At 39.4% G+C, this 60948-nt stretch overlaps 1 protein-coding gene across 2 annotated transcripts; it reads right to left on the bottom strand.

Annotated features, from left to right (window-relative positions):
* Positions 1-1401: 1401 nt before the first annotated feature.
* ykt6 (YKT6 v-SNARE homolog (S. cerevisiae)) lies at positions 1402-35244 on the bottom strand. 2 transcript variants are annotated; one of them, XM_039768615.1, is made up of 8 exons: positions 34998-35244; positions 32633-32771; positions 30023-30105; positions 29494-29594; positions 28014-28118; positions 17856-17921; positions 6506-6607; positions 1402-5892 (listed from the first exon to the last, which is right to left on the bottom strand). In XM_039768615.1, the coding sequence occupies exons 2-8, from the start codon at positions 32734-32736 to the stop codon at positions 5857-5859; spliced, it is 597 nt and encodes a 198-aa protein (XP_039624549.1). In that variant the 5' UTR covers positions 32737-32771; positions 34998-35244; the 3' UTR covers positions 1402-5856. The 2 variants fall into 2 exon arrangements, with proteins under 2 accessions (XP_039624549.1, XP_039624550.1); XM_039768616.1 differs by having other exon boundaries at positions 32633-32768.
* Between the last annotated feature and the right edge of the window lie 25704 nt (positions 35245-60948).

Genomic DNA, 60948 nt, shown 5'->3' with positions numbered 1-60948 from the left:
TTTTAAATCTAAGTATCCATTTGCTTAGTTACCCTGCTCATAGCCCATAAATAATTACCCTGTCAACAACAGCTTCTTATATATGTGCAGTCAATAAGGAGGAGAGAGAATGAATGAGACTAATGATTTAAGCAGCTTTGAACGCAGCCTAATGGTTAGTACCACAGGTTTGGGCATTAATTTAGGTTTCAAATACAAACTAGGCGGCTGTTTTTATACACCACAAATGTATAAGCACATCAAGGCTAGGTCACCACTTAAAGAGGAGAAAACAAACAAACAAAAAAAAAAACTGATTAACTACTATCAACTAACAAACATACATGCATAACATCAGCCATGCTGAAAGTGGCTATACAATAAGCAATGCAATGTCTGAATGACACAGGATGTATAAGCCTTATTAACCATCAGTTATGCACCTTTAGGACAATATTGCACCTGCATGCAAATGGTATTCATTAGTACAATGTTTTATACCACAAAGCTAAGAAAGTCCTGGAATTTAGTAAATACAGACTCCAGTAATCACATCTTAATCTCATCAGTCATCTGTGGGTTAAGGTGGAGTACTTCCAAACATCCAACAGTGGCCAATTTGTCAAAACACTGGAGCCCTGTGTTGAATTTTTGACACCTTTAATGTACATAGCAATAAATTCAGGCTATACATGGAGCAAAAAAGTAGATAAACCTGCTAATAAATAGGTGTACCTACTACTCAAAATAGAAAAAATGAAAAATTAGAGAACAAAGAGCAGAGGCAAGTGTAAATGAGAATGTTTCCCAAACAAGAGCAGCTCATTCAATTTAATTTGCACCTGTAACTTTTTATCAAGCAGGTGCCTTTAAATATAAAGAGACAGTACACTAATAACAAATAAATGTGGGTCAAAAGACAAACCCATTACTGAGTAGAGAAAACAAACATTTTCTATATTTAAAGACATCCTAATGGATATTAAGAAGTGTGGTAATCACCTTCAGATAATCTCAACCCCAATGCCTACACCTAAAAGAAGCAGGTCTTAGAATCTGAACCCGAGACTTAAAGGAGCCCTTAAATGACAGTTTTCAGCAGTCTTGCTATGAGGTCTGATCCGGGAAACAAAACAGAAAACATATAATGGAAGCTAGTGCTGGTTGACTAGTTTGAATTGCTTGACCTGTGACAAAATACCCTGTCCATGTGTGTGTGGATTTTTCTCTCATGTACTCCTTCCCACATTGGGTTTGGAGAGTCAAAAAACAGCCCACTGAATACTGTCATGCGAGTCTAACCTGAGGCAGACTGGTTCTCAGTGTTGGTTTCTGCTTGAACAGGCTAATACTGTAAGAAGAAAGAAAAAAAAAAAAAGTCTGCTCCTCTAAAGCAGTTCTACAAAAACTAACTGACAAGAGGTGAAAATGTGTCAGGAACTATTTCTTGTTCAAACTTTCAAAGTACATCTATTCACAAAAATAAGCAGAATATAATTTTAAAAATCAAAAACATATTACAAAAATTAAAAGTAACATATAGACACAATTTCCACAAAAAAACTTTATACACATGAAAGAAAGCACGATTACAATACAGTTAACAAGAAGACAACGATATGCAATATTTATTAAAATAAAGCCTTTTTTTTTACTGACAGGATTCTGGTTTAGTAACTGTCTGCAAAGCATATTCATTTTAGAAAATGACAAAAATAAATTATCTATAATAAGCACATTTAAAAATTGTCTTGATTATAGAAAAAGACATAAAATAAGACACATAGAAAAGGTGTTTTTAAAGTACAGACTGATATGTATATATATATTTTTTTAAAACTCAACACCAACTGTTAGCGTTAACATGACAACACTAGGAAAACCCTGTTTGGGCATACTAATTTTATGCAAAGACAACATAATCTGATTTTGTTAAACCTCTCAAGATCTGTCAATAATTTGGATAGTGTCATTATACAATTTTTGGTCTTGCAATCAAGTCTACTAGAATAAATGTACCTAAACAGTAAACTGAGCTGTCAGTAAGCAAGTACTGCTTGTTCCTTGAAAAGTCTGTTATGGCACATACTGAACACAGGTATGTTGTTTGTCACAGTGCAATGAAGTAGCATTAATTTGTGAAAATTCTTGTATGTTGCCTACTGATGCCAACAAAGGCCTCAGCGCCTCTGCAACTACCTTGAAAATTAAATATGGACATATAAAACAGAAGGAAGAATAATCAACCTGTTTGACAATACGTCTTGATTAAAAGTTAACTGAAAAGCTAACAAATGCATACATCCGTTTCAGATAGATTTTAAATTGGCAGATAAATGAATGCTATATTGCAAAGGTAATTTTTTCATGAACATAGGTTTATAAGCTCCTTTTTCCTTATGGGAGAGAGATAATGAAAAAAGAATGAATGCAAAGGAACTTTCAGTTATTGACCAAAAACACACCTGGTGTTTTGGAAAAAAAATCTTGACTGACAAAAGGTAAATCAATGTAAAGTAAGTTACTTCCTTATAAATCAGCAAAAATGAAATTCATAACTTCTACATGTCTTTCAAAAACAAATGAGTTATACACATTGATCCCATCTTCTTAAGACAGGGAAAGGACATGAAAACTGAAACACACCTATCATCAACTGAGCAACATGTTCAAAAATGCTACAAAACATTGGTCTAAACCTTTTATTGGGCCTCCGGAAGAAGAGTGCCATTTTTAACCCCTTCATTTACAAAGCATATTAAGGCCAATGTAACATTTCCAATTAGTTCACTGAAACATTTGCAGTGAATTCCATTAGACTTAAAATACATAATACCAAAACACACTAAAAGGTTACATGGAAAAGTGTTCAGTTTCTTTTAATTTTATGTATAAATTACTAGTGCATGTGTAGTAAATGTGATACAAATAAAGCCTCTGGAGATAGAGATTTTAAAGCCAACACCTGACAGGAAAAAGAATATTGCACACAGCACATATACAGTAAGATTGCAGGACACTATTAGCAGAGTTCTGAACCTTTGTTGTAACAGTGCATTAGTATGCACATTCACACACATGCACACAAACACAGATTAATATGCGCGCGCTCACGCACACACACATACATCACTGAACACCACGAACAGCAGAATTAGAGAATACCTTCATAATGTGCAGGACTATACAACAGAGACTGAGCTAGCAAAATACATCCAAATGAACCCACCAGCAGAGTCTACATTGTTATGAAGTGAAATGTGCATGTACTCCCCTCAGTTACTAAGAGGCCAAAAAAGACTTTGACTTTGTGTAGGTGTGCTACCCCAGTCCCCCACAAACCCCAGATGCCCAAAACAAAATTGATAAAGATAAAAAGCATTTTATGACTTCAATCTTAGTGGAACCTGACAATGGGACTGATTTGAGAGAACACATTTTTAGTATAAGTATTCTGAACTAACATTTTGAAATATATCATTCCAATTGCATACTTTTAACCTTCACCAGCAAAAAAAGCAGCAAATATTACTGGTACACTATAAGGTATGCAAAGAATATCTTTAAGCTTAACCTATTTCATTCAGTTTAAATTTGTCTTGTGCTTTTCATAACTTTCATTCTTAGCCAATAAAATAATTTGCGATTAGGGAAAATTAACTATATTGTCTGTATGTGTTTTAATATAATACTATTAAGGAGGGCATTGAAAAATAATACCTAATATTTTTTGCAATATAATGTTATAACTTGACAAAAACACTACCTTCTTAAACAATACTATATACTGGTGTTGTCAAATGAGAGATTGTTTTCATGTTAAGAAACTGTTTTAATGCAGAAAATGAGACATGGTGCGACAAAACTTGCTTATTCTCATATATAAATTAAACAGGGGGCTTTTTCAGAAAAAATTATTAAAATTGCTTATTTTTTAATAACAAATTATTAAGATCTTAAATAAAAATAAATCACTTACTTAAATAGTTTACATTTTTTTTCTTCCACATAAAGTTCAAAGTTTACTGTTTGGTTTTCCTGCATTACAAGCAATCTAAGATTCTTAGTAAGCAGTGACATCTAGTATCCTACAAGAGAATTGCAGCTGTTAAATAAAAAGATTTCAAAAACCCATGGAAACCTTTAGGATGGCATTTTGGTCAATATAAAATACCTGGTAGAAACAAACCTTGCTTCTAACCAGTTTGCGCCAACAAGAAATAACATTCAAAACAATGGATTTTAGTTTATATTCAATTATGTGCATATAAAATATTAGTTTGTCTCCCAATCCATTCATATATACATCTCTCTCTATTCACACAAAATGCCTCAATCACAGGACAATGACAGTGAAAGTGAGGCAGTTTTCATTGACTGATCACACTTTGTTTACTTTATCACAGTTTTTGTTTACTATTAAATGTGACAAATGCAATAAAGTTTTAACATTTTGCATTTTTTTTACTTGTTGAGAATTTTGACATATGCATGCACCTTGCCATTTTATGAAGGCACAAAAATTTATTTTACTGTAGACATTTGAGTATTTTTCCAAATATAATGGAACAGAAAACTGTAGTCTACTGTAAATCTGCTTTATCAACTGCAAAGGCACAACACTAAGAAAAAGGCTTATTGCCAAGAAACGCAATCCTGAATTCTTGGAGCTCACTGTAAAAAACATGTCAAGAAAAAAAAGGACATGAGTTAACTCTACACAGCACAAAACCATGTTGTGATTATCAACCATCAGAAAGCAATTGCACATGTCAAAAAGAAAAAAAAATCCTCATTCAGCTCTGTTATAATGCTTAGGTTGACATTTAATACTTAGGCATAAAATAATGGTCTGTTATTTACATGAAAACCAAATAAAATGTACAGTTAAAGGACCAAAGTGCACATAAAATAAGGCTGATATTTATGATAACACTTTGTTATTTTGTCTAGATGATGGGGAATAACCCAATGGCAATAATGCCATTTTGCAAATGAAAGATTAAAAAGTAAGTTTCCTTTTTTTTTTTACACATATAGTTTGAAACAAAAAATCATTAAGTGGTGCATTGCTCATAATAACTGCAATATAGGCAGACAACTTAAGCATTATCTGTCAGCATTGGATTACTTAAAACTATATAACATTTGCACCACTACATACTGTTATTGTTGGTAACGGTCTCATGTGTGAGGGATTAATATATAATAATATGTAACTTCATTTTAAAGGGGGCACATCTGAAAACATCAATTCAAAGTTTACAAAGCTAAACAAGTGAGAGTCTGCACAGTTCCCATTTGTAGAACATAACAGCTTTGATACAAAGGCCGGAGAGTTTAATATAATATGAGCAATAAGTTTAAAGAGACACATATGCAAAAATGGCATTTAAAAATCAAAGAAATTTAAATAAGTAATGCTTCATGTTAAATGCCTATTGGTATGTTTGTGCTATTCAGTGTTAGGCTGTTTCACAAACAGCCAAGCTTTCTTGACAAATTTTGGAGACAAGCAGCTTGTTCCAAAGGAAAATACTCCATATACAGCACCATGAGGAAAGTCTTAGTAATTAAAGACATTCTGACAAATCAGCCCATTTACAAATCCAGTTTTTTGTCCTAAAATGCATAATAAAAAAAGTATTCTTCAATTTATGTTATTTCTGACCCTTGCCTTTAAAGCAGTTGAAAATCTTGTCAAATAAAAATAAAAATGTGAATTCTCTTATCCCACCCTGCCCTGATGATTTTTCTTCCATGACAAACAAGGCTTATTTAGAGATTGCTCTGGTGTCCTGAAATCTTGAAGCTGGTTTACAAATGTTAATGAAGGCTTTGTAGTTAGTGATCAGGTTAGCGGTTTATTGAAGAATCTCACATAATCTCACAGCAAGAGTTCTGCTTCCGAGCCTACATGGCGAAACAAAAGAAATACAAAAAGTTATTCCACAACAGAATACACTATTCATTATTAAATACATTTTTATTTATTCTTATAAATTTCAATGCTACCATGGCAAAGGGGATTTTATTATGGTTGCTCCAGCTAGATCGAACTTACTCTATAGGCTTAGGTTTGATTTTATTTATTTATTTTTTTAAATACACTTAAACTATCCCTATAAAATTCACCTTTTTCCCCCATCAGTTCCTTTTGTTTAACTATAATGGCAACACATGGAAAACCAGCCCTGGAATCAACACAATTCCTTCATGAAGACATGGCGTAATACAAATTAAAGTGATTTTTCAGAAAAATCACATAAAACTTTCAGATTCCCATGGTTTTGGGGACATTTTTTGTAAAACAGTAACAAAACAGAAATATTACAAACATATTAAAACAGAGTTAAGTTGCATGTAACTACATCCGAAAGTTTCCTCTTTTTTATAGCCAAGTACAGGCTGCAGTCCGAAATGGAGAGCTTAAGGCTGAGACAGAACTAAAAGAATATTTACAACCAAAAAAAAAAATCTTGCCACACATGTTAAAAGGTGCTCAGTGTACAGTACCAATACTCACAGTTTTGTAAAAGGCTTTTGATTGTGTTCCTAAATGTTCTGATTTTGATACTAAGTCATCAAGCTTTTCTCCTCGTTCCAATAAGGATTCCATTGTGTTGTGCTATAAAAATAAAAAAAATAAAAAAAGCATGATGGCATTAATTCACTCATTTCAATACTGACTAAGATCAAATTGTTTCAGCACAATTAAAAAACTGTGTCTTCTAAACATTTTATCTTTCAATTAAATATTTTGCCAGTACATTAATTTTATGGTGTCTGCTTTTGATTAGATGACAAGTATTCCTGTACTTTAATGGTTAAAATGTAGAGGAGATATGTGAAAACACTATAATGGAGAGTTTATTCTGCAAAGTAAAGAAAAATGTTCCTTCAATATATAATACATAAACACAAATGACCAAATAATGCATAGAAAAGTGTTTTTAATGAGAAAAATGTCTATTTAGAAGAGAAAACTCTGGGTACTTTCAACATATCTATTCATTGCTATCATTTTATTCTAAAACCTCATTGACATCCTAATACTGTATAACAAAATGGTTTACAATAAAAAATAAGAACTTTCCAGGGCATAAAGAAAGTATATATTTTAAATAAAACTTTATGAGATAAATCAACAATAATGAGGAACAATGTTGGGATTGTTTCCCCTTGGCAAAGATGTAAAAGGGTGAAACAAGCCTATTACAAAATACAGTGGTGTGAAAAAGTACACTCCGCAAAATAAAAATACAGTAATGTGAAGTAAGTACAACCCATAAAATGTTTTGTTTCTTTTAATACATGTGGACATAGCTAGATTTGATCTTCACTTAAACAGTATCTATAGACATAGGTGATATAACAAACATCATGTTAGATTTACATTTTGTAGTCCACCGTATAAATAAATATAAATGCAAATTTTACATGTGGAAAAGGTGAGTACAACCCTACATTCATTACAACCTCGAATATCAAAAATTAGAAACTGGTGCACCAGAACAGGTACAAATGATTAAAACATGATTAGAGGTACTTGTTTTATTTAAATGTCAGACATTTAGCTGTGTGTGTTCCCACCATGGCTAGATCAAAAGAGCACTACAAGGCCTTCAGAAAGGTTATAGATTCCATTACAGCCCGGGAAAAGAATAAAAAAGCCTCCAAAAAACTGGAAATCAACCATTCCACTTTCTTAAAGCCCATCTACATGTTTTGAATAATTCAACCAACTGCAAACAGGCTACCCCAACAAATTCAGTCAGAGTGCTTCTGAAAGAACTTTGTAAGAAACACAGAATTACATCACAGATCCAATTTGTGACTCCTGCTGATACCAAAGTGAATGAGTCTAACATTAGAATGAGGCTGCACAAATTGGATCTACATTGGTGATGTACCAAGAAAAAACATTTGCTGTCCAGAAAGAACAGAACCAGACTAAAGTCTGCCCATGACCACCTAGGCAAAGACCTGGGGTCGCATGTATAAATGCTGCATATGCCCGTTTCCACACTCACATCGAGATGTATAAAAACTAAACTTGGCATAAAGCCATGCACATTTTTACAGCAGCCTCAGTCCACATTTCCGCACATTTCTGCTTGTTTTGCAAACGGACTGTACCAGCATCAAAGCAGTGCTACTGTTTCTGTGAGGTCTCCCTTTCTTTTTTAGATTTGCATCCATGACACAGGCTTCATCAAATACACTGAAATTAATTGCATATCGGTTACAAATTAATTTTACTTGAATGTAATAATTATGTAACTATACAATGGTGCACAGAATGGCCAAACTATTCCAGGATTGTTTTAGCATTGTTAGAAGACAACACAATTGGAAGAATTAGAAAACAGCGTGCATTTACTGATCATACCAATGTCCCATGATGATGACTGGCTTCTAAGTCAGCTTTTCAAGAGCTATCCTCTTGGAGCTGCGTACTGTTAGAATACTGGGATGTATACTTGATATAATTTTTATGATGAAATGCATTAAAGTATGTATATTACATTTTACAGATAAATTGTAAACTTCATTTAAATAATGTACAGTATACTGTCAATAAATAAACATGTGGAAGCATGGTGGTGCAGTGGAAGCGCTGCTGCCTCGCAGTTTTACTAGTGGGTTTCCTCTGCATGCTTCAGTTTCCTTCCAAAGGCATGCTGATTAGGGAATTTGGCAATGCTAAATTGATGCTACTAGTGTATGTGTGGGCTCATATTCACCCTGTGATGAGCTGGCGCCCTGTTCAAGGATTGTTCCAGCCTCACGCTTGATGCTTGCTGGGACTGGAATGACCCAAGATGGATGGATGGAGTAATTAAACATGTGTAACGAAGATTTTTCAATGTTCCTTTAAAGTTTTGAAGAATCAACATTCTAATCTTACAGCTGGTTTTACATTTACTACAGATAGTTACTGTGTGGTGACTAGTTACGTGGAGAAAGAAAACGGAAGGACAGCAATTGGGGCTTGGTACGTTTGACAGAGACAGTACCGCTGCAATAAATTATTCCATCCAGGCTCACCCCATCACAGTAAACATCATACATGAGGCAGGAACAATCCCTGGACAGGGTACCAGCTCATACGCTGTGCCACCATGCCCCTATATGTTTAATACATGCTTTAACGCATTTCATCATGAAATGACATCAAGTAAACATCTTAGTATTCTAAAATGTTTAAACAGCTATAATATCAGGAATGTGTGGCAAACACGGCCTGTGCACTACTGTCGGTGTAAGACAAAGCCCATTTATGAAGAACGAAGAGATTAACTACTAGGTTGGGGAAGACTACAAATACTTTAGTTACGATGGGGTTTGAGAAACTCTAGTAAATGAAACATTGATTTTAACAAACTTTATTACATTACAACAAAACAAACAATGAGATTTAAGTGGAAATTTCAAGATAAATGCCCACATTGACATTTTTTTCAGATGGTGGGCTGCAACTTGCCTTTTCAAATTGACTTTGATATGAGATTTTTTTTTAATTTTATTTCAGGGAGTGTGTAAATTTATGAACTTGAACTTTTGAGTGTCTCCACCACGCTATACCACTCCTTCAATTTTATTTTATTGTTTATACCACTGCTTAAGCCACTAAATAGTATGTTTTTCCTTGCCTATACTGGAGCAGGACCTCCATTTTGCATTCACTGAAATTCTTTTTTTTTAAATGCATCCTTTTGACATTGTCTTTTAACAAAACACTGAATAAAAGGGGCTATTTATATTGATATGCATATTAAAATAGGCTTAATTCTGTGAGGAGTTGGGGTAGGGCTGTAGGCACACACCTAAGGTAACAGTTATGGATGTGGTGAGAGAGGATACGCAGGTGATGGGTGTGACAGAGCAAGATGCAGAAGACAGGAAGATATGGAAAAAGATGATTTGCTGTGGCAACCCCTAAAGGGAACAGCCCAAAGAAGAAGAAAAAGTAAGCCCTGTGTTAACTATCTTTGTCAGTTACAAAAAATCAAGAGAAACAAGAAGTTCAGTCTCTAAAAGATTCTACTGATTGGGGGAATTGACCTGCACAGAAAACTGAAATTGTCAAGGTTTTCGGTTTCAAATACATGACTTGGTAGTTTGTTCCAGATTCTGATGCGTTGGGTGAAGAAGTACTTCCCGAGATTCATCAGAAATGTACTTACCCAAAATGTCCACTAGTGTCATTCAAGTGTTAATGTAGCACTCTGATATGGGAAAAATTAAACTTTGGGCACATCAGTACGACAGCAATAAGCATCATTTAAATAACCAAATTACAGCAAATCAAAGTAAAGGACCCATGCTACAATCCAACTAGTACATTTTTGAAAAATATTATTTTACCTTAACTTGAGTATCAGCAGTGAGAAGCAGCTACTTGTTTTTCATAGTTGGGGTGATTGCAGTAGGATGTATATCTTGGGCAGAACACAAGGTGATCATCAGTCTTAGTGGATTGCGACTTTACTTGCTTTTTTCATGTGAGAGAATACAGGCTCACATAAAAAAATTCATCCAAAAAAATCAGCACACCTTACATTAGGATAAGTACTTCTCCAAAATTAGATCCCAGATACCTCTTATTAATGTAGTGGTTTCTCTGTCTTTCATTTTAGTGGCATTTTTCATAGCAATCCCACTTCCATGTCTATATTTTGCACATTTAAATCTGAACAAAACTGGAATCACGTAAGGCAACAGGGTCCTTTAATGTAAAGTCAATGAAACATGTATTGTATTTTGACAAATGATCATGATCTTGTTCAATTCAACACATAACCTTCAAGTGGTGCTTATATATATATATATATATATATATATATATATATATATATATAAAACTGCTCAAAAATTAAAGGAACACTTTGAAAACACATCAGATCTCAATGGGAAAAAGAAATCCTCCTGGATATCTATACTGATATAGACTGGGTAATGTGTTAGGAACGAAAGGATGCCACATCATTTGATGGAAATGAAAATGATCAACCTACAGAGCCCTGAATTCAAAGACGCCCCAAAAATCAGAGTTAAAAATTATGTGGCAGGCTAGTCCATTTTGCCAAAATTAAATTGCAGCAACTAAAAATTGTACGCAGGACTTTGTATGGCCCCTGTGTTCTTGTATACATGCCTGACAACATCGGTGCAGGCTTCTAATGAGATGACAGATGGTGTTGTGGGGGATCTCCTCCCAGATCTGGACCAGGGCATCACTGAGCTCCTGGACAGTCTGAGGTGCAACCTGGTGGCATTGGATGGACCAAAACAAAATGTCCCAGAGGTGTTCTATTGGATTTAGGTCAGGAAAGTGTGGTGGCCAGTCAATGGTATCAATTCCTTCATCCTCCAGGAACTGCCTGCATACTCTCACCACATGAGGCCAGGAATTGTCGTGCACCAGGAGCCACTGTACCAGCATAGGGTCTGACAATGGGTCCAAGGATTTCATCCTGATACCTAATGGCAGCCAAGGTGCCTTTGTCAAGCCTGTAGCGGTCTGTGAGACCCTCCATGGATATGCCTCCCTAGACAATCATTAACCTACCACCAAACTGCTCATGCTGAATGATGTTACAGGCAGCATAATGTTCTCCATGGCTTCTCCAGACCCTTTCACTTCTGTCACGTGCTCAGGGTGAACCTGCTCTCATCTGTAAAGCACAGGGCACCAGTGGTGCATCTGCCAATTCTGGTATACTATGGCGAATGCCAATCGAGCTGCATGCTGCTGGGCAGTGAGCTCAGGGCCCATTAGAGGACATGGGGCCCTTGGGTCACCCTCATGAAGTCTTTCTGGTTGTTTGGTCAGAGACATTCACACCAGTGGCCTGCTGGAGGTCATTTTGTAGGGCTCTGGCAGTGCTCATCCTGTTCCTCCTTGCCCAAAGGAGCAGATACTGGTCCTGCAGATGGGTTATGGACCTTCTATGGCCCTCTCCAGCTCTCCTAGAGTAACTGCTTGTCTCCTAGAATCTCCTCCATGCCCTTGAGACTGTGCAGGAGACACAGCAAACCTTCTGGCAATGACACGTATTGATATGCCATCCTGGAGAAGTTGGACTACCTGTGCAACCTCTGTAGGGTCCAGGTATCGCCTCATGCTACCAGTAGTGACACTGACTGTAGCCAAATGCAAAACTAGTGAAGAAACAGTCAGAAAAGATGAGGAGGGAAAAATGTCAGTGCCTCCACCTGTTAAACCATTCCGGTTTTGGGGTTCATCTCATTGTTGCCCCCCTAGTGCATCTGTTGTTAATTTCATTAACACCACAGCAGCTGAAACTGATTAACAACCCCTCTGCTACTTAACTGACCAGATTAATATCCCATAATTTTCATTGACTTTATGCTATACTCTGATTAAAAGTGTTCCTTTAATTGTTTTGAGCAGTATATATATATATATATATATATATATATATATATATATATATATATATATATAAAATATACAGCTCAATATTTAGCAGTTCAGACTTGTCTGTGTAATGTAAAATTCAGAATCAATCAACTTAATCCCCTGGCCACTCTTCATCCTTTAATTGGTCAAATTCAGATTGCTTGGACAACTTTAGAAAACCTTTGATTTCTGCCAACAGGTGTTTGAACCTTGTCAAATATGTATTCATGCTAACTTACTTTTAGTACAAAACTCCACATCATATGCTTTCTGCTTACTTTTGAAATTGTAACTGGGGCCTCGGTCACTGCAAAACAGAAATTCTGTTTTCTGTGTGTTAAAGTGAAAATATTTCTTGTTTAATAACTATTTAAAGACGTGGTTTTAAAGTGACATAACTTTTATATGTGTTATGTTGTGTTCATTTTTTTGTTGTAAGCACACTTCTTTGCGTTTTGTGAGGATATTTTCTTTATTTGCGAGAAGCATTGTTTTTATACTGTTCTGGGAATGGCGTCACTTTGCTTCCTGATCAGATCAATGTCGTCAGGATTTGCCTTTAAAAATGCCTGTGGAAAGGGATGCACACACAACAAAGACAATTGTCTTGGTTAAAGTAAGGGCTAGTTGTGGAGGAGGAATGAACTTTGTGTAAAATAAGGTAATGGGTTGATGTTAACTAAACATGTCTGGTTATTCAGGAATAAGTATAATAGAATGGGGTTAAAACCTGTTAATTTTATAGGTATTATAAGGACAATAAGTAAATGTTATTAATTTTGGTTATTTTCTGTTTAATACTCATTGCTATTTTTAATATCAATTGTACATTTTTGGGTGGAGGTAGAATTTCTCAAACATGCCTTTTGGGAACAATAGTATTTCAGCAGTGACATTAAGTTTATTGGATTTACAGAAAATATGCAATATGCATCATAACAAAATTAGACAGGTGCATAAATTTGGGCACCCCAACAGGGATATTACATCAATACTTAGTTGAGCCTCCTTTTGTAAAGATAACAGCCTCTAGACGCCTCCTATAACCTTTGATGAGTGTCTGGATTCTGGATGGAGGTATTTTTGGCCATTCTTCCATACAAAACCTCTCCAGTTCAGTTAAATTTGATGGCTGCTGAGCATGGACAGCCTGCTTCAAATCATCCCATAGATTTTCAATGATATTCAAGTCAGGGGACTGCGACGGCCATTCCAGAACATTGTACTTCTCCCTCTGCATGAATGCCTTTGTAGAGTTCAAACTGTGTTTTGGATCATTGTCTTGTTGGAATATCCAACCCCTGCATAACTTTGACTTTGAGACTAATGCTTGAACATTATCCTGAAGAATTTGTTGATATTAGGTTGAATTCATCTGACCCTTGACTTTAACAAGGGCCCCAAGTCCCTAAACTAGCCACACAGCCCCACAGCATGATGGAACCTCCACCAAATTTGACAGTAGGTAGCAGTTGTTTTTCTTGGAATGCGGTGTTGTTCTGCCATTCAAAGTACTTTTTGTTATGACCAAATAACTCAATTTTTGTCTCATCATTCCAAAGCACTTTGTTCCAAAATGAATCTGGCTTGTCTAAATGAGCATTTGCATACATCAAGTGACTCTGTTTGTGGCGTGAGTGCAGAAAGGGTTTCTTTTTCATCACCCTGCCATACAGATGTTCTCTGTGCCTATTGCATTGAATTGTAGAACAATGTACAGATACACCATCTGCAGCAAGGTGTTCTTGCAGGTCTTTGGAGGTGATCTGTGGGTTGTCTGTAACCATTCTCACAATCCTGCGCATATTCCGTTCCTGTATTTTTTTGGGCTGCCAGACCTGGGTTTAACAGCAACTGTGCCTGTGGCCATCCATTTCTTGATTACATTCCTTACAGTTGAAACGGACAGTTTAAACCTCTGAGATAGCTTTTTGTAGCCTTCCCCTAAACCATGAGACTGAACAATGTTTGTTTTCAGATCTTTTGAGAGTTGCTTTGAGGATCCCCATGCTGTCACTCTTCAGAGGAGAGTCAAAGTTGAAGCACAACTTGCAATTGACAACTTAAATACCTTTTCTCACGATTGGACACACTTGTCTATGAAGTTCAAGGCATAATGAGCTAATCCAACAAATTTGGTGTTGCAAGTACTGTAATCAGTATTGAGCAGTTACATGCATTCAAATCAGCAAAATTAGAAGGGGACCCAAATTTTTGCACAGCTAATTTTTCACATTTGATTTAATTTCATACAACTAAATATTTCTTCACTAAAAATCTTTGTTCGGAAAACACCCCAGTACTCAGGTGTTCCTAGGAAATTAAAGACATGCCACTGTTATCTTTTTTATTGAAAGTAGAATAAATTATTATGCAGGCAGAGAAGGGTTCCCAAACTTTTTCATATGACTGTATGTATATTTTTTTATATCTCTATCTCAGATATATCTCTATCTCTATCTCAGATATATCTCTATCGATATCGATATAGATATAGATATAGATATAGAGAGAGAGAGAGATATATAGATATATCTATATATATATCTATATATATATATATCTATATATATCTATATATAGATATATATATAGATATATATATATATAGATATATAGATATATAGATATATAGATATAGATGATATATATATATACACACACACACACACACACACACACACACACACACACATTGTGTGTAGGGTTTACTGCCAGTGTAAGAGAAAGAACAGTTGAATAGTAGCAAATCATATTAAGAAGACTGTAAATGGATGATTAATGAATTTCTGTGATTTAGTGTGTGCGTGTGTGTTCAAAGAAGTAAATAACATACTAAGTGGTGCTGAGGTGTCACCCGTTGCATGGCTACACTTGGGTCCTAATCTGGGGATCCTGAGTTGATTTGTCATGTGGTGGGTGTGGAAATGCGCTGTATCAGTGCGTGCTCCTAACCTCTCTCTCTAAAGTAATATAACTGAAATAATAATTGGTTTCCCCTCCAGCCAGGAAAAAGGTAATGGAAACTTTGCAACAAATTTGACAAAAAAAACACATAATGCCAGGAAAACATATGAAAATAAACATAGGTCAAAGCCCCCCACCCACAATAGACAAAATAAATTAGATTGAAATTTGAGTGACATTATAGAAAAAATAAAATAAGCCAACCCATGTTTTAATGTGCTTATACATTTTTTAGTTGTTGATATTAATTACTATTATGCCAATATATATACAGTATATATACATACATTATATTATATATATATATTTATTCTCTATGTTGTGCTTATAGTAAGCTTTACGCAAACAAAGGACACAGCAAAAATGATTGCCAGGCACACAAAGAGCAGCACTAGTTCTAGCCAACAGGGTGGATGGATGGCTGAAAATGGGGCGGTTTCCTGTTCAGGAAAAAAAGAGACGTGATAATGTTTGGCATTTACAGTGAGGTATGAAATGGAAGGAGAAAGTTTGGCAAAGCTTAAGGAAGATGCAAAACTCAATGGTTAGGTCTAGTGAAGGTACAGGGCTCTGTGGCTGTGGGTGTTGCTTTGCCTGAAACACAAAGGGAGGGAAAGCCCTTGTTTCTTTGCAGCCATTTCTGCATAGAATTAAAGATGTTTAATACAATTTGTCCCTGGATGTAGTCATTTGATTTATACTTTAAAAAAATATATAGCCTTATATTTCACTTGAGATTTGTTGAGACCTGTTCACATTGCAGACACAATAACATTGTTACGAACAGGTAAACCCCTGAAATGGTTTACTGAAGTTGCTTCTGGTAGTTGCGCAAATTATAATTATTTGTGTATGCAATTATTATTCCTTTTGCTCGAGAGTAACACTTTACATTTTTCTGCATTAAAATGCATATCGCAAATGTTTTCGTAATTGCCCAGGTCCTTTTGAATTGTTTTTGCTGTCACAGTATAAATTAGAAAGAAAAACATTTCATACATAAATCCATGAGAAACTCTGCAGAGGACCAAATCTAAAGTGGAGTGTTCTCTTTTTATATGTGATAATTGCTTCTACCCTACTACTCATTTTGAAATTCAATCTTGTTTGGGTGTTACTTTCACTTGGAGTGACAGCTGAGAAAGACATGCTGCTGTAGGTAATAGAGCGACTACTGCAGCACTATAAAACTCACACTAATGGTAATAAAAAGCGATCTGACAAGAGAAAGAAAGAGTACCAAAAAATAATTGCTGCTCCCATATAATACCTGTCCTAAAGAAGCAAAATTAAAAGTTTAATTCTGAATCTGAATTTTATTATATAACATAAATATGAGCATCTTTTATAAATAAAATAAAAATGCAAGGCAAAACCAGCCACTTAAAATAACCAAATAAAAACAAACAGTTCAGAGCCCCTCATAAATAAACTTAACTTAGGCTGTATGTCCTACCTGCTGAAAATTGCTACATAAGCAACTTACCAGCAAATCAAAACTATATTGGAATAATTTCCTACCTTTCAGTATGAAATGGATGATTTCGACAGTTCTACCAACCTCAAATGAAGTATTTCATAAAACTATATATAGTCATGCGATACCTTGCCAATAACATCTTAAATAAAACACATGCCTATCAGCTATCTATAAAACAAATTATGCAGACACAATTTAAATGTATCTTAACGTCTTTTGAAATGCATGATTTTGTAGTCCCCATGGCACTTAACAGTTTGCACTACCTCTTCCTTCCATAAATAGAAAAAGCAGGAATACAAATTAATCTTATCAAATACAACCTACACAGACTGCCTTTCTATTCACCACTATGCAGTTTCTTTGTTTTGAAAAGCATCCTTTAATTGAAATTCCCCCAATCTTAAAACCACCGCAAGTTCATTACCAGGATGTAAAAGTTATTTTAAAAAGGTATAGGTATATCATACCCATACAAAAGGTATACAGTATCATACCCTTTTTTGCAACATAATTTTGGGCTCATAATTTTGCACCTGTTACAATTGACCTGGATTGGTAAAACTTCATTTTTACAAAACACATATTGATTAGATTTGAATGAATGCATTAAATTTAAATTAAATATTACATTAAACCACAACATTTGTATTACAATTAAGTGATTATTTTGAATTAAAAATGCATGACTTCTAAATTGTCATCAATAATGCAAAAAAAAAATCATACATTTTTCCTCATTTTACTGATTATCTGTTAATGATAATATGAAATAGTCATTTTTTCTCAACTTCTGCACAGAACCCTGGTCATTTCTCCTAGTAATTTAAGATACAACTATAAATCAGCAGACAAATACTGTAAGCACAAGGCTTTAATGTTATAATGTAGCTTTTAGTTGGTTGGAATCTGTTGGTTAAAAAGCATCAGGTATATTGTGATCCTTCTAAGCACTAAACAGTGTGTTCATGTACATTTCTACCACTAAACAGCACCTACCAAAATGATTTTAGTTTCATCCAGCTCAGCCTGCACTTTAGTCATTGCATCAGCCTCTCGAGGATTCTAATAAAGAGAGAGAAAAAGTTAAAACACAATTGTGCACTATAAATAGAATGCATTCAATGTTATACTGAACACACATTAGAAACAAAAAGGACAGGTGGCAGCGTCACAACTGTGATGTACAGCAAATTTGGGAATGCAATCCAGCACTAACTGCTGCTATAATCTATTTTCCTTTTTTAAGTTTTTTCAATGTAACCTTTCAGGTTTTTTTATAAAACTCTTCTCTTCTGTTCAGTTTTATCATCCACATAGTTTATGGAGCCATCTATCTGTTTTCTACATTATTAACTCTTTCAGGGTGGATGTCGAAGTCTGTCAATACATAGCCCTGAGGGCGGATGTTGACAAAAGTTAACAACCAGAGTAGAGCACGGTAATCAGCTGTAAACGTTGATAAAACTTGCCATTACATTATAGGTAGATTCTCTTTGATAGGAGGAATGTTAGACTCGTTGACTTTATATCTAAACCCTGCGTGTGAATGAGTAAAAAGAGCAAAAAACGGCAAAAATAGCATTAACATCTGGCAAGAGAGTGAAGCGAATGCACACAGCAAAATACTCAGTGGACGACATTTTGTGTATTATCGCCGCGTCGGACTCTGATTTTTCATATTCCAATGTGGATGCAAGTAATCTAAAGATCAAACAGGAGAGTAGGTACTGGCATCAGCTGATCAGACCCTAGCTGACTGGCTCCCAACTGTGCATGTTCATGAAGCTGATGCGCCTACAGTAAGGTTCACCTGGAAGAAATACCAAGACAAATTCATAGAAGGAAAGCTGGCTACCGGACTTCACAAGATGGAGTGGTTTGCTGGTGGACTCAACAGATTACCAGCTGCCAGACTACTTCAGGCTGTTCTTTCTCGAGGCTGCCTTTCAGCTAATGTCTGACGAGACAAACAGGTACGCCAAGCAATTTTTTGACTCTCATGCTGAGCTTGCACTGAACTCTGGTTTTTCAAAGTGGAAGCCCAAAACAAAAGACGAGATGAAGGGCTACAAGATACTGAAAACAGAGATGGAACTGGATAGGAGATATAACTTTAGGCAGCAATGGCCCAGATGTGCTCTGTCCACTGGCAGCTTTAGACAGGATGATATATGTCATGCTTCTGCAATTTTTATGCAGATGTTGCAGCACATAAAACATTGTGTTGTGTGCAGCAAAAGACAACTGAAAAAGAGGCACCAATGCAACACAAACCACAAGCAGTGCAATGTGGCAATGCATGCAATTCTTTGCTTCAAACGTTACCATACTTTGCAGGATCATACCATGGAAAAGGGTATGTAGTATGTATGTGACATCACGTAGCACAGAGGCTCACACAACATACAACACAGTAACATTTGTCGTAAATAAATATTTTTTTGTTGACTGATGTGTGAAACCATTACTTTGTATGCATTTTAGAAAACTGAGTGTTTGGAAAAATATATCCCTGGGACAAAAGTTAAAAATAAGTCAGCCCTAAAAGTGTTAATTTGATCATGAGTATTTTGTATATTAATTCTAAACAGCTTAACAATTTGTCTTTGTGTATTTCCTTTTCAAACTCTCATTTATGAATTCATAATTTGTTATTCTAGCACAACACTCTTTAATCAGTCTTCAGAATTCAGTATGGTTTCTAACTCCAGACCAGGTACCCACATCACATCATTGGTTTTCTCAATGTTGCTAGCCATTTGTGGTTATTGCTAGATGTCGCATGAGGTGCTATCAACAAAAGCATTTGAAAAGCGGTCTTTCAAATTACGTGAAACTGAACAGAAGTACAACCCACTGATATAAAATTGAAACTTTATCTTGCCTAAATCATCTATATCTATAACTGACCAAGTCGCCCGACCATGTGAGACGCGCGTCAGAGCCCCGCCCGCCAACTCTAACCATCATCCCGCGTCCACCCTTACTCTTGAGGGATGCGCACTGCCTGCTCATGTGCCCGCACGCAACACCTCACCAAACACAGTCTCAGTCGCTTTCATCTCTGCTACAGTCCACATGCACCTCTCAGCCACATTGACTTTTCGGTTCCGGCTGCTTTTCTATATCATTCATATATATATGATCGCACCCCAAATAGATACAGATGCCCCTGGGAAAACCACAAACCCTGAAACACTGACTACCCTCACATTGCTCCTTATCCTTGCACTATAACGCGTAATACAAGCCTCGCGCGTACTCTCCGCCGACTTATAAGCCTTGCGCAGCGCCTGTCAGTTTTGGAATTGATTGTTTGCTTTTATCTCTTTCTGCTCCTAGCGGAACTGTCATCTGAGTTGTCACGGAGCACGTTTAAGCTCATGTGTTTGCGGTGTTTGAATAAAAATCCTTTTCGTTTCTATGACCTCCTGTGTCTCTGTGCAAATCTGTGACCCAAGCGTGACAAGTGGTACCAGGAGTGGTTGCACAGATGGATGCCGCCGAAGACTTATTTCAGAGGTCTAAAACTTATGCAGTTAAAGACTGGAAACTAAACATGGATGACCCAATCCGTGCACAAATTCAAGATTTGATACATAAAGTGCACTGCTGGTTTGAAGAAGACGTGATGGAAACAGTTGTCGTGAATATATTACTGGCCGGGGTTTTGGGGGGGAGAGAAGAAGAAGAAAACCAAGACGAAGAACTGATAGCAGCCGGGGAAAATCTAGAGCCCAACTTAGATATTGAACCCGATCTCTCCAGCGAGACGGAGGAGGTCACCCCCGACAATCTTCCAGAATGGGCTGGTCCTTCTACATCTTCCCAGATTGCAAACGCCTCCGAACACAAACCGAGCGTTAACGAACAATCAGATTTTGTGCGTTTGCAGCATACTGATAGCTCATTAGAATATGCATTTAAACAGGCTCGCCCTGCTAATGACTCTTATTACCAAGAGCATAATTCCGGGGTGTGAAAACCCCACACTTTACAGAAAAGGACGGTTGCCTTTTCAGAGTGATCTCAGATCATTTGGAGGGGGAATTTATTGAACAACTGGTGGTACCTGAAGCACATAGGGAAACTGTTTTGCATCTGGCACATTCACACATCTTGGGGGGGCACCTCGGTGCCGACAAAACTAGAGACCGGTTATCAAAACGATTTTATTGGCTTAATATGGGAAAAGATGTTGAACGATTTTGTACTTCATGTCCAGACTGCCAGATCGTCTCTGCTTATAAGCCTCCTCGGGCTCCCCTTTGTCCTATGCCCATATTGGAAGTTCCCTTTCAGCGTGTGGGATTAGATATTGTGGGACCATTACCTAAGACTAAGGATGGGTACCAATATTTGCTGGTGTTGGTTGATTATGCGACACGATATCCAGAAATGATTGCGCTGAAAAGGCCAACTCTTCGACTGTAGCCAAAGCACTATGTGAAACTTTTACTCGTATTGGTATCCCTAGAGAAATCTTAACTGATCAAGGCACACCTTTCACTTCTCGCGTGATGAAACAATTGTGTGACAGCTTTGCTATTAAGAAATTGAGTACTACTGTTTACCATCCTCAAACGAATGGTTTAACCGGCGATTTAACAAAACATTGAAACAGATGATCAGGCGAGTTGCTCATAATGATCCCACAACATGGAACACTGTCCTACCTTTTGTTTTATGCGTGCGAGAATCACCACAGGCGTCCACTGGCTTGAGTCCCTTCGAGTTGTTATTCGGCACTTAAGGTTCCCAGGCCGCGAGGCATCCTGGATGTGGTATGCGTGAGGAATGGATAGGAAAGAGAGAGCAGCTAAGGTCCAAGCTTTGCAGATCGACTAATTTCGTGGCAAGACAGAATTTCTATGCTTTCCTCTATTGCTGTGGAACACCAACAACGAGAACAGGAAACTCAGAAGCGTCTTTACGATAGGCGCAGCAAGCTCCGTGAGTTCAAACCTGGCGATCGTGTTTTGGTACTGGTTCCCTCGGATCCACACAAATTCTTAGCTAAATGGCAGGGCCCGCCATTATTGAGGAGCGTATGAGTCCGTAAATTACAAGGTTAGAATACCAGGCGCAAACCATTCCAGATTTTACACATTAACCTCTTGAAGGAATGGCACGACCGACAAGAGGTTAACACTTCCTTGGCTGCTGTTTCTCAGACCGATGTTACCATTGGTAACGATCTTACTGACACGCAAAAGACAGAACTGTTATCTTTGATAGAACGGAACACTGATGTCTTTTCAGATTTACCAGGCAAGACTAACATTACAAAACATAAAATTACCACAGACCTGATGTTGCGTACAGATGCGGCCGTTCGGATACCGGAAGCGCGAAATATTGTCGTGAAGAGGTAAAAAGATGCTGACACTGGGTGCAATTCGTGAAAGTAGAAGTGACTGGTGCAGCCCAGTCGTATTAGTCCCAAAGCAAGACGGTTCGGTTCTGTATCGATTTCAGACGCTTGAATAAGGTCTCTAAATTTGATGCTTATCCCATGCCCTGTGTCGATGAACTGTTCAGACGAGCTATATCTCTAAGCTAGATCTCACGAAAGGCTATTGGCAGGTGCCTTTAGAGGCTAGCAGTTGTGAGAAAACGGCATTTGCGACTCCTGACGGACTCTATGAATTTACAAGACTCCGTTTGGTCTTCACGGGCACCTCTAACTTTTCAGCGTATGATGGATCAGATCCTACGTCCTCATTCTGAATATTCCGGGGCATACCTTGACGATGTCGTGATTTTTAGCAATGATTGGAAAACACACTTAGAGCGGCTTCAAGCCGTTCTTGAAAGCTTGAGACAGGCTGGCCTTACTGCTAACCCTAAGAAATGTAAACTAGGCATGTCCGAGACTCATTACTTAGGCTATTCTATGGGCAAGGGTTTACTTAGGCCACAGTTAAGGAAAATAGAAGAAATGCTTGAGACCTGAGACACAAAAACAAGTACGCTCTTTTCTGGGGCTCGCTGGTTACTACAGAAAATTCATTCCAAATTTTGCACATAGAGCTGCTCCTCTTAAAGAACTTACTAGAGGCAGAAAAAAACCGACCTATCTTGTGGACAGAAAATTGTGAACGTTCTTTCAACGATTTAAAAAAAGCATTGTCTTCTTACCCGGTTCTAAGGAACCCGGATTTCACAAAAGATTTTATCTTGCAAACAGACGCAAGTGCATTTGGTTGTGGTCCAGACCTGTCACAAATTTTGATGGAGAAGAACATCCAATCACATATTTGAGTAGGAAATTACTTCCTAGGGAACATAATTATTCTACAATTGAGAAAGAATGCTTGGCAATTAGGTGGGCTGTGGAAGCGCCGCTATTACTTGTGGGGACGAAACTTCACTTTGGTAACTGATCATGCTCCACTCAGTGGTTGTACCGACAGAAAGATACAAACTCGTCTAATGAGATGGCTTCTGGGTTTACAACCTTACAGTTTCACAGTAAAGCACCGACCAGGTTCTGAACACGCCAACGCAGACGTATTATCCCGACTACATGAACTTGGTACAGAGAGTCGCTTGATTCACAGGAATGTGAATAAAGCTGAGGGGGAGGGTGTGAGCTGGAGGGCTGATCGCACCCCAAATAGATACAGACGCTCCTGGGAAAACCACAAACCCTGAAACACTGACTACCCTCACATTGCTCTTTATCCTTGCACTATAACGCGTAATACAAGCCTCGCGCGGTTCTCTCCGCCAACTTATAAGCCTTGCAGCGCCTGTCAGTTTGGAATTGATTGTTTGCTTTTATCTCTCTCTGCTCCTAGCGGAACTGTCATCTCTGACTTGTCATGGAGCACGTTTAAGCTCATGTGTTTGCGGTGTTTGAATAAAAATCCTTCTTGTTTCTACGACCTACTGTGTCTCTGTGCAAATCTTTGACTATATATATATATATATATATATATATATATATATATATATATATATATATATATATATATATATATATATATATATATATATATATATATATATATATATATATATACACATATATATATATATATACACACATATATATATATATATACACACATATATATATATATATACACACATATATATATATATACACACATATATATATATATATATACATACACACACACACATACATACACACAGTGGAACCTCGAGATACTAGTTTCATTCATTCCAGCAGTAAGCTTGTATAGCGAATGTCATATCTAGAACAAACTTCCCCATTGAAAATAATGGAAATCCAGTTAATCTGTTCCACACCCCCAAAAATATCAACATAAAAATCAATTTTCCTAACAAAGAACACTGATAAATAATATATACAAGTGGAACCTCGGTTTGCATGTAACTTGGTTTACGAGTGTTTTGCAAGACGAGCTAAATTTTTTAATTAATTTTAAATTGATAAAACGAGCGATGTCTTGCAATACAAGTAGTATGGATACACTTTGTCTGCTGAGCATCATGTGAGCATAACCGAGCTGATGGTTCTTCTCTCTCGTGCGCATCCCTCTCTCCTTATCTTTCTCGCTCGCGTCTCTCTCTCGCTCTCAAGGGCAATCGTCTCCTATTCTCTGTCTGCATGTCCGCGATATTTTTGGATACGCTTATACAGCGAACTGCTACAGCGAAACAATGAAATCACAAGCGTACAAACGCGTAGATCCTCACGCTACGGGAAAACAAGGAACACTGAGTGAGCTGACGGGCTGGCAGCGTCAGCTTGGGTGAATCCCCGAGTCAAGGCAGATCGGGAAACGCGTCAGGCATAACCACAGCCTGGCTTGTGGCTCATTACGCAAGCCAATGCTCGTATTTAGATCCAAATTTTTCGCTCATACTTTCCTCTTATCTTGAATTTCTCATATACAGAGGTGATCGTATCAAGAGGTTCCACTGTATATATAGACCAAGCTGCCCGACCATGGGGTATGCACGACAGAGCCCTGCCCGCCAACTCTAACCCACCTCCCACATCCACCCTCACTCTCGAGGCATGCGCCCTGCCTGCTCATGTGCCTGCCACCAACACCTCACCAAACACATGTTTACACGCTGCTTACAGCGATTCCCAACCGCGACAAACATGCTTCTTCTTAGATGGTCCTGCAGGAAGAGGGAAAACCTTTGTTTACAAAACTCTGATTCATACCATCAGAGCTAGGAAGCTAGGACCATCGTCCTGCTTCCACCTCAAAATCGGTCCCGCCCACACACAGCCGACACAACATTTCTCTATTCCTATGTGTCCTCTTCCAAACCCTTCCCCACGCTGCCAGCAGCTCCTCTTCAAAACCGGTCCTACCCAAACGCAGCCGACATGGCATTTCTCGCCAAGCTTCTCAAGTACGCTTACAAAATAAAGCAAACTCTACATGCAGCGAAAATTTACTTATCCAGCTAGATTACATGTTTAGGACCATCAAACCCTTCGCTAAATCATACAAACATATGCATGAAATCGCTCAGGCCAATCCAACAGCATCTGTACGAATGCTTTTCGAGGAAAACCTTAGGCAGGATTTACGACGATACAATGCCCCGACATGTCACACCAATGTTGCAGCAATTTTCTTCGGAGAAGATGGTGAACCGCCTGCCGAAAGAGACATTTGCATCTGTCCTATAGGCAACTCATGTAAATAGATTTCCACGCTCAATATGAATTGCGATCCTATGGTTTACCCACTTTTATTTCCTTATGGAGACATTGGGTGGCACAAAGATTTACAACATGTTCCCGATAAAAGAACCGCCAAGCAAAGAAGGCTTACTCAATGCCAATTTTACGCGTACAGATTAGCAATGAGGAATACATTTAGTATTTTGCACTCCAGCGGCAAACTATTCCAACAGTACGTTGTAGAAGCGTATGTTAAAACAGAGGGTGCGCGTCTCAACTTTCACAGATTAGATCAACAAGATTTGCGCGTGGAACAATACAAAGGACTGTCAGACGCACTGCAAGCAAACGCTGAAAATAACAACGTACATGTAGACAAAATGATCATATTACTGTCCACATTTCCAGGAAGTTCAAGATACATGCAACAAAACTATCAGGATGCCATGGCCATAGTACATAAATTTGGACAGCCTCATTTATTTATCACTTTCACATGTAATCCTGCTTGGCCGGAAATTCTACATGCACTGTCGGATACCCAAAGACCAGAGCACAGACCTGATATTGTAGTACGAGTCTGCAGGAATTACTTAGAGACATTCTACAACAACATCTTTTTGAGGTTATTATTGATTATATTTACGTGGTCGAATTTCAGAAGCGCGGCCTTCCTCATACCACATGCTGTTTACTCTTCACAATAATTCTAACAACCAATCTTTAGCCACGGTCAGTTGTACGTGGCTTTTTCTAGGGCTAGATCCTTCGACTCATTATCCGTCGTCACCACCAAAACACCTATTACAACTGCGTCTTTCAAAAAGTATTTATTTCTTCTTGATTTCTGAATTCCTTTTTCACCGTTTTCCGTTCCTATTCTTACACCGCCGTATGCTATGGCGGGCTTCGGCTAGTTTGTCATATTTCTGTACTTAGTTTATATATTTCATAAACACACTGGTTGTTTATTGTCACAGCCTTTACACATGCTATATATTGTTCCAATTTGTGCACTGTATTGGTTTTAATATTTTTATATTTCAAAGCTCTACCAGTTAATTAGTTGTCTTAATAATGAACACACCTATAGAAGTAACTAATTATGGGTTAGTTCTAAAAGAATACAATTAAAAGTTAAAACCAAATATTGCATATTTTAGAAATATATACATAAAGACATGAATCAGCAATCAATTGGAAAAGCTCAGGAAAAAAATGGTACTATGCCAAACAATTTTTTTAAGAAACGTAAGACATTTAACACAAAGACTTATTTTGAGTTTAAAAGACAGAACAGATTAGCTAAATAAACACCATCATCTAAACCATAAGATTGCAAAAAATGATTAAACAAGACTTTCAGCCATGTAGATATGTAGATACAAAATATGCACAAAGATCACAACTAGTTCAAAGTTAATGAGGAAAAGGGGGAATTCAATACAGACAAAACCTGTAAAACAAACAACCATGTTAAACAGCCTCAACAAGTGATTCATGACTGAAGATTGTATAACACTAATTGTTTAAAAAAGAGACGATGATATTATCCTAATAATAAAAGGTGAAAAGTGACTATTTACGGTGAAGCAATGTCTACACAATGTATCATGAAAGAAATCAAAGTTCTTATGTTTGATGAAAACACTGCTAGTGCTCTTTAAAAAAATGCAATGAATGGTATTCATTTTTAAATACAATACTTCCATCGTGTAAACATTTTGTCATAACATTATACAGTAATACAGCTTGCAAAAATTATTTATAAAAAATTATAAAATATAGGGCCACTACTGACAAATGTGCAGAGCTACTTGCAATGCCAATATGCATAATGTGTGGCAAAATGAATGAAACAAAATGGTCAGATTGACAAGTGCAAATTGTCTTCTACAACCTCTAATAAAAACTAGTGTGATGTGATTTGCTAGTTTCATAAATTAATGAAAAAAATGTTTACATACTATATACTAATATTTTTATATTCCTAGAGAAAACAAATAATGAGGACACTAAAAAAGCAACAAAAATGGGATTTACCTATTTATAACAAACATGGATTTTACCCAAAACATTTCATTACTTTCTTATAATTTAAAGTCATAACAGTTGAAAATATAATGTTTAAAGAAACATCAGAATTGCACAATGTCTGATCAATGCAAGTGTTCAGCAGGGGAAAAAATGACAATCATTCATACCTGGGGATATGAAGAATCAATTTAATGTCTTTGCCTATTACATTATGAATACATTCATTCCAAAGTGGTGAGAAGTTAAGCCCGAAGAAGGGGCCCAAATTGCCTCAAAAGCTTGCATATTGTAATCTTTCTAGTTAGCTAATAAAAGGTGTCATTTTGCTTAATTTCTCAACACATCCATAATGGCTAACATGGTACAACACCCTAGTATTTCATTCCAAAGAAAAGAATTTCTAATAATAAAGATACATTAATCTAGAAGAAAACTACAAGAATACAAAAAAGTAATTGTCATCCATTTCTCACCTGATATTTAGCAAGGTAGCTGTCTAAAGCTGTATATTTAATGGTTTCTGAAGAGCCAGATGGCCAGTCTATGCTGTCAACTTGCTTGGAGAATTCATCTAATACCTTAAAAAAATTAATTATTGTTCATCATTATAACCACCTTATGGCTGGTAATATATAAGACTCGTTTACACAAATGATTTGCACCTAACATTTTATCCAGTCTTTTCTGGTGTGGCAGAGCACAGCATAGCTAATTTATCCTTAATTACCAAATAAGTGTGCACCTATTACATGACAACTTAAATACAAAACTGGGTATCTCCTAAAAAATAAAAAAAACAAATGTGGCATTATTCTGAAATGCCATGCATTTAGGGCAGCACTGTGGTTGCAAGGGTTTTTCTCTCATATTGCCAAAAACATTCAGGTTACATTATCTGGAGACTCTAAATTGGCATGAGTGAGCCATGCCATCTAACCGCTACTCTGTCCAGGGCTATTTCCTGCCATGCATACAAAGATATGGCATGGCTGGTATTACTGATTTTATCCAGTTATGAAGGAAAACAACTGTGACATTTGATTTCTTAAGATAGCCTGATCTTGTTGAAGTTCATAATTAACAGGTGCTTCAAAAACACCCAAACTTCATGCATATGGAATAAAGACACCTTCTTGCTTTTTGCCCTGTTAACTAGTTTGAGACAGGGTGGCCTGATATAGGCAAATTTTGGGAACAGTTTTATAACAATACCCTGAGTTTATTTCAATTATTTTTTTTTATTTTATTTTTTTTTTTTTTTTAGAGCACCTTTCTGACCCATACTGGATTCTTTGCTTTGAACTGCCCTTCCAAACAGTGAAATCCTTTAAAAACAATTACTTTTATTCTGAATTAACCAAAATAACCACAATTGGTCACAGGTGGGTGCTAATTACTTTGTTTTCTGAAAGGTGTTTGGTTACATCTAAAATGTCATTTTTGCAAGCACTCTTAATAGGTGTAATTTAACTCTAGTAATATTAATTCATTTACAGAATGTTTTACAATTTTATATACACGTGACTAATGTAGGTTTATGTAAAAAAAAAATTGAACACGCCAAATTTATTTTTAGTGTGTAAAACAATAAGAGTACAGATTTTTAAAGAAGGTGATAAAACTTCTGTACCCAGACTGAAGCAAATGACTTCATACTGTAAATAAGGTATAATTCATTTTCAAATTCCTAACCTAATCCAAAATAGTTCCAGCTTGCAATCACTAACCCCATCCGAAAAAAAAAACTAAATACTATCAGCACTAATGAAAACACTCAAAATCAAGGTGCTTTTTGAGAAATTAGAATTGCTTATGTCATGGCATTGGTACTGCTGCTTGTCAACACACCACACCCAATAACAAAATATTTACAAGGGACCCTCAATTAAATTGTATGCTTTTTATTTTGCAATAAATAAATATGATACAGGTATTGATTTCTGTATGGTTTACCTTATCAAGTAGTGTGAAGCAGACCCTGGATGGATACTCACTGTCTGCTATTACAACGCCGCTCAAAGAGTCATTGCGTACATAAACATGACACAGATACTCTAGAGGAGGTAAAAAAAAAAAAAAAAAAATCAAAGCATAACCATATTGGTGAAATGTGAAATAAATAAGACGGAGTGTACATACTCATTAACAACAGGTGTATTAAGATTTAAGATAAAATAATCTTAAAAACATTTCTGTGGACTTGGAAATGGAGGAACAGCAGAGATTGTAGTGCTTTCTAAGAAAACCCATACAAAACTCAGAGTTCACACACTGCAAAAAGTCCACATAGAGGGCACTCCTTTTCACGAATTAAATTTACTAACATTGCTGCCCTTAAGAAATCCATATTTCAGCAAAGAAACCTCATTAGATATTAAAATGACAACATTGATAAAAACTACAAAAACATACAGTGTACTAAGTTTGGAAGGAGTTAGTTCCATAAAAAATATGCGTAACCCAAGTTATGTTTTTGTTTTACCTTGTTCTTTCACTGAAGCTCTACTTCCTTTTTGGGAGCGCTCCACAATAAGGCTACTGGTGAAAGTCATGAACTCCTGCACACTGGACAAACAAAAAGGTGTTGGTTACCACTATTTACAAGCCAGCAATTACACAAGTGTCTCAAATAATACGGTCACACAATTAAGATTTCAGGACAGAGGAGGATTGCCGGACAAAATGTTATTATGGGAATTTTTCCATTCAAACCTATTGTGAATAATCAATGCCTGGCAGTAACTCTATGAGTAAATTGTAAACTAAATATAAAATGCTCTAATGTGCATAAAAAAAAAAAACATGATTGAACAACCACAAATCATATAGTGCAGTATGTCAAGGGCTGTGAGGAAAGTGGTCAGAGAGAAAAAAGCTGAATGTTACGTGACAGCAGTGGTGTTTACAATGTAGTTTTTAAGTATAAAAATCAAGTGTATGGATTGGATTGCCAGTACAAATCCCTGTTTTTGTCTGCAAAAACATATAAATCTATAAATCTATTGCACCTCTAAAACAATAGTGACTAATACTCTTTAAAATCAAATTTAATTACACATTAGTATTCAACCAACCTGCAGGACTCTTAAAAGAATTTATTTTGCTTCAGCCTGTTCAATATTTACTTTCACTGTCTTTTTAGTCTTATCTTCTGTAATTTTTTTCTAATTTACAATGATTACCTTCAGCACTAAAAACAACAATGCCTTAACTTTGTTTGTTTTCCAAAATAACACAGTAACTGATTTACTACTTTACTACTGTGATTAATTTTTATATGGAGCTTCCCAATATGAGCTTTTCTAGCTTTTTTCCTCTGCATTAAGTGTCATGATCTCCAGCTGGGTTTTGCTAAAATGCGTCTTCTAGTTGACGTCATTGAACAAAGACTGATTGCCAATTGTTGTGGCATTAAGGGAAGCTAGCTGCTCTACAGAGACTTGGCCATATTCATCACAGAAACACACCAATGCTAAATTGCCTCTCAAGTAAGTGCTTACTGCCTCATCTGAAGTAATGAAAATTGTATCCTTCCATCATATCTTTAAGGTCTTCACTATAAAAGTATGCTATATTTAAGTAGATGGCTTTCTGGTAATTGCTTATTGTCTATTTGTTGTGGTGTCAGAGTGAATGAGAAGTCGTGTTCCGCTATAAAGTAATAATACTAAACAAAAGTATTGTACTGTTTGCTCCTAAAATCACTTATGTCTACAGTAAGGCTTTGGCTAAACACACACGCCATTTGTTGGGTAATTTCCATACATGAACATTGTGAATACAATATAAACAGTTAGCTAGCTATGCACATTGTTAAGTTAGTGCCATTATGCTAAATGTTGGCTAGGCTTGCTAGTTATACCTTAAATCTCACTAGGATGAGTATATGTAAGCACTGAAGTATCCAATGCTTACATGCCAAATATAAAACATGCATTATTAAAATGATTCTAGAAAAGACACTCATCATACTAATTCGGGTCAATCACACAACTCAGTTTTTTACATCTTGGTTTTTCGAGCTCATAGAAATGTATGGTTTTAAAATTGGTCCCTGGGAAAAAGCTTTGGATAGAAAATGTAATTCATACACCAAATTTTATTTTCCTAATTGTATTTTTTTGTGCAAAGAATGTGATCCTCAAGCCTAAATCTTCGAGACATACTTGATCATAATTGATTAGATTTGAACAAAACTTGCAACAGTATTTTGCCAAGGATGACAGCTTTTTTTGAACATTCACCTACTGTCACTTTGTTTTGGTTTCTGTTCAACTAGTCCCATAGAAACCTGTTTTTAGTACACTAACTCATTCCTTTACTGCCTAAAACATTCCAATGAATCCTTGCCTGGCAACATGACCTACTATTCATTAAACCACTGATCCCATCTCCAATGCACACATGAACATTGTATCAGGTGGAAAAATACACTGAATCTAGGTGAATCTCGGGAGTACTGCTTTTGACTAGGAAGAGTGAAATTCCATAGAGTATATTTGCAGAACTCTTTCTTCCATGCAAATGAACAAACCTCTCCTCCACCTGCCTCTAAACATCAGAGGATGTCATCAAGGTGTCCTTTTCTTAGAACACCATTAGAAACAGAAATGAAATGAAGGAATTATGATTTTTTTTAACATGCCATTATGCTCCTTTGTATATTTTTTCAATTTTTTTCCTTCTATGAATAATGGAAAATTCTAAACTCAATTTTTTATTTTAATATATCACCATTAATAGCATAAATTAATGACTCTTTTGATATTGAACTGCATAGTCCATTGTCAAAAGTAATTAAAGATTTCTGATTTTCAATGTCATTTATCACACAATTTCAATTTTACATATTGTAACCAGCAAAACAGTTAAATAAAATGACTACAAACTGAAGAATGACATTTGTTTGGACATCACTAATGCTACAATATGATAAAGAATATTTACATTACTGTCTTTCCTGCTGACCACCCATTAATATAAAAAATGACTACTGTACATAAATAACTCAGGAGTTTGATGAATGACTTAAACATATTTTTTTAAACTACATAAAGTCATTAGAGGCTAAATCAAAATAAAAAATACTAACCTGGACCGCTGAAAGAAGCTAAATGAAGAAAGATCATATGCAGCTTTGAGGAGGTTGACTTTAGAAGCTCCTTTGTAGTGAACACTGAGGCTGTACAGCTTCATTTTACACCACCCTAGACTTGTTCTAATCCTTCCTGCTAATAAATAATAAAAAGGATAATGAAATAAAGCTTTTATGTGATAATGAAATGAAAACCTCTCAGTTTAGTCTATGTAGGCCATCTATGATATCACGAGCAATTTATCACCTATATTGATATTTTTTTCTGTCTGCTTCAGACAGTTCAATAATAAAAAAAAAAAATTCTAAAGATATATATTCAAGGCAGGCACAGTTTTAATTTCAAGAATTACTGATTAATACATAATTAATAATAAATAATCTAGCCATCAGGAGGGCAAACCTGCTCAACTTGGTCCCAAGCCTGGATAAATAGAGGGGATTAGTGTCAGGAATGGCATCTGGCTGTAAAATTTCAGACAAAACCTTAATGTGGTAATCAATCCAATGAGCATTGGAATATAGCAGGAAATACCCTGCAGGTGGCACACAGGAGCATCACCTCACTCCTGTGGGAAATGAGCAAGTGCTACAGGGCCAAGGGCAGTATTTTACAGTACCACAGGTCATCATGTACTATGGCATAAGGAGATCAATAGCTTATATACAGATGTGCCGCAACAGTGGACATCATAACCGAACAGTCTTCTCTGATGAAGGTGTTCGCCTCTGATGTGGGCTTTTGCGCGCTATGTGGATGGTCGACCAGATCAAGCTTCACCGGTCACACATTTTCATAATGCTTTAAACCTTTCTTCCCATTATTTAACTTTTCATTGAGTCGTACTGTTTTCACTTCCGTATTGAGACAATATCCTTCTGTGAATTTCAGCAGGTTTCACACCTTTCTGTCCAAAGAGATCTTACTGCGGTGCACAGTTCAAGAATGGTGCAATCCCACAGCAGAGCGACCATGTTCATTTGAGCTTGGCTTCAACTAGACAGAGCACTGCGCTGTGTGTTCAAACTACCCATAAGCCATTGTGAACGTGTTGTACTGCATCCATTATCCATTGTGGTTAATCACAATTTTCAAATTCCATTTACTTTTTGATTTATGTAACATGAATATGAAGAAAAAAGTGTTAAATACAAAAATACTTAATTTTGCTTTAAAAATATCCAGGAAGACAGTTGTTCTAAGTTGTGAGAGTGAATTCAACAAAAAAAACAAAAAAAACAAAAACACTGTTGTAAAACTTTATTAAATTTGTAAATAAAATGTTGCCCTTTTCAGCATGGCACTGCTGCTAATAATATCACCTTTGTATTTCATAGTCCTGTTTCAAGGTCAGGGCATGAATTTTTTTAATAGCAAATGCAGATTTAACATGTATAAAATTATAATAGCAATTCTGACATCACTTCCCTAGTACTTACAAAAGGGATGGAAAATTCTGACAATGAAATCACAGTTGTACTTTTACCACTTGTTGAGGGAAATATGATCTACTTCACTAAACATTACAAATGATTAGGTGAATAATATACAGTATACGTTAATTTATTAATCGCAACATTTTAAAAACGGTTCCATGTAATAAGAAAATAAGCTAAAAGTGTTAAGCTCATCACGTCATTATGTTAATTTCTCTTTCATCTTTACATAATTGACGATATTAATATTGAGCGAGTACTTGGTGAAATGACACTATACAAGAATAAATTGAATATCAATACCGAGTTACTTACTAAAGCTACTAGGGTTCCATTTTAATTTGCACAAAACTTGAAAAGATACGGCATGTAAAGCCTTCTCAGTCTGGTAAATTGCCACTATCAGGGATTAATATAGCATTTTAAAAAGTCACTTGTTCATTTTCGAAAAAATCCCTTGAAGGACACATGAGGTTGCTGCACGTACTGTATATGCCGACAATGAAAACTGACTGCATACATCTTAACAACACCTTCTTGAAGGTCTCTCTTTATTGGCACTTCTCCGTATGTTATTTACACCAGCCATGCTAATCCTACTCCACCGATCGACACAAGATCGAAATCTGTGCCACGGAAGTTAAATGATGTGAATCGATCTGAATGAAACAACATAACTTTTGTTGAACAATCCGTATATTGATGCTGTCATAAGACAGAGCTCTGAGTGATCCTATTGAAAACAACACCCCTATCCTGCATCTCCATTATGACTTTTATGTTTGGCTTAAACTGTACGTAGCTCATTGTAATAGAAATTTTCACTGCTTATGAAGGCTACCTGCGAAATGACAAGACTATATATCCGCGACAAACCTTACACAAAACGGTCTCAGATTCCTTGCGGTCTCCACCCGGCACTCACCTAATTTAGCGGTTCTTCACCTTTGCTCTGCCTTACCGGTCTTTCTGGGACAAAAATCTGGCTTCTCCTAAAAATCAAGAAAATGGTTATCTGGCACTTAATTGTGCGGTAAGGAGTATCACCAGCATTACCGAGGAAAACAAAATATAAACGCAATACGTCGCGTACAAACAGAACAGAAAGCTAGTCACTACAACTAAGACCAGTCATCAGCGGTCCCACGTCACAGCCGCTCAACGCTGTGTTGCAGTATAACAGCGACGGCTAGAAACATTACCCCGTTGCATTTCCCACACGTTTCCATCCCGTTGGTCAACAGCCGAAAAGAATGGGGGAGATCAGAGCTTCGTAAATATTTCAGTGTCTGTTCCAGTATTTAAATTATTTTGGAACTGAGTCGCGCCAGTTTTAGGATGTTTTTTTACGTTGTTACTTTTTAGTTTGATTGATTCTGAGTTATGACTAAATACTTTAAAAATGTAATATGTCAAGAAAAAAACTTAAAAAATAAAATAACGTGCCATCCTAAGACTTTCGGCTAGTAATGGTAGAGAGACTTCCTTGATTTAGGGATTCTTCTAAGTTTATTGATAGGAACCTTGCAGTAATGGTTAGGTTATACTGATTGAAATTTGCCAATGAGTCCAAAATGGTAGATAGGTAAACATTCAAAATTGAAATCTGTCATGGTCTACATCATAAACACAAGAACCTGACCCAGGATAGGAATGCCAGGATTCACAAGTGTGGTGGTATCACTTTTACTCAACAACCACAATGTGAATGGTTGAGGTATGATTCAGTTCCCACATGAAGGATAGCCAGACAGACTAGCCCTTAGGACAGGGTTGGCGAACTCCAGGCCTGGAGTGCCGCAGTAGCTTCAGGTTTTCATTCTAACCCTTTCCCTAATAAATGACCAGTTTTCACTGCTAATTAACTTTTTCCCCATCACTTTAATAGCCCTGTTAGAAGAGTTCAGCCCTCTGAATTGATTCCTTTCTTCCTTAAATGACAGCCAAGCAGAAATGAGATGTGAAACAAGCTAACAGATGACCAGCTAAACTGGGGCTTCAAACTCCAACCAATTTCACTCCAATCACTTTCTTAATGAGAAGCCAATTCTTGCTGTTAATTAAACCCGTTATTTAATTCCATGGCTTGTTGTGGCTCTCATTCTGCCACAGAAAGCATTTCAAAAACAGTTGTTTTCCTGTTGTTTCTAAGAGCACCGTCAAAATGTTTTGGTGACCTGAGAGATCAACCTCACCAAGACCATCACCTCTCTTCAAATTCAGATATTGTGTAATGGGCACAGGGGAACTGGTCATGTGGTGGCTTGTTTTGTGTCTCATTATTGTTTGGCTGCTAATTAAAGAAAAAGAAACAAGTCAAGTTAATTAAAAGAAGTAATCAGCAGCAAAAACTGGTCACTAATTAAGAAGATGGTAAGAATGAAGACCTTCAGTCACTGCGGCACTCTAGGCCTGGATTTCACCACCCCTGCCTTAGGATAAAGACCTATCACTTCACTGAAAGGGAAGAAGCTGGATTTTGTGTATGAGGCTGAAGTGTAACTGATATGTAATAAAGTCACAAATATGCAGTAGAGAGATTTCTCCCTTTTGCGGAAAGTTGTACAGGTGTATGCAGTTCCAACACTGTTGCTCCATACCTTTCAGTCCCTGTATTTATACAGTAAGAGTTGTCCTCATATATTAGCCATTAACTCAGATCAGTTCACTGTGCTTATTTAACTCCTCCAAGGGGGTGTCCTCTTCTTTTTGTGATTTTCACAAACAAGATATCATGGCAAACTACGGTTTAGAGAATTTCTAGTCTTGAAACCTAAGGTTTGCCTCTCTGCTGCTGGTGATATCCCCTTGGTTGTATCCAACTGTGATATCCATTGACCACTGGAGCAGTTTACAGCTCATGTGATGCAGTCAGGATTAGAGTTCACATCTTCATTGTCATGATACTTTGACCAAAAAGAGTGGCTTGTTTTCTGCTGATAAGGAATGCTCCAGGTATAGGAGTTCAAGTGCCTTGAACCCGTGTTCACTAGTGATTGATGAGGTGATTGTCAGATAGCCCAAAGAATTGGTGCATTGGCAACAGTTTTGTGGAGGTGGTTGCAGATTGTTATGGTGAAGTGCAAGCTAGGACTGCAGACAAAGCGTTTGATTTATAGATAAGCTTACATCCCCATCCTTGTTTATGTTCATCATTTCTGGACATTGATGTTTGGTATTGGCATTGATATTGAGTGGCATGCTGCCTAGTCCCTTCTCAACTAGGGTTAGGATATGTTGTCCTTAACTTGAATGCTTATTAAATGATGGAAGGATTACATTTAAGCTTAGAGGAGCCAGAGCCATGAGAATCTGGCATTTGTGAGACCCTTTCTGTGTCTGAGGTTACTGCAATGTGGTATAGACTGGGGATATGATTCACCAAAATGTCAAAGGTGCTTATGTTTTTACAGGACATTTAATTAATTCATTTCTTTAATAAATGGGATGTTCTCCCTGGAATGGACCCTGGGTTGATGGTATCCATTTTTATAAGTGATAGTAGTTGGCATGTGAATTTGACTTATGTGTTACAGCAGCAGTGAAAGTAAAGCATACATTGTAATAGAGAGTGGAGTTTAAGAAGGAACAAAATCCTTCGATGAACCGCTACATTTACCAATGACTAAAATGCTCATCCTCATATTTGGTTACAAAATGTAACTAATACCTGAAAGAATAACATTAGACAGGGAAAATCCAAAATTAGGTTCCTGTACTGAGTTGCAAAATTCTGTTAGTTAAAGAGAATGTAAATGTGGGAATGTTTCACTACTTTGAAACAAGACAAGCTTTTTGGATTCACAATAGTGTGGATCTCCCTTAGCATTACTAAAAAGTGTCTGGAAGGTTTGGAAATGTCTCAAAATTTTCCAAGAGGGCCTGGAGAATGGCCTGTTTCACTCAGCTTGTTACCACCATGGCCCACTCCAGGACAAGCAAATATAAATCCATCCATCCATCCATCCATCCTCTTCCGCTTATCCGATGTCGGGTCGCGGGGGTAGCAGCTTAAGCAGAGAAGCCCAGACTTCCTCTCCCCGCCACTTCTTCCAGCTCTTCCGGAGAATCCAAAGGCATGCTCCCAGGCCAGCCGGGAGACATAGTCCCTCCAGCGTGTCCTGGGTCTTCCCCGGGGCCTCCTCCCGTTGGACGTGCCCGGAACACCTCACCAGGGAGGCGTCCAGGAGGCATCCTGATCAGATGCCCGAGCCACCTCATCTGACTCCTCTCGATGCGGAGGAGCAGCGGCTCTACTCTGAGCCCCTCCCGGATGACTGAGCTTCTCACCCTATCTTTAAGGGAAAGCCCAGACACCCTGCGGAGGAAACTCATTTCAGCCGCTTGTATTCGCGATCTCGTTCTTTCGGTCACTACCCATAGCTCATGACCATAGGTGAGGGTAGGAACGTAGATCGACTGGTAAATTGAGAGCTTTGCCTTACGGCTCAGCTCTTTTTTCACCACGACAGACCGATGCAGAGCCCGCATCACTGCGGACGCCACACCGATCCGCCTGTCAATCTCACGATCCATTCTTCCCTCACTCGTGAACAAGACCCCGAGATACTTAAACTCCTCCACTTGGGGCAGGATCTCTCCCCAACCCTGAGAGGGCACTCCACCCTTTTGGCTGAGGACCATGTCTCGGATTTGGAGGTGCTGATTCTCATCCCAGCCGCTTCACACTCAGCTGCAACCGATCCAGAGAGAGCTGAAGATCACGGCCTGATGAAGCAAACAGGACAACATCATCTGCAAAAGCAGTGACCCAATCCTGAGTCCACCAAACCGACCCCTTCAACACCCTGGTTGCGCCTAGAAATTCTGTCCATAAAAGTTAGGAACAGAAGCGGTGACAAAGGGCAGCCCTGGCGGAGTCCAACTCTCACTGGAAACGGGCTCGACTTACTGCCGGCAATGCGCCAAGCTCTGACACCGGTTGTACAGGACCGAACAGCTCTTATCAGGGGTCCGTACCCCATACTCCCGAGCACCCCACAGGATTCCCGAGGGACACGGTCGAATGCCTTTTCCAAGTCCACAAAACACATGTAGACTGGTGGGCAAACTCCCATGCACCCTCCAGGATCCTGCTAAGGGTGAAGAGCTGGTCCACTGTTCCGCCACCAGGACTAAAACCACACTGTTCCTCCTGAATCCGAGGTTCACTATCCGACGGACCCTCCTCTCCAGAACCCCGAATAGACTTTTCCAGGGAGGCTGAGGAGTGTGATCCCTCTATAGTTGGAACACACCCTCCGTCCCCTTTTAAAGAGGGGACCACCACCCCGGTCTGCCAATCCAGAGGCACTGTCCCGATGTCCATGCGATGTTGCAGAGACGTGTCAACCAAGACAGTCCTACAACATCCAGAGCCTTAAGGAACTCCGGCGATCTCATCCACCCCGGGCCCTGCCACCAAGGAGTTTTTGACCACCTCGGTGACTTCAGTCCCAGAGATGGGAGAGCCCACCTCAGAGTCCCCAGGCTCTGCTTCCTCATTGGAAGGCATGTTAGTGGGATTGAGGAGGTCTTCAAGTACTCCCCACCACCCACAACGCCCCGAAGTCGAGGTCAGCAGCACCATCCCCACCATATACGGTGTTGACACTGCACTGCTTCCCCTCCTGAGACGCCGGACGGTGGACCAGAATCTCCTCAAGCCGTCCAAAGTCGCTCTCCATGGCCTCTCCAAACTCCTCCCATGCCCGAAGTTTTGCCTCAGCAACAACGAAGCCGCTCCGCTTGGCCTGCCGGTACCTATCAGCTGCCTCCAGAGACCCACAGGACAAAAAGTCCTATAGGACTCCTTCTTCAGCTTGACGGCATCCCTCACGCGGTGTCCACCAACGGGTTGGGGATTGCCGCCACGACAGGCACCACCACCTTTGGCCACAGCTCCGTCAGCCCCTCAACAATAGAGGCACGGAACATGGCCCATTCGACTCAATGTCCCCACCTCCCTCGGGACGTGGTTGAAGTTCTGCCGAGGTGGGAGTTGAAGCTACTTCTGACAGGGGACTCTGCCAGCCGCTCCCAGCAGACCCTCACAACACGCTTGGGCCTACCAGGTCTGACCGCATCTTCCCCACCATCAAGCCAACTCACCACCAGGTGGTGATCAGTTGACAGCTCGCCCCTCTCTTCACCCGAGTGTCCAAGACATATGGCCGCAAGTCCACGACACACCACAAAGTCGATCATCGAACCTGAGGCCTAGGGTGTCCTGGTGCCAAGTGCACATATGAACACCCTTATGCTTGAACATGGTGTTCGTTATGGACAATCCGTGGCGAGCACAGAAGTACAATAACAAAACAACTCTCGGGTTCAGATCGGGGGGGCCATTCCTCCCAATCATGCCCTTCCAGGTCTCACTGTCATTGCCCGTGAGCATTGAAGTCTCCCAGCAAAACGAGGGAATCCCCAGAAGGTATGCCCTCTAGCACTCCCTCCAGAGACTCCAAAAAGGGAGGGTACTCCAAAATGCTGTTCAGTGCATACGCACAAACAACAGTCAGGACCCTTCCCCCCACCCAAAGGCGGAGGGAGGCCACCCTCTCGTCCACCGGACGCACAGGCTCCAAGTCGGGGGGCAATAAGTATGCCCACACCTGCTCGGCACCTCTCACCGGGGGCAACTCCAGAGTGGCAGAGAGTCCAGCCCCTCTCAAGGAGATTGGTTCCAGAGTCCAAGCTGTGCGTCGAGGTGAGTCCGACTATGTCTAGCCGGAACCTCACGGCCTCGCGCACTAGCTCAGGCTCCTTCCCCTTCAGAGAGGTGACATTCCACGTCCCAAGAGCCAGTTTCTGTAACCGAGGATCAGACCACCAAGGTCCCCGCCTCCGGCCACCACCCAACTCACACTGCACCCAACCTCCTTGGCCCCTCCCATAGGTGGTGAGCCCATGGGAGGAGGACCCACGTTACCTCTTCGGGCTGTGCCCGGCCGAGCCCCATGGGTGCAGGCCCGGCCACCAGGCGCTCACCATCGAGCCCCACCCCCAGGCAGCAAGCAAATATAAAATTACATCAAATATGGACCAATGATACACTATCTTTAAATTTAAAAACAGCAGCTGACATTGAGACTAATGCATGAAACAACACTGGAAAGTTTCTTATTGTTTTAGAGTACACTGTGTCCTGCATACAATGGAAAGCCAACTCCTTTCTTCTTGTGTTTCTTTTTCAATTCCAATTCTTTATTGTCAAGTGAACAAGTACAAGTACCATGCACAATGAAATGCTTGCTTGCATGTGCCCCTGTAGACAGTGAACAAAGACCAAAAAAACCCACATAATAAATAAATTAATATAAATTTAAGTAAACATTTACTGGGAGATCTGGCTGAAATACAATTAAAATCACAAGCAAGCTAAAATAAGTAGAAAGATTCCATAAAGATACATGTAATCCATTCATTATCAAGCTCAGTTGTTTCTGGTCATGGTCATGCAGCACTAGAGCCTGTTCTGGCAACAGTGGGTATAAGGGCGGAACCAGCTCTAGATAGGGAGACAGTGTATCACAGGTCACTCTTATACAAATTGTACATGTGACAATAATAACTCTATAAACCATATACTGAGCAAATTTTTTGTTTTCAATTAACTTAACATGCACTTGTTATTGCTGGAGAGAGAAAAACTGGAGAACCTGGAGAAAAGTCCACATAGATAGATGGAAAAGATGCAAACACTTATCTGGAGACATATTGTAAATCAGCAGCTGTATTATGGTTTTGCCTAAAATAACAAAGTTGCTGAGTAAAGTACAACATAGTTATATTTTACAACAACAAGTGATTTATAAGAAACTATCTGACAACTGCTTTGCATTGTAAGAGCAATAGTGATTTAAAAACAGACTTATTGTAGACCTGAAACTGTTACATACTACATATGTTGGTTTTCTAAACTTTCAAGGAAATAAATAAAGCTACTACAGAAAACTGAGTTTGAGTTTGCTGATGACATTTTGCTGTGTAGCACAAGAAAAGATGAACTGGAGAGGAAGTTGGAGTAATGGAGAAGTGCTTTGGAAGATAGAGGATCGAAGATAAATGTGAAGAATACACAACATATGAAGTTCAATGATTACCTGGATTTCAGAAGAGTAGATAAATTTAAATATCTACCATCAGTGGTAGCCCAAGATGGAAAATTAGATGAAGAGCAATTGAAAAAAGGTATCAAGAGTATTGTCTGATCAATGAATTAAAGTGAAGGTTAAAGGTAAGTTTTTTAAGACAGTGGTAAGACCAGCAATGATGTTTGGAGCTAAGAAATGGTCAGTAAAGGGAGTGCAGGAGAAGAAGATGGATGTATGGAATTACAAAAAAGGGAAAAATAAGAAATCAGACAATTAGAGGTACAACAGAAGTAGGTGAGATGTCTAAGAAAGTACAGGAAAGTAGGGTGAAGTGGTATGGACATGTGATGAGGAGAGGCAATGAATATTTCGGCAAAACAGTGATGGGAATAAGAAGTACAGCCGGAAATAAAGTGAGGGAGGCAAATCGGAAGTGGAAGGATAAGGTAAAAGAAAATTTGAAGGAAAAGGGTCTGACTGGGGAGGAGGTACAAGTTGTATGGAGAAGGCTGATCATGCACATTGACCCCACATAGAAATAGGAAAAGATGAAGTGGAAGAAGAAGAAGAAGCAACGAAATCTGTGATATGATCTTTGTGCTTCTGTAAGGGATGACACATCGGTCCCAGAATTTTGCCTAGCACTTCACTAATTACTAGTCATGTCCCTACAACAACAACAACATTTATTTATATAGCACATTTTCATACAAACAGTAGCTCAAAGTGCTTTACATAATAAAGAATAGAAAAATAAAAGACATAATAAGAAAACAAAATAAGTCAACATTAATTAACATAGAATAAGAGTAAGGCCCAATGGCCAGGGGGGACAGAAAAAACAAAAAAAAAACTCCAGACGGCTGCAGAAAAAAATAAAATCTGTAGGGATTCCAGACCATTAGACTGCCCAGTCCCCTCTGGGCATTCTACCTAACATAAATGAAACAGTGATGATGATGATGGTCACGTAGACTTCTGTCTTTTAATCCAACCATCATCCATCAAAGCATCATGAAGCTTTGATTAGGTGGAGGTGGCGCAGGCCACCACCACAAAAAAAACGGAAAAAGAAACAAAAGAGAGAGTAGGAGTCAGTACGGATTTTAGAGCCACCATGAATAGTTATTATGAAGAATTGAACATACAGAGTATCAGGATTAAGTTAAATTAATTTAAATTGAAGTTATAAAAAGGCCATGTTAAAGTAATGTGTTTTCAGCAGTGTTTTAAAGTGCTCTACTGTACTAGCCTGGTGATTTCCTATTGGCAGGCTATTCCAGATTTTAGGTGCATAGCAGCAGAAAGCCGCCTCACCACTTCTTTTAAGTTTTGTTCTTGGAATTCTAAGGAGATACTCATTTGAGGATCTAAGGTTACGATTTGGAATATAAGGTGTCAGACATTCCAATATATAAGATGGGGCGAGATTATTTAAGGCTTTAGTATGCATAATGCTTGCTGATTATGGAGTCATATATCTCAGAGGCATCAACTGATTCTAAAGAATTACCCAGCATAGGGGACATGGACCCAAACTAGTGGAGGTGTAAAATCGGAAAAATAATCACTTTTTCGGAATTTACTGTTGTAGTGTGAATACTACTGACTGACTGTCGCATGAGACACAGTTCTATATTCAGTAAAAAGTAGTATATGAAAACAAAGAATATAAATTGAATGTAATATATTGGGAATTACTTGAAATTGCTGACTGAGAGAGCAGTATATCTCCTGTAGTCAGAATCTCCCAAGAGAGGAGTACCACCTGTTAGCTTACACAAAACGTCTGGTTAGAGCTACATAATGTGATAAAACGGGGACACCAGAGCCCCAAATCCGAACACACCAAGACAGTCCCGGGTTCAAATAAAGGATATTTAATACACTACCTCAGTATATACTACCTAAAAACCCACAAGTTGTCTCTCCTTCCTCTCTCTCACCATTGCACTAAAATGCTTCACTCAAGTGTTGGCTTTCTTCCTCCAAACTCCAACTCGCCTGGACAAGGCAGTGCAGTCCCTTTTATAGAGGACCTGGGAGTACTTCCGGTGTCAGGGCTATTGCCCATTGGAAGTACTTCCAATCATACAGAAGTCCCACATAAAAGAGAGTACCTCTCCCTGCAGCGCCCCCTTATAGCACCTATGGACCTCAGCAGGGTTGTGCTGCTGGACTACAATTACCAGCATTTCTCAAGTGATTCCCAATTGGTCACCAATATTGATGGCTGCTGCCATCTAGTGACTTGGGGGAAGAAACATCCCCCAGAAACATTCCTTCCCTGACCTCCTCTTCTATCCTGACCAGGGGTGGTGCTACACATAGTTACTGAAAGGACACCTGTAGATTTATCTGGGTCTTCCTGCCCACATAAGGAATCATCTCTATTTGTTGGGATGTCCGCCCATCCATTTGGGGAGGTTTGTTCAGGTACAAAATCCTTCCCTCTCTCGGCAGGGATGGCTTTCTGTCCACTCAGGACCTCCTGTCTGTGTAAAGGATCTTCCCAACTCCTTGCTGGGATGCCTGTCCATCCTATGTACCACCTACTATAATTTGATATCAGAGGTTCTTGATGTTTATAATATTTTTAAGTAGATGTGGTTAGGAAGTGTTTCAAGACACTTCTGTTTTGTTGATTTCTGTCTAGCTGTTAGGTTTTGTAATCCATGGAATTATAACAAGCTTGCATTTTCTTTCTGAGCTCTTTACTTGTGATAATCAATTTTGTACCCTTGTGCTGTAAAACCTGTTTCCTAAAAACTCCCCCAGACTGATGTTTACTCAATTATGATGACCTCTTTTTTTTTAAGTTGCTTTCGTTAAAAGTATCTGCTAAGCAAATAAACATCAATGTAAATATAGTACAGTTTTTTTAGGTTTCAATATTTAAAAGGTTGCATATTCAAAAGTACTTTCATTTATAATTACTTTTAACAACAAATAAATATATATGATTCAAACTTAATTAATATTTTTGCATATTTCTGAACTTTTCTAGTGTAGTTTTCTATCAATTCTGGTTATAGTTTTAAAATCCACCATCCATTTCTGGCTTGATCCAAATCACAGTAAAAGTACAAATGACATTTGATTGTTTTTTTACATTAAATTGGTATTGGAAAACGATTTGATATTTTCAATTCTATCATTACCCTGGTAGCATACTGCCTTGCTATTTTATTATGCTTTGTAATTCTCCCTGTGTGGCATAATGTAGTGCTCAGCTCTGCTGCCTCACAGCTCCAGAGTTAACTGTCTCTGTACAGTTTTAATGTTCTCCCCTTGGCTATATGTTCCCAAAGATGTGCCTGTTAGGTTACATGGTGACTCAGTGTCAGTGACTGAGGAAGTTTCTGATAAAGCACAGCTGCTCTCTCCAGGACAATTTCTCTTGCAAGATGTTGGAAGGATACAAACCACCCGTCAGAACCCTGAATTGGTTTCATCAGGTTTGAAAATGGATGGGTAAATGCATTTCTCCTTTCCATAAATTATCCTTTAACTTGCAGGGAAAACTTGGGGGTTGGTGGCATGATTGGCACTCTAGCCACTGTAAAAAACCTCACACTGTTCAGTGTGATGTCGAGGTGTCCGGCTGCACTTGGATGCCAGTCCGGTTGGTTTGTCTTGTGGTGGGTGCGGCAACGTGCTGTAATCAGCGCATTCTCCCAACCTCACCCTATATATTATTCTGTCTAACTGATATTAGCTAGACAATTTTATTATTGCAAAATTGATGTATTAAATAAAAGGATTATTTGGGTCTTTTGGTATTTTGAGTCTTGCATGGGGCTGCCACATGTGAATTTTATTGACCCAGATGATTTTGTCCACTAAATCACACTAACTTCCTGGTATAATTAACTTGGGATCTGTATGTGAAGAAGATAACATATATTTTCTAGATAACATATAAGGTATGATTCCATGTCTACATTTTCTAACATGAAACACATGGCTGTCCCTTACCCTTGCATGCACTTTCTATATTCATTGAATTTAATGAAGATATACTGGGAGTAGAAGCAAATTCCAGCTGTTCTTTTCAGCTCTCACTGTGATATTTATGCTTTAACCACAAGGGGGCAGTATTACACTTTCCTGCAAAGGATTTTTAAATCCCGAAGTTTTTGTTGTGTTATACAACTATTAAACAAGGAACTGCAGGTAGGGTAATTAAAACGTTTTTGAATGTAAACATTTTAATGAAAAAATATTCTACAAATGCTATATCTAAACTTTCTGAGTATAATTCTCTTCTTATAGAAGTATGACCTTTTTGTTTGGTAATAGGTAGTTTTTAAGATAACTTTAATCTTTAAATTCTTTGTGTTTGGAAGAAATTTATTGGTTGCTGGCACTGACTTAAAAGTTCTGTCTGCTAATGGGGACATCCATGCCATTATACCCATCAATGGGAAAATGTGTACATCTAATTAATTTGATCGGGGAAGACTATGTCCTGACCCAAAATTTCGACTCTGGGGGTAAGTTTGAGTTTTTTTCCATTGTTGCTACAGTCTGAACAATAGTGCCACATGAAACTCTAAAATGTTGAATCTAGACTACCAGACAAACAGACCTGAGCTTAAAATTACTTACCTGTGTAACAATGGGAGCTGCTCCTTGTAATTAATAAAAATGATATGATGATGTGCGACAATGATATGATAACTGTCAAAAACAATAATTTACTCCTTTCTTTACAAAAACAGTTCCAGTACAATATGCGAGTTATTTTAGTGAACACTGAATAAAAAAAATTTAAATTAAGAGCATGTATAATAAAAGAATTGTGGTTTGGATCAGGCACATTTACATATAATTGCATGTTAATTTCTGAACTATACAAGTAATCAGGTATTGGTTTTCTATTTTGTTCAGAATCTTGTGCCAAACCTTCTTGATATAATATAATATGTGGAGAATATATAGGGTTAATCTGTAATAACTGTCAAATTTTAAAGTTATATAACATTTTCAAGACTATTTAATCAAATTAAAGGTTGTAGGGACCTTTTCTATTATGATTTCTGTAAAACTGATACTTTAATAGTTTGTTCCTGTCAGGCTACCCAGTACCCACAGACATGTACATGGGGAGAATGTGTAATCTCTTCATAAAAGGTGGAGTTACACTTTTCTGGAGCCTTTAAGTCAGCAGTTCTAAGGACTTATCAAAGTACTCACATAGAAATGTTATTTATAATGTAATTATTAATCACAGAAAATTAATAATAACAAACAATATCATTCCACAGTGAAACAGTGCAATTCAGCTGCCAATTTTCTGAACCCACTTACTCGCATTCAGGGTCACGTGACTGATAGATCCTGCTCCGTCAGCAATCAAGGCAAGGAGTAAACTAACCCAGGATGAGATGTCTAACCACTGCACAGCACACTCGAACACTTAACCACATACTGTCCAGACGTAAAAAGAAAGTTCTAAACTCCCTATCAAATCTAATCATACATTTGAGGAAATCCGAACACAGGGTCACAGGGGTCTGCTGGAGCCAATCCCAGCGAACAAGGCAGGAAGCAATCCCAGGCAAGGTGCCAACCCACCACAGGACATACACAAACACACCAAGCACACACAAGGGCCAATTTAGAATCGCCAATCCACCTAGCCTGCATGTCTTTGGACTGTGGGAGAAAACCCACGCAGACACGGGGAGAACATGCAAACTCCACGCAGGGAGGACCTGGGAAGCGAACTTGGGTCTCCTAACTGCGAGGCAGCTGCGCTACCACTGCGCCACCGTGCCGCCCTGCTAAATCCTTTACTCCTCAAATTGCTAATAATTATTGGTATCTAAAATCTGCCTTTTTTAAATAAGGCAAAGTTATTTCTTAAGTGATTTCTAATTACCCATCTGTTGTCATAATTTGCCCTGGTTCAGGCCAAGGATCACTCACAAGTAGCTGGGAATCATGAGAGGGAGAGACTTAGCATATGCAATCCAGGTTGTGCTTTTTGTTTCTACTAGTGCAGGTGTTGAGGTACTGAGAAAAGAAGGAGAGGAAAGGACATTGATTAACACAATCTGAACAAAACTAAAGAGATGGTTGGGACATGTACTTAAAAATAATGAGCTGCTTAGAGATAACATTAAAGAAGATTAGAGGGGTAAAAAGACAGACCATGGGGAAGAGAAAAGAAAGCTACTGGATAATATCAATAGAATAAGCTAAAGTGTTAAAAGAGGGGTGCAAGATAGGAAAACATGGAGTCAGCATTTCATGACAAGAATCATTCATGTTCAAACTGACAATTTGTTGATGCCCCAACCATAGACTGATAATTGTACAATTGGCAGGACCGAAAACAAAACCATTATTGTGATGTTTTCAGTGCTACAAAATGGCTTTGCAAAAGTACAAACTACCAAATGATTCCTAATATGACTCACAAATTCAAGTATGTACAGAAGGATCTAACTATTTGAATACGTATGCCAACATGAAAAAGGCCTAAGTGCTGCAATAAGAATGAAGCATGCTTTTTATGACAATATTTTTTAGTCTATACAGTGTGACTTGAATGCAAACAGAATGGCTAGATTTGATCCAAAAAATATGACTTGGATGATGGTGTTTATTAAATATTGAAAGAAGATCCACACTATACAGTACGCATTATACAGTATTTTACAATTATCTTACAAACTGCATTTGATCTAGAAGAATATTTCAATGTGCATATTACTCACTATTTTTTTGCTTTCTTTTGTAGCATTCATATTAATTCATGATTAATGAAACATGCCAATTTTCAAATATATGTAGTAACTCAAGGATGATTCCCACTTTCTGTAAAATAAGTGGCTGGCAAGTGAATCACTGTATGTTTAAGCCCACCAAGCAATCTTTAAAAAATTAACTAAATGGTAAATTATTATTTAATGTTCTGTAATAAAAACTGGGTAAATTAAGAGGAAAATTTCCATTAACTGCTTTGCTAGACAAAGCATAGATTAAGTTTACATGTTTATACAGTATGTTTCTAGGATCATTAGTGTCGCATGTACAGAGTACAGTGAAATTTAGACTTGCATGTGCTAATCAACATGCAACATGTTGACACTTTCTAATACTATGATCAGAGTATAACAACTGTACCTTATCTCAACAGTTCTGTCTTCCTTAACTGAAATAACTATACCATTGCTTTAAAACTATCTTACCTTTTTTAAACCATTTTTATTTGATATAAAAATAGGAAGAAGATAACAAAGTTAAAAAAAATTCATTCTCAATTCTCAGAGCTATACAAAAGTGAAACAGAGTAAAATTTAAATGAATAAAACACAGATATCACTGAAGTCCCAGAGGCCCACAGATCCAACTGAGTAAGAGAAAATTTGTAGTTCAATTACGTTGAATCAGAGGCACACTGTCATCCATGACATTAATCATCAGTGCCTTTGCACTTGCTGATAGTTTGAGCCAGTACACCACCGATCCATGCAGCTGACAGTTCTAATGGTTGTAAAAAGAGGACCTCCAGACAGAGAAAGTAACAAGGTCAGGGTTCTCCCATTGGGAAGCTATAGTAACTTTGGCTGCTATTGTAACTATTGAAATAGTGAGATGGTGATGAACAGAGAGGGAAATAATATATAAATTTAAAAGAAGTACAGTCATGGGAGACAGATAAAATGAAGGAGAGTGCAAAAGCAACTGAGGCCCAAATAACTGCAACAGTGGGACATTCCCAGAATGTTGTGAAATGCTTTCTAGTGTAATGATAAACTCTATGTATAATTTTATATTGGATGCATTAAAATTTCAGAGGAATTTTTTATGTTTTAAAAAATCGTATTCCAACACAATGGAGTTGACAGGGACAGATCAACTTTCATCTTACCTGAAAAATCTCAAAACATGATTGTCATTTAAAGCACATATGTTCATATTTCTTTTTTCAAAAATGTGAAATATACTGCTTTTTCTAGTGATAACAGAAACGTTGGCATATACCTTAAATACACTATACTCACTTTTTACCAAAGATCAAATGTATCTTTACATTCAATAGAGATGATATATGGGCACATGCTGCTCTGGAAGTTGCTTCCAAACTTTTGCAGACAGGGGCTGCACTAGATGCAATAATATATATATTATAACATAATTTTCCATTCTAAATTTGACAATGACATTTTAATCCAGCATAGAATTTATATTGGCATCCAAATACAGTAATGGAAATTTAAAAATAATATGTGACCTAGACAGCCTACTCAATTAAAAAATACATAGTTAATAAGTCACAAAAACACATTATCACAGATGGTATACAGTATACAGTTAAAGAACATTTTCTTAAAAGGATGTTGCATGTCAATCATCTAACTGAGGCCTAGGGTGTCCTGGTGCCAAGTGCACATATGAACACCCCGATGCTTGAACATGGTGTTCGTTATGGACAATCCGCGATGAGCATAGAAGTCCAACAACTGAACATCACTCAAGTTTAGATCAGGGAGGCTGTTCCTCCCAATCACAGATGAGCATTGAAGTCTCCCAGCAGTACAAGGGAGTGAGTACCCAGAAAGTATGACCTCTAGCACCCCCTTCAGGGACTCCAAAAAAGGTGGGTGCTCCAAACTGCTGTTCGGCGCATACACACAAACAACAGTTAGGACCCGTCCCCCCACCCGAAGGCGGAGGGAGGCTACCATCTAGTCCACCAAGGTAAACCCCAATGAACAGGCTCCAAGTTGGGGGCAATAAGTATGCCCACACCTGCTCGGTGTCTCTCAATGGGGGCAACTCCAGAGTGGTAGAGAGTCCAGCCCCTCTCAAGAAGATTGGTTCCAGAGTCAAAGCTGTGCGTCGAGCGTCAAGCCGGAACCTCTCGACCTTACGCACTAGCTCAGGCTCCTTCCCCTTCAGAGAGGTGACATTCCACGTCCCAAGAGCCAGCTTCTGTAGCCGTGGAACGGACCGCCAAGGTCCCCGCCTTTGGCCACCACCCAACTCACACTGCACCCAACCTCCTTGGCCCCTCCCATAGGTGGTGAGCCCATGGGAAGGGGGACCCACGTTGCCTCTTCAGGCTGTGCCCGGCTGAGCCCCATGGATGCAGGCCCGGCAACCAGGCGCTCACCATTGAGCCCCACCTCCAGGCCTGGTTCCAGAGGGGGGCCCCGGTGACCCACGTCTGGGCTAGGGAAAACGCCGTCCAAATTTTTTATTCTTCATAGGAGGTTTTGTTGAACCACTCTTTGTCTCATCCCTCACCTAGGACCAGTTTGCCTTGGGTGGCCCTACCAGGGGCATAAAGCGCCAGACAACAGAGCTCTTAGGATCATTGGGACACACAAACTCCTCCACCACAGTAAGGTGGCAGTTAAAACTTTAAAATTTTGTGGTTGTGTCATCGGACTTGTGGCCACATGTCTTGGACACTCGAGTGAAGAGAGGGACAGAGCTGTCAACTGATCACCACCCGGTAGTGAGTAGGCTTCGATCGTGGGGGAGGATGACGGTCAGGCCTGGTAGGCCCAAAAGTGTTGTGAGGGTCTGCTGGGAACGTCTGGCAGAGTCCCCAGTCAGAAGTAGCTACAACTCCCACCTCCGGCAGACCTTCGACTTCGTACCGAGGGAGTTGGGGGACATTGAGTCTGAATGGGCCATGTTCCGTGTCTCTATTGTTGAGGTGGCTGACCGGAGCTGTGGCCGTAAGGAGGTTGGTGCCTGTTTTGGCAGCAAACCCTGAACCCGATGGTGGACACCGGCAGTGAGGGATGCTGTCAAGCTGAAGAAGGAGTCCTACAGGACCCTTTTGTCCTGTGAGACTCTGGAGGCAGCTAATAGATACTGGCAGGCAAAGCGGAATGCGGCTTCAGTGGTTGCTGAGGCAAAAACTTGGGCATGGGAGGAGTTTGGGGAGGCCATGGAGAACGACTTTCAGATGGCTTCAATTACATTCTGGTCCACCATCCGCAGTGTAGTGTCAACACTGTATATGGTGGGGATGGTGCGCTGCTGACCTCGACTCGGGATGTTGTGGCTTGGTGGGGGGAGTACTTCGAAGACCTCCTCAATCCCATTAACATGCCTTCCAATGAGGAAGCAGAGCCTGGGGACTCGGAGATGGGCTCCCCCATCTCTGAGACTGAGGTCACTGAGGTGGTCAAAAAATTCCTTGGTGGCAGGGCCCCAATGGTGGATGAGATACGCCTGGAGTTCCTCAAGGCTCTGGATGTTGTAGGACTGCCTTGGTTGACACACCTCTGCAACATCGCATGGACATCGGGGACAGTGCCTCTGGATTGGCAGACCGGGGTGGGGAGACCGGAAGGTGTGTTCCAACTACAGAGGGATCATACTCCTCAGCCTTCCTGGAAAAGTCTATTCCGGGGTCCTGGACAGGAAGCTCCGTCAGGTAGTCGATCCTTAGATTCAGGAGGAACATCGCAGAACAGTGGACCAGCTCTACACCCTTAGCAGGGTCCTAGAGGGTGCATGGGAGTTTTCCCAACCAGTCTACATGTGTTTTGTGGACTTGGAAAAGGTGTTCGACTGTGTCCCTCAGGGAATCCCATGGGGGGCGCTCCGGGAGTATGGGGTACCGGACCCCCTGATAAGCGCTGTTTAGTCCATGTACAACTGGTGTCAGAGCTTGGTCTGCATTGCTGGCAGAAAGTCGAACCTTTTTCCAGTGAGAGTTGGACTCCACCAGCGCTGCCCTTTGTCACCAAGTCTGTTCATAACTTTTATGGATAGAATTTCAAGACGCAGCCAGGACGTTGAGGGGGTCCGGTTTGGTGGAATCAGGATTGGGTCACTGCTTTTTGCAGATGATGTTGTCCTGTTTGCTTCATCAGGCCATGATCTTCCGCTCTCTCTGGATTGGTTCGCAGCTGAGTGTGAAGTGGCTGGGATGGTAATCAGCACCTCCAAATCCAAGACCATGGTCCTCATCTGGAAAAGAGTGGAGTGCCCTCTCAGGGTTGGGTGCAAGATCCTACCCCAAGTGCAGGAGTTCAAGTATCTCGGGGTCTTGTTCACAAGTGAGTGAAGAATGGAGCGTGAGATCGACAGATGAAATCGGTGCGGCATCCACAGTAATGCGGGCCCTGCATCGGTCTGTCGTTGTTTAAAAAGAAGCTGAGCCGTAAGGCAAAGCTCTCAATTTATCAGTCAATCTATGTTCCTACCCTCACCTATGGTCAAGAGCTATGGTTAGTGACCGAAAGAACGAGATCGCAAATACAAGCAGCTGAAATGAGTTTCCTCCACAGGGTGTCTGGGCTTTCCCTTAAAGACAGGGTGAGAAGGTCAGTCATCTGGGAGGGGCTCAGAGTAGAGCCGCTGCTCCCCCACATCGAGAGGAGTCAGATGAGGTGGCTCGGGCATCTGATCAGGATGCCTCCTGGATGCTTACCTGGTGAGACCTGGGAAGACCCAGGACACGCTGGATGGACTTTGTCTCCCAGCTGGCCTGGGAACGCCTCGGGATTCCCAAGGAAGAGCTAGAAGAAGTGGCCAGGGAGAGGAAAGTCTGGGCATCTCTGCTGCCCCCGTGACCCAATCTCGGATAAATGGAAGAGGATGGATGGATGAATGGATGGATGGATGGATGTGCATGTAAACTTGCATTATTGTAGGGCAAATCCAGATGCCATAGCTAGTTGTTTGACTTTATTTAAAGTAGAGGCCAACACACAAAAACAACACAGAATATACTCAATATGAAACATCCATCCATCCATCCATCCATTATCCACCGCTTATCCGAGGTTGGGTTGTGGGGGCAGCAGCCTAAGCAGGGAAGTCCAGACCTCCCTCTCCCCAGCCACTTCCTACAGTTCCTCTGGGAGGACCCCGAGGCGTTCCTAGGCCAGCCGGGAGATATAATTCCTCCAGCATGTCCTGGGTCTGCCCCTTGGCCTTCTCCCAGTGGGACATGCCTAGAACACCCCCCCAGGAAGGCGTCCAGGGGGCATCCCGACCAGATGCCCAAACCACCTCAACTGACTTCTCTCAATGTGGAGAAGCAGCGACTCTACTCCGAGTCTCTCTCGGATAACTGAACTCCTCACCCTATCTAAGGGAAAGACCAGCCACCCTGCGGAGAAAACTCATTTCAGCCGCTTGTATCCGCGATCTTGCTTTTTCAGTCTCTACCCAATGCTCGTGGCCATAGGTGAGGGTAGGAACGTAGATCGACTGGTAAATCGACAGCCTCACCTTTTGACTCAGCTCTCTCTTCATCACAACGGACCGTTGCAGAGCACGCATTACAATGGATGTCGCACTGATCCGTCTGTCAACCTCACGCTCCATTCTTCCCTCACTTGTGAACAAGACACTGAGATACTTGAACTCCTCCACTTGAGGCAGTAATGTGTTCCCAACCCGGAGATAGCATTCCACCCTTTTCTGGCTGTGAACTATAGCCTCGAATTTAGAGGTGCTGACTCTCATCCCCGTCGCTTTACACTCGGCTGTGAACTGCTCCAGTGAGAGATGGAGGTCACTGTCCAATGAAGCCAACAGAACCAAATCCGCAAATAGCAAAGATGAGATTCTGAGGTCACCGAACCAGACTCCCTCCGCTCCTTGGCTGCACCTAGAAAGTCTGTCCATAAAACTTATGAACAGAATCGGTGACAAAGCACAGCCCTGGCGGAGTCCAACCTCAACAGGAAACGAGTCCGACTTATTACCGGCAATGCGGACCAAGCTCCTGCTCCTCCTGTACAGGGACTGAATGGCTCGTAACAATGAGCCTTGTACCCCGTACTCTTGGAGCACTCCCCACAGGATGCTTCGAGGAAAACGGTCGAATTCTTTCTCCAAATCCATAAAACACATGTGGACTGGTTGGGCAAACTCCTATGCCCACTTCCAGGATCCTGGCAGGGTGTAGAGCTGGTCCAGTATTCCACGGCCGGGACGGAATCCGCATTGTTCCTCTTGAATCCAAGATTCAACCATCGACTGAACTCTCTTCTCCAGCACCCCTGAATAGACCTTACCGGGGAGGCTAAGGAGTGTGATCCCCCTATAGTTGGAGTACATCCTCCGGTCACCCTTCTTAAAAAGGGATACCACCACCCCAGTTTGCCAATCCAGAGGCACTGCCCCCGATGTCCATGCGATGCTGCAGAGACGTGTTAACCAGGACAGCCCTACAACATCCAGAACCTTGAGGAACCCAGGGTGAACCTCGTCCACCCCAGGAGCCCTGCCACCTCGGAGCTTTTTAACTACCTTGGCGACCTCTGCCCCTGATATGGACAGGCCCACCCCCGGAGTCCTCTAGCTCTGCTTCCTCTAAGGAAAACATGCTGGTGGGATTGAGAAGATCCTCGAAGTATTCCTTCCACCGGTCAATAACATATGCAGTTGAAGTCAGCAGGGCCCCATCTCCACTGTACACAGTGTTGGTGGAGTACCGCTTTCGCCTGACAGTTTACCAGAACCTTCTTGGTGCCGACCAAAAGTCGTTTTCCATGGCTTCCCCAAACTCCTCCCATGCCCGAGATTTTGCATCTGCAACAGCCGATGCCGTCACATGCTTGGCCTGGCGGTACCCCTCAGCTGCCTCTGAAGTCCCACTGGTCAACCAGACCCGATAGGACTCTTTCTTCAACTTGACGGCCTCTCGAACCTTAGGTGTCCACCGCCACGAGAGGCACCCGACAACCTTGCGGCCACAGCACCGTTCTGCTGCTTCGACAATGGAGGCTTGGAACATGGCCCATTCAGACTCAATGTCCTTCGCCTCCCTTAGAATGAGGTTGAAGTCCTGCCAGATGTGGTAGTTAAAGATCCTTCTGACCATTTCCTCGGCCAGACGTTCCCAACAGACCCTCATTATACGTTTGGGTCTGCCTGGTCTGTCCGGTAGGTGGTCAGGGGGTGATCAGTTGACAGCTTAGCCCCTCTCTTCACCCGAGTGTCCAAGACATAAGGTCGCAGATCTGATGACATGAGTACAAAGTCGATCATCAAGCTGTGACCTCAGCATCCTGGCGCCAAGTGCACTTATGGACACCATTATGTTAGAACATAGTGTTCGTTATGGACAATCCATGGCCAGCACAGTAGTCCAACAACTGAACATCACTCAAGTTTAGATCAGGGAGGCTGTTTCTCCCAATCACACCTCTCCAGGTTTCACTGTCGTTGCTGATGTGAGCGTTTAAGTATCCCAGCAGGACGATAGAGTCCTCAGGAGCTGCGCCTCGCAGCGCTTCTTCCAGGGACTCCAAGATAGCCGGGTACTCTGAACTGTCATTTGGTGCATAAGCGCAAACAACAGTCATGGTCCATTTCCCAACTTGAAGGCGCAGGGAAGCAACCCTCTCGTCCAACAGGGAGAACCACAACGTGCAGGCCTCGAGCCGAGGGGCCATAAGAAAGCCCACCCTTGTCCAACATCTTTCACCCACAGCAACTCCAGAGTGGAACAAAGTCCAGCCTCTCTCAAGAGGAATGGTTCCAGAGCCCAGACCGTGTGTAGAGGTGAGCCCGACTATATAGAGTTCAGGCTCCTTCCCCACCAGAGAGGTAATATCCCATGTCCCAAGAGCCAGTTTCAGCAACTGAGGGTCGGAACGCTAGAGTTCCCGCCTTCAGCCACCACCCATAACACATTGCACCCGACCCCTATGGCCTCTCCTGCAGGTGGTGGCCCACAAGAGAAACATGAAACAATAGAATACATTAAAAAATGAAATACAATTGTTAATAATGTATTGAAAATAAATCTTTTGAAAGTGTACAAAAAAAATAATAACCAAAGGGCGGCACAGTGGCGTATTGGTAGCGCTGCTGCCTCGCAGTAAGGAGACCCGGGTTTGCTTCCCGGGTCCTACTGCATGGAGTTTGCATGTTCTCCCTGTGTCTGCGTGGGTTTCCTCCGGGTGCTCCGGTTTCCTCACACAGTCCAAAGACATGCAGATTAGGTGTATTGGCGATCCTAAATTGTCCATTGTGTGTGTGTCCTGCGGTGGGCTGGTGTCCTGCCTGGCGTTTGTTCCTGCCTTGCACCCTGTGCTGCCTGGGATTGGCTCCAGCAGACCCACGTGACCCTGTGTTGGGTTATAGCGGGTTGGATAATGACTGACTGACTGACATATTAAACAGAAATGGGTGAAATACACCTCCATAAGATCTCAAATACAATGAACAAAACCTCTGGTATACATGGATTTTTTAAAAATAGTGTGCTGGACTGTGTTCATTGCTGGTTTATTTGGAACAATGCTTTAATCATCATCAAACCAGTATATATTTATATCTTTGTAAAGACGAAGCCTTTAAAAACGTACCATAGAAGAATTATTAATATACTGTATAATGGGTGAAAAGTAATGTTCTTTAATAAATGTTTCAATTATTGTGAATGTTTCACATAAGGGATTTCTCACAGAAATTAAAAAAGATTCAGGAAGACATTACAAAATATATTCAGAAGTAGTTACATAACAAGAGCAATGAAGAAATTTTAAATCAATGATTGATTGATTGATTGATGGTTGGAGATATCACTTAATAGCAGGATTGAACAAGTGGTTTGGACATATTGTCAGACAGGCTAAGCTCAGGAAAAAGATGAGCAGCAAATGATACAGGGAGCAGGTAAAAACATTGTCACATGCAACTAAAAAGAATAAAAACATGATTTTGGGGAACCAAAATCAAAAGGGATAAGTAACAAATTACACTTGAGTGGTAAAAGAACAAAGCTCCTTGATTGTACTATGACTTGGCTACAAAAAGGTACAAACAAATGTCACAAGCCTACGTAAAATATAAAGCAAACAAGCCTCCGGTGACAGACTAGTACTGTAAATTGCCCTTGTTATGATGACAAGTAGGAGATGAGGCCAAGAACGGGAATAGACATAAACACAACCTCAATTACTGTAATTTACAGAAAGGAAAAAGTAAGTTCTCATCCAGTTAAGCTGAAGGAAAGTCCCTAAAGCTCAGGCTGTCATTTGGGATTTCGACACTTAGATGTGCTCAAATGTGACAGACTTACTCATAATCTTGACTAGTTTGAATTTTAGCTTATTTATTTGAGGTCTATTCCATCTTGTCCGTTTGATACTGAAAACCTTTGAACAAGCTTGTATTCAAGTCACTTTTTTTAAAGTAACTCACAAAATTGATAATATAATATTGATTATATTGCACAGCAAATAGCATCACTTTGTTGCCATAACGTACCCATTATGTCAATCTTTTTTTATTATGTGTAAACTATTTATAATGACACCTAGTTTGATACAGTGGTTAGTGCTGTAGTCTCCCAGCTCAAGGGGCATATGTGCAGCTCCTGGCCCAGATTGCAATCTACAAAAACATCACCAGGTGCTACAGAAGTACAAAGCTGCAGAATAATAGTTTACATTGATTTTTTTTCAATTGAAGCAAAGTGATTCAGTTAGGATAATAGAGTGAATCAGCAGCGAGTACTGAAATTTTAGTAGTACGTTTTAAAACAAAATGCCTTAAACCACTAGGCCACACTGACTGCCTAAGAGCCATATATTCCATGAGTACTGTCAATTGGAAATAAATTGTACACAGATTCAATGGGGTATATCTATCTATCTATACAGTCTACCTTGCAGCATCTCATTATATTAACATTTTTCAATGTAGTGAAACGTAGTGAACAGAACAGAAAACAGAAACACTACATTGATTTAAAAGTTATGAATGAGAAAGTGCCTTGTTTTGCTGTAGAAACGAGAAGCTGCTTGGTTGAAACATGAGCAGCATTTTGTTTAACTCTGTCCACTAAAAATTCACTTGAATAACACAAAACATGTCATTAAGGCACTCAACACATAACCACATAACTCTGATTATTTGTTACTAGGTCACTGCTTTCCTGTGTATTTTTGGTCCATTAACCAATCTCTTCCTGCAGACTTGACTGCTTGATCAAGTGTTTTCCCTATCAGCAGCTAGCCTTTTAAACTCTTAGTGTACCCTGAGACAAAAAAAGCATAAGATTAGAGTCAGAAGCATCTAGAAGCTCAAGGTGACTTCAGTGGGAACAGGACTGGTTGTCATAGAAATGAGAGTTTAGGAGTGGTCAGGTGGTATCTACGGAAACCAGGAAGTTATAAAGATGGCAGGATGGAGTCAGTCTGCAGGCAAACAGACAACTGGGAACAAGGAATCATGTCATGTAGCTAGGATTGTGATTTAAAGGAAAAGATTAGTGTGTAAAATAACCGAAGAACACAAAACGCTGACTTAAGTCTGACCAGGAATTAAACAAATAACCGATATAACACTGTCTGAGAAGAAATACTATATTTTTCTCTTTTCAATACTTAGGTACAGCAACTTGTAATAATATCCACCTTAAAAGGTGCTATATACAACTTTTTTCTCTTTGGAATCAACTGGACATTTGAAAGGGAAGGAAATAAAGTAAATTTAAACTTGCCTTCTCTGAGAACTGCAGTAAAAATGTAATGGACTACATCATTCTAAGTCAACAAGACACCTTACCTGGTTAGTAACTGCATGTATCAAATCACTGGTTTCGGAATAAATCTAGAAGATCTATTAACTGTGGAGCTCTACACTGTAGAAAACAAATGAAACACAAAATTCAAAAGCATATCACATGAAAATTTCATGAGCAGTATTTGGAAGGAAGGCTGCATCACCCGGCTGTACAGTTCTGATCAAAGCAAAACTTTGTAAAATTACTATTCGAATACTATACTTTAGCATCTTTTTTCCTGGAAAACTGAACAGACATCTATATGGGTGGCTTGTTTAAATAAGTGAGCCAAACGTGAGGCAGGCAGCTAGAGAAGCATTATCCTTCTTCCTTGGAAAACAGCACTCATGACTGGTGATGGTAGAACAATGGGTCCTTATTTGATGGAGAAGGTAAGTCAAAGTGAATTAGTGACTCTCATGAGCCTTACTGTATATCTGTGCATATTAAAACACACTTAAAGCAGTTCAGCATTGTGGAAAGGTAGAGCACAGACACAAAGGACAAACAGCATCATTTAAACCAAGTGTGGCAGTTCATCTCAGAGCACATTCATGCAAAGTTAATTTTATATAGTGTCTTCCTGTTGGAAACAAAAAAACAATTCAATTACACATAAGAGCACAATTTTTACTTAAACTCAGTTAAAATTAATAAGAGGTAGCAATCCATCTGTATGTCACATATATACGGCATCATAATCACCATACAAGTTACATGATAGATGACTAAGTAGTTGAAAAGAATGATTTATTCATCAGTTGGGCTGAATAGCTCATGGCTTAGCCAGATGTTCCCTGCCTTATACTCAATTTCCTTTTAGATGTCTTCTTTGTTCGTTGTTATCTAATACTTTCCAAGTATCTATTGTACAGTATGTATGTAGTTTTTGTTTTCATTTTTCTGCTTTGTCTCTTTTTTATCTACATACTTAAGTATGTTCTCCCATGTGTCTTTCATTTTGTGGGTGGAATCCCCAAGGAGCAGAACCACACTTGCATCACTGCTAAGGGACCGCCCTTCAGCTTTTAAAGGATGGCTAGGAAGTATGTCCATTAATGTTTCCTTGACTGAGTTTTTACAGTGTTTTGTGAGTATTGCCATTTCCAAGCTTTTGCTGTTTGTTTTTTTAATTCTTGCTTCTGTTTTTAGATTTAGATTGTATTGGAATTTATTCATCTGCTGTCTGCATTTTCTGGTATTATTTATTTTTTGAAAAAATCTTATTTTGTATGAAGACTCCTGTAGTATTTGTCTCTATA

This window comes from Polypterus senegalus, chromosome 11, assembly GCF_016835505.1.
Source record: "Polypterus senegalus isolate Bchr_013 chromosome 11, ASM1683550v1, whole genome shotgun sequence".
Classification (NCBI taxonomy): Eukaryota; Metazoa; Chordata; class Cladistia; order Polypteriformes; family Polypteridae; genus Polypterus; species Polypterus senegalus.
The sequence above is the reverse complement of the archived record's forward strand: the minus strand, read 5'-3'. Positions and strand labels throughout refer to the sequence as shown.

What these genes read in the sequence shown, in the direction of transcription:
- ykt6 (XM_039768615.1), bottom strand. Translation starts at nt 32,736, where the DNA reads ATGAAGCTGTACAGCCTCAGTGTTCACTACAAAGGAGCTTCTAAAGTC. An exon ending in AGCTTCTTTCAGCGGTCCAG is followed by an intron (nt 30,106 to 32,632) that starts GTTAGTATTTTT and finishes TTGTTTGTCCAG; the next exon opens with TGTGCAGGAGTTCATGACTT. An exon ending in CAAAAGCCTTTTACAAAACT is followed by an intron (nt 5,893 to 6,505) that starts GTGAGTATTGGT and finishes TTCGCCATGTAG; the next exon opens with GCTCGGAAGCAGAACTCTTG.